Below are 72,089 nucleotides of genomic sequence, written 5' to 3'. Positions count from 1 at the left end.
AATGCCCCTGGTCCACCGAGTCTCCTCTCCACCCTGTCCCCTAACTGACCTCACCGTGTGCCCCTCAGGGAAGGATGATGTCCTGGACATAGAGATCGACTCTTACATCCACTGCATCAGTGCCTTTGTGAAGCTGGCCCAGAGTGAATACGCCCTGCTCACAGAGATCATCCCTGAACATCACCAGAAGAAGACTTTTGACTCCCTCATACAGGTCAGGCCTCAGACAGCCAAACCACAGGCCTTTATGACTCCCTCATACAGGTCAGGCCTCAGACAGCCAAACCACAGGCCTTTATGACTCCCTCATACAGGTCAGGCCTCAGACAGGCAAACCACAGTTCTTTATGACTCCCTCATACAGGTCAGGCCTCAGACAGGCAAACCACAGGCCTTTATGACTCCCTCATACAGGTCAGGCCTCAGACAGCCAAACCACAGGCCTTTATCGTTTCGGTTGCCTCTTTTTTTTCATGTCAGATGAGGACAGTAATATCATAGTTCACTGTATGGTCAGGTCTCAACCAAAGACAGGCGAACAATAGGCATTTCTTACCCAGAAGAAGACTAATATAACGAGTCTCCTGAGTTTACTGTGTCTGTGCAAATAACAAGATTGTTTTCAAAGAGAATGTTGTCAAATCAAGGTTTACTGGTCTTATGCACAGGATACAGGGTGTAKATGGAACGGTGAAATACTTACTTGCAAGCTCTCCTCAACAGTACAATACACGTTATCAAAAATGTAAAGAAATAATTAATAAAAAGTAGTAAAATAGGAATGTTGACAGAGGCGTGAAGTACTGGCTCTGATATTGGCTCTCTGATATAATGTACAGTGAAGCTGACTCCTCCTGTTTCTGTGTCTGATCTCCTGTGTCTTAGGAAGCCCTGGACAACCTGATGCTGGAGGGAGACAACATAGTGGCGGCAGCACGGCGGGCCATCATGAGACACGACTACTCTGCTGTCCTCACCATCTTCCCCATCCTCAGGCACCTGAAACAGACCAAGCCAGACTTTGACTCCACGCTCCAGGTAATGTAACCTACAGGCCTCACTTAAGCAGATGTATGAATTAACAATAAACAATCTGAAATGTAATGCCAAAGCCAATTTTACGTTGGACAAAAAAAAGCTTTTTGAATTAAATTGTATTATGATCTAATTTCCCTTTTCCCTTCATGGTATGTATCTACAGGGCACAGCTGCCAGTACCAAGAACAAGCTGCCTACCCTCATCACGTCCATGGAGACTATTGGAGCGAAAGCCCTGGAGGAGTTTGCAGACAGCATCAAGGTAAGAGCAACTACCCTCCACCGATCACTCCTTAGCTCTTTCAACCATACTATACACAGCTTGAACCCATTAACAAACTATTCCTAAACTATTTACAGTATAATATATATGGACATTTTATTAGGACCAGCATCTCCTAGTGTTCTTGTAAGAGAGAAAAAATATTGAAGACAAATTTGTCTCTCTCTCTTTTCTATGACAGAATGACCCTGACAAGGAGTACAACATGCCTAAGGATGGAACTGTCCATGAGCTCACCAGCAATGTAAACCAATAAACCTCCCTCTTGACATACAGTCTGGAGTTTATATAGTGGCATATGTTGCTGTTAGCATCTTCGTGTCACATACCGTCATCCCTTACATTATTCCTCACCCTGGTCTCTCTCTCTTCCCCAGGCCATCCTGTTCCTTCAGCAGCTGCTGGACTTCCAGGAGACAGCCGGAGCTATGCTGGCCTCTCAAGGTAGGGAGGGCTGAGTGGACTGTCCTGTTCAGGCACCCTATTCCCTATAAGGTCCACTACTTTTGACCAGGGCCCATATGGCTCTGTTCAAAAGTAGCGCACTATATAGGGAATAGGGTGCCATTTGGGACGGGCTCCAGGTCTGCTGTTAGTGTCCACCAGCTTCCGTCTGTCCATTGTTTGTCTGTTCTGAATCGGTAGTAGTAGACCATCCCATCTTTGTCGGAGAAGTCCCCATGTATCCACCAACTGATGTTTGTAATAGAAACTAGACGTCCTCCTTATCTCCAGTTACGTCACATCAGCATTTCTCTCCTCCAGAGTTCTTTCTAATCCTTCTTCCTCTGCCTGTGTCTGTAACTTCCTCTAATGTGTTGCTGACTTGAACTCATCTCTTCTTCACCTCTTCCTCGCCATCGCTGCTGCACTGCCTTTCTCTGCCTCTAGAGGGAGCCCCTAGACACTCCATATACTGTATTATGGACAGGGTGTTCCCTTTCTAGGGACTATCTGGGTAACCATTTCTAACCTCAATGGCCACACATATCAGCATTTGAACCCTTTGAGAGGGTAAGATATGGACCGTCATAACAAGACCAATCATACTAGCAATAAGGATGAAAAGGGGCCCCCACTGTATGGGTTAGTCCCTCCTGCCCCTCCTGCATCCCGGTACCGTGACCCTATACACTCACCCCATGCCCCTTACCCATAAACCACCATACTCTCTACCTATCGCTGTCTGGCTGTTAACAGTACTTTGCTTACTCTGCACTAACATATCTTTTCTAACCTTTTGCACTTTGCTTCTCTCATCTTTTCTGTCTCTCTCTTTTTTGCCTTGCCTCTGCCCTAAAGTACTGGGGGACACGTACAATATCCCTTTAGATCCCCGAGGTAAGCCAACACAAGACAGGTTTCACAGGTGCTTCACTACCAGAGGAGTAGGGAAGGACAGAGCCATTAATACGTTTCTGACTTTATGAATGGTCTCAGGTTTTTATCAACATGTTGTTTAGGATTTAGTTAATGGATGAGTAATGTTACACAAACCCCATTAACAGAAATACCTCGATAGTAAGTATGGGTAGTAGTATTGCATCCTTATATGATTGTAAAGACTGTGGAACATGGATCATGCTACTGAGGTGCTTACAGTATTATGGAAATTGCGTTTTTCCAGCCAGTCACACTCTCAACATATACATTTTTTTTACATTTAAATTGTAATTAACCTTTCACCTCTAATGAATTAAGTTATTTGAACAGGAATAAAAATGACTATAATTCAAATCCCAAAGAGATCATGGGAGATTAACAGAAAGATGATATTATATCTCAGTTGAGGGATTAGCAGTGACACAGTGGATTATGTAACTCAACGGTTATAGATAGATCTTATGTTAACACTGTTTTACAATCTGCAGAGACCAGTTCGTCAGCCAGCAGCTCTGAGTTCAGTAGGAGACTTCTCAGCACCTACATATGTAAGTTTAGGAAGTGAAGATGTGTATGTTAAAACGTTGCATGTTACAAAGAAAATCAAGAGCTTAATTAAAGGTAGACTCAGCGTTTTAACGTTGCCACGAGCAGCACTGCTGATATTGCGATTAACGCGATGCAAGATTTTGCTGTCACACAGAGTATCTGCGCATGTGCAAAGGTTCGCTTCACGCTGTTACAGGGTGGTTGCTACAGGACCAAAACAACGGAGAAGTTTAACCTTCACCCTTCAACGCTCTTAGTTGTTGCGGAAATGAACTGCTGCTGTTTACATTGCATCTACGTCATCTCGCTGAGTCTACCTTTAAGTAAAGATACATGCTGTATGTAATCCATTTGTACAGTAGCTATATAAAGGACAGAGCTTTGAATTGTTTTGGTCACATTATTGAACTTTTCTCCAACACAAACGTCCCCTCAATGACAATAAAGTTGATCCTATATATCTTATATCTCCATAACTAGATGATTCAAATGTGCAAACAGTTGGAACCAACCAAGCACAGTTTACGAATGTCCTTGGCTCTGATTCTGAATCTGGGTTGCTTCTCTCTCAGGTAAAGTGTTGGGGAACTTGCAGCTGAATCTTCTCAGTAAATCCAAGGTGTACGAGGACTCTGCTCTGAGTGCCATCTTCCTCCACAACAACTACAACTACATCCTCAAGTCCCTGGAGAAGTAGGCCCCGATATCCCCTTATTATCCCACCAACGTGCCTGCACGACCTCACACACAAACCATTTAAATTGATATCTTTCGAAACTACTAGTAACCCTATTGATATCCGCTACTCAAACATATATATAGCCTACAGTAAACACTAATCAAGAAATGCATTGCCACGGAGCCAAACACCTTTTCTAATGCAGATGCTCAGGCAGAGAATTGATATACCATAAAGCAAGAATATACTTAGTCAAAGTCACATGTTATTTTAACCATATTACCCTGTGTGTGTCCGTGTGTCCATCCCTCCCTCAGGTCTGAACTGATCCAGTTGGTGACAGTGACTCAGAAGAAGGCTGAGAGTTCATACAGAGAGCTGATAGAACAGCAGATACAGATATACCAGCGCAGGTAAATACATAATGGGCTGAAGGGTATCTGGGTACGCTCTCATTTAGATGTAGCTACAGCATGTTCCTGAATCACTAGCTAGTACCTGCACTACGTAAACTATCTCCTGTGATCTTACATAACATACTATTCTGTTGTTTGTCTTGCTTTTCTTTAGCTGGTACAAGGTCACAGAGCATATTATGGACCGGAACATGCCTGCCTTCCAACCAGGAACCAAGGTGAGACTGTTTACTTGATATGCGTATGTACACTGAGTGTACTAAACATGAACAGCTGCTCTTTCCATGATAGACTGAATCCAGGTGAATCCAGGTGAAAGCTATGATTGCCCTTATTGATGTCACTTGTTAAATCCACTTCGATCAGTGTAGATGAAGGGGAGGATAGAGGCTAAAGAAGGATTTTTAAGCCTTAAAACAATTGAGACATGGATTGTGTATGTGTGCCATTCAGAGGGGTATGGTAGTAGCTGCCAGGCACACCGGTTTGTTTCAAGAACTGCAACGCTGCTGGGTTTTTCCACGCTCAACCGTTTCCCATGTGTATCAAGAATGGTCCACCACCCAAAGGACATCCAGCCAACTTGACACAACTTTGGGAAGCATTGGAGTCAACATGGGCCAGCATTCCTGTGGAATGCTTTCAACACCTTGTAGAATCCATGCCCCGACGAATTGAGGCTGTTTTGAAGACAACTCAATATAAGGAAGGATGTACACTCGGTGTGTATACAAAGCATACAGCCTTGTTTGCGATGCTTAGCTTGCTGTGCACATTTGCTATTTTATCTGTACATGTGAAGTAAATGGTTTTCATATGTTCCCTCTCACCAGCTGAAAGACAAAGAGCGTCAGGTGATCAAAGACAAGTTTAAGGTAAAATAACCAACAGCATACAGGTAACACAAAACACATTGAATCCCTACCAAGGATATACTCATGATTCAAGAGTGATGAATTGGATACTTTTTAAATGTGCCAACACATCAGTTAAAATGCCTTCAATTTAATCTCTAGCTCCATGAACGTATGATTTAAACGTATGCTTATGGACTGATCCCTTGATCTCTGTAGGGATTCAACGACGGTCTGGAGGAGCTGTGTAAGATCCAGAAGGTGTGGGCCATCCCAGACAAGGAGCAGAGAGACACCATCCGCCACGCCCAGAGGAGAGTGGTGTCGGAGGCCTACAGGGCCTTCCTACAGAGGTGAGTCTTAAGCACCACCACTACTGTGACATCTGTGTTATTCCTCCTCTCTCTCACATATTGTAAAGGATGGTAACCATTGTAATTTGTAGGAAGTGTATTTATTTTCTGGGTTCATCTTCTGTTAGTCAGAACCTCGCTAAAAGGGTTTCCTTTCTCTCCGCAGCTCAGTTAGGAAGGACGGCTGAAAGTTTACACAAAACATTGTTACTCATGAATGTTGAATTCCTTCACAGATACACCAACATTTCGTTCACCAAAAATCCTGAGAAATACCACAAGTATCGTCCAGAGCAGGTGGAGGAGATGATCGAGAGGCTTTTTGATACCTCAGCCTAAGCCACGCCCATTGACCACACCCGCAAAGTAACCATACCCACAACCCTCATAACACTCAGCTCAACCTCCTGGGTCCCCTATGACTAGGGCCTGTTCAGGAGGATGTAACGTTCACATAGAAATGCATTGTGTAGAATAGATATGATTGTCTGTCAGATAAAATAGAGAATTGTGTCACTTCTATTTATATCTGCAACTTTTGGAAAGTTTTACTGAATAAACCCCAGAGCTCCTGCCTCCCCTGAGACACCCATTGCCCTATGGGTGTCTCATACTTTATGCTCTTTTTTTATATAGTAATGTATTTATATGTAATTTACTTGTTCTCCAATCAATGAGCATCTGAATCTAATAATGCAAAGTCTGTGATTTGCGATGATGTTGTTATTGTTTTGTTGGTGGTGGGTAATGCAATTACATAACAGCACAGTAGCTCCATATAATTGTCCAGTCAGTGTGTTGTGTACTAACAACTAATCTAAATGAAAAGTTATCAGATGTGAATAGAATAGAATTACCAGTTGTCACTTATTGTTGTCCCATTGTCATTTATTCCAAAATATGGTTATTCTGGTGAAACTATTAGTTTAATATTTGAAACCATTTGTTTCAAGGTATTAGCTTAATCTAGAATAGATGTTCAGATTGGATGAATACAGCAATAATGCATGACAAGGATTGCGTGGCCGGATCTGTACATTTTATAAGATACTACCTTCCGACCACACTAAATCCTGAAATCATCAAAATGCTAATAATGTCGAGAGTTAGCTAATGTTTGGATTGAGTCGACATATCAGTTGTAGAGGACCTTGGAGATGGGCATTGGAGAGAAAAATGCAATAGGAAGGTTGAGGAGTAGGATTATTGTTAGAAAGGTAGATGCAACAGGAAGGTAGAGGAGTAGGATTATTGTTGGAAAGGTAGATGCAATAGGAAGGTTGAGGAGTAGGATTATTTGTTTGGACAAAGGTAGATGCAACAGGAAGGTTGAGGAGTAGGATTATTGTTGGAAAGGTAGATGCAATAGGAAGGTTGAGGAGTAGGATTATTGTTTGGAAAGGTAGATGCAATAGGAAGGTTGAGGAGTAGGATTATTGTTGGAAAGGTAGATGCAATAGGAAGGTTGAGGAGTAGGATTATTGTTGGAAAGGTAGATGCAACAGGAAGGTAGAGGAGTAGGATTATTGTTTGAAAGGTAGATGCAATAGGAAGGTTGAGGAGTAGGATTATTGTTGGAAAGGTAGATGCAACATAGGAAGGTAGAGGAGTAGGATTATTGTTGAAAGGTAGATGCAACAGGAAGGTAGAGGAGTAGGATTATTGTTTGAAAGGTAGATGCAACAGGAAGGTAGAGGAGTAGGATTATTGTTGGAAAGGTAGATGCAATAGGAAGGTTGAGGATAGGATTATTGTTGAAAGGTAGATGCAACAGGAAGGTAGAGGAGTAGGATTATTGTTGGAAAGGTAGATGCAACAGGAAGGTAGAAGGAAGTAGGATAATTGTTGGAAAGGTAGATGCAACAGGAAGGTAGAGGAGTAGGATTATTGTTGGAAAGGTAGATGCAATAGGAAGGTTGAGGAGTAGGATTATTGCTGGAAACTTGGCCTTATTATTCAGCTCCTCTACATTAATACTAATTGTTTGCAAGGGTTTCTATTTACATTTTAGTCATATATCCAGAGCGACATACAATTAGTGCATTCATCTTAAGATAGCTAGGTAAGAGAACACAATACAATCGTATCAAGTGCAATTTCCCCCAGCAAAGTACACTGCTCAAAAAAATAAAGGGAACACTTAAACAACACAATGTTAGGTACCGAGATGAGATCCTCAGACCCCTTGTGAGACCATATATCAATTGCCTATAATTTCCACCTTTTGTCTATTCCATTTGCACAACAGCATGTGAAATTTATTGTCAATCAGTGTTGCTTCATAAGTGGACAGTTTGATTTCACAGAAGTGTGATTGACTTGGAGTTACATTGTGTTGTTTAAGTGTTCCCTTTATTTTTTTGAGCAGTGTATTTATCAGCAAAGTCAGTGCTAGTGGGAAAAGTGCTTGTTAATTTTTTTCCCTGTCCGTTCTTGAGGGGAGTTTGTGACAGCAGAGTAGTCAATATCAGTGGACAGTTCAAGAGGCCAAGGTCTAATAGATTCCCTAATGAATGATAGAACAGAGAAAGGTTGGATATACAGTGCATTCGGAAAGTATTCAGACTAGAGGTCGACCGATTAATTGGAATGGCCGATTAATTAGGGCCGATTTCAAGTTTTCATAACAATCAGTAATTAGCATTTTTGGACACCGATTATGGCCGATTACATTGCACTCCACGAGGAGACTGCATGGCAGGCTGACTAGCTGTTATGCGAGTGRAGCAAGGAGCCAAGGTAAGGTGCTAGCTAGCATAAAATGTATCTTATAAAAAACAATCAATCTTAACATAATCACTAGTTAACTACACATGGTTGATGTTATTAGTAGTTTATCTAGCTTGTCCTGCGTTGCATATAATCGATGCGGTGCCTGTTAATTTATCATTGAATCACAGCCTACTTCGCCAAATGGGTGATTTAACAAGCGCATTCGTGAAAAAAGCACTGTTGTTGCACCTAACCATAAACATCAATGCCTTTCTTAAAATGCTAACATGAATTTATTTTAACTAGGGAAATTGTGTCACTTCTCTTACGTTCTGTGGAAGCAGAGTCAGGGTATATGCAGCAGTTTGGGCCGCCTGGCTCGTTGCGAACTGTGTGAAGACCGTTTCATCCTAACAAAAACCGTAATTTATTTGCCAGAAATTTACATAATTATGACATAACATTGAAGGTTGTGCAGCAATATTTAGACTTATGGATGCCACCCGTTAGATAAAATACGGAACGGTTCCTTATTTCACTGAAAGAATAAACGTTTTGTTTTCGAAATGATAGTTTCCGAATTTGACCATATTAATGACCTAAGGCTCGTATTTCTGTGTGTTATTATATTATAATTAAGTCTATGATTTGATAGAGCAGTCTGACTGTGCAGTGGTAGGCAGCTGCAGGCTCGTAAGCATTCATTCAAACAGCACTTTCCTGCATTTGCCAGCAGCTCTTCGCTGTGCTTCAAGCATTGCACTGTTTATTACTTCAAGCCTATCAACTCCCGAGATTAGGCTGTCAATACTAAAGTACATATTAGAACATCCAGTAGTCAAAGGTATATGAAATGCAAATGGTATAGAGAGAAATAGTCCTATAATAACTACAACCTAAAACTTCTTACCTGAGAATATTGAAGACTCATGTTAAAAGGAACCACCAGCTTTCATATGTTCTCATGTTCTGATCAAGGAACTTAAACGTTAGCTTTTTTACATGGTACATATTGCACTTTTACTTTCTTCTCCAGCACTTTGTTTTTGCATTATTTAAACCAAATTGAACTGTTTGAAGATGTTTCATCATTTATTTGAGACTAAATAGATGTTATTGATGTATTCTATTAAGTTAAAATAAGTGTTCATTCAGTATTGTTGTAATTGTCATTATTACAAATATATATATAAAAATCGGCCGATTAATCAGTATCAGCTTTTTTGGTCCTCCAATAATCGGTATCGGTATCGGCGTTGAAAAATTATAATCGGTCGACCTGTAATTCAGACCCCTTGACTTTTTTCCACATTTTGTTATGTTACAGCCTTATTGTAAAATGTATGAAAATATTTTTTCCCCTCATCAATCTACACACCATACCCCATAATAACAAAGCAAAAACATTTTTTTTGACATTTTTGAAAATGTATTAAATGTAAAAATCAGACAAATCTTATTTACATACATACGTGTTCAGACCCTTTGCTATGAGACTTGAGCTCAGGTGCATCCTATTTTCTAGTTTTTTCTACATCTTGATTGGAGTCCACCTGTGGTAAATTAAATTAATTGGACATGATTTGGAAAGGCACACACCTGTCTATATAAAGTCACACAGATGACAGTGCATGTTAGAGAAAAAAACAGGCCATTAGGTCGAAGGAATTGTCCGTAGAGCTACGAGACACAGATCTCGGGAAAGGTACCAAAAAGTGTCTGCAGCATTCAATGTCCCCAAGAACACAGTGGCCTCCATCATTCTTAAATGGAAGAAGTTTGGAACCACCAAGACTCTTCTTAGAGCTGGCCACATGGCAAAATGGAGCAATTGGTGGAGAAGGGCGTTGGTCAGGGAGGTGACCAAGAGCCCAATGGTCACTCTGACAGAACTCCAGAGTTCCTCTGTGGAGATGGGAMAACTTTCCAGAAGGACAACCATCTCTGCAGCACTCCACCAATCAGGCCTTTATGGTAGAGTGGCCAGACAGAAGCCACTCCTCAGTAAAAGGCACATGACAGCCCGCTTGGAGTTTTCCAAAAGGCACCAAAAGGACTCTCAGACCATGAGAAACAATATTCTCTGGTCTGATGAAACCAAGATTGAACACTTGGGCCTGAATGCCAAGCGTCACGTCTGGAGGAAACCTGGCACCGTCCCTACGGTGAAGCATGTTGGTGGCAGCATCATGCTGTGGGGATGTTTTTCAGGGACTGGGAGTCTAGTCAGGATTGAGGGAAAGATTAATTAAAGTACAGAGAGATCCTTGATGAAAACATGCTCCAGAGTGCTCAGGACCTCAGACTGGGGCGAAGGTTTACCTTCCAACAGGACAACGATCCTAAGCACACAGCCAAGACAATGCAGGAGTGGCTTCGGGACAAGTCTCGGAATGTCCTTGAGTAGCCCAGCAAGAGCCCGGACTTGAACCCGATCGAACATCTCTGGAGAGACCTGACAATAGCTGTGCAGCAATGCTCCCCATCCAACCTGACAGAGCTTGAGAGAATCTGCAGAGAAGAATGGTGAAACTTCCCGAATACAGGTGTGCCAAGCTTATAGCGTCATACCCAAGAAGACTCAAGGCTGTAATCGCTGCCAAAGGTGTGTCAAAAAAGTACGGAGTAAAGGGTCTGAATACTTATGTAAATGTTATATTGAAGTTTTATATTTATAATACATTTGCTAAAGTTTCTAAAAAAACAGTTTTTGCTGTCATTATGTGTAGATTGATGAGGGGAAAAAACTATTTAATCAATTTTAGAATACGGCTGTAACATAAAAATGTGGAAAAAGTCAAGGTGTCTGACTACTTTCTGAATGCACTGTAAATAACAGCTTTATATTTGACAATGTCAAATGTATATTTGTTTTACATATTGAAGCCAACCAGAGCATGGATGTGTTTTTAAATTGGGTCTTGGTTGAAGAGTTTTCCATTTAGAAAGGGAGCATATTGTTCTAAAAAGCCTAAAAAAAATATGCACTGATTGAAGCATTTCATTAGAAGTTGCCTTGGAAGCTAGTACTGTGCGGAAGTTGAGATTCTATCTCTCTATCCCCACATTTGTGATTAATTTTATGTTTTCTAAGGTGCCAACAACAGAATGTTTCAGTGATTAGCTTTTTGTTAAAGGTGCATTTCACACCAAGTTCTTCTGACTCTTCTTTTTATAGAAAGCACAGATGTACACTACATGACCAAAAGTATGTGGACACCTGCTCGTCAAACATCTCATTCCAAAATCATGGCCATTAATATGGKGTTGGAACCCCTTTGCTGCRATGACAGTCTCCACTCTTCTGGGAAGGCTTTTATCTAGATGTTGGAACATTGCTGCAGGGACTTGCTTCCATTTAAGCTACAAGAGTATTAGTGAAGTTGGGCACTGATGTTGGGCGTTTAGGCCTGGCTCGCAGTCAGCGCTCCAATTTATCCCAAAGGCCTCCTCCAAACTTTTGCCACAAAGTTGGAAGCATAGAATCGTCTAGAATGTCATTGTATGCTGCAGCGTTAAGATTTCCCTTTACTGGAACTAAGGGGCCTAGCACGAACCATGAAAACATCTCCTGACAATTATTCCTCCTCCACCAACCTTTACAGTTGGCACTATGCATTCGGGCAGATAGCGTTCTCCTGGCATCCGCCAAACCCAGATCCGTCCGTCAGATTCATCATTCCAGAGAAGGTGTTTGCACTGCTCCAGAGTCCAATGGTGGCGAGCTTTACACCCCTCCAGTCGATGCTTGGCATTGTGCACMGTGATTTTAGGCTTGTGTGCGGCTGCTATGCCATGGAAACACGTTTCATGAAGCTCCCGACAAACAGTTGTTGTGCTGACGTTGCTTAAAGAGGCAGTTTGGAACTCGGTAGTGAGTGTTGCAACCAAGGATAGATATTTTTGCGCAATACGTGCTTCAGCATTCGGCGGTCCTGTTCTGTGAGATTGTGGGGCCTACCACTTCGGGGCTGAGCCACTGTTGCTCCTAGARGTTCCCACTTCACAATAACAGCACTTACAGTTGACCGGGGCAGCTCTATCAGGGCAGAAATTTGACGAACTGACTTGTTGGAAAGGTGGCATCCTATGGCGGTACCACGCTGAAAGTCACTGAGCTCTTCAGTAAGGCCATTCTACAGCCAATGTTTGTCTATGGATATTGCATGGCGGTGTGCTCGATTTTATACACCTGTCAGCAATGGGTGTGCATGAAATAGCCAGAAGTGTCCACATACATTTGTGTATATATAGTGTAGAAATGTAGAGGTGGCAGAACAGCATAAAGGACTCAACCTATCTTGGGTGTTCTTGTCATTGCTCTCCCACTAGGCGTTTGGTCCTGTCCGGACCGGCTGTCTTTATTATAATTTTTTTTTTGGTGCCTTCATTTCGGACCGGACCAAATTTGAACCAATCATAGACGTCTATATTTGGTTCAGATTTGGTCCGGTCCAGACTGGCCTTGATTTGACCACCAAAAATAATGTCTAAGATTGGTTCAGATTTGGTCCGTTCTTGACTGGGCATGACTTGGCCCAAATATAGACGTCAAAATTGGTCCAGAAGGGTGTTTGCCTTTCACGCCATGACCCGGGTTTGTTGTTCGTCACATTGGTGTCAGAAATGTGATGGCACTGACGGCGACGTCTTATTTTGGTCCGGATGTCTTTTTTTTTTTTTGTGGTGCATTCCGGATCGGCCTTGTTTTCCACGTCCAAGGACATCTTTTTTTTGGTCGATTTGGTTCAGTCCGGACCGGACCAAATCTGAACAAATCATAGATTGCTATGTTTCACAAGTTTGGAAAGCACAGTACAATACAGTAGAGCACAACAGAGTACAGTACATTACTGTACACAGTACAGTACATTACTGTACATAGTACAGTAAAGAAAATTAAAGTATAGTGACTGTATTGTACCCTACTTTACTCTAATGTACTCTACTCTACTGAACTAAACTCTACTGTACTCTACTCTACTTTTCTTTACTGTACTGTGTACTGTAATACTATACTCTACTGAATTAAACTCTAATAATTTAAACTACTGTACCATGCTGTACTGTACAGTAAAGAAAATGTAAGTATAGTGACTGTATTGTACCCTACTTTACTCTAATGTACTCTACTCTACTGAACTAAACTCTACTGTACTATACTCTACTTTTCTTTACTGTACTGTAATACTGTACTCTGAATTAAACTCTACTGAATTAAACTCTACTGTGCTGAATAAAACTGTTTTGTACCATACCGTACTGTACTCTACTATACTAAACTGCCATTCTGAAATGTGATGTTCAAACTTGTCAAACATAGCTAGACATCTATGATTCGTTCAGATTTGGATCTGGTCCGCACCGACCAAATTTGTACTTGTTTACCCAGCATGCTTTGCAAGTGTTTGTTTTTCGAAACATTTACATTTTGGTCATTCAGCAGCCACTCTTATCCATAGCGACTGACAATCAGTGCATTCAACCAACGCAGGCAAAAAAACAACATATACAGTCATAGCAAGATAATTTAAAAATCTGTAATCGTTACTAAGATTATTATTGTAGTTTAAGTGGTCTGTTGGTTAATTCAATGCCAGTTTTAAAGCTTATGAGAAATCTAACATAAGTGCATGTGACAGATGGGAGCAATAATAAATATTCTGTTGCACTCTTCATTTGGCTCCTCTTTCCTATATTGAGAGACTTGAAAACGTATTATTGTGATATAATATTTACTTTATTGAGAATGTATGTGCAGTTGAAATTTGTCCATTAAATCAATGACCGAAAAATACAAATATTTGACGAGGTATTTTCAACGTCTGTATAAGATGTCTCTTCGATGTACGGAAAATATGTATATTCAACAGACATTTAAGACGCATTTTCGACGTCCGTATAAGACATATTTTCAATGTCCGGAAAATACGTGTTTTTGATGTCCGGATAAGACGTCTTCTAGCCTTTCAATCAGCACCTGAAATGCACGATGTCAACATCTGGAAAATATTTATTTTCAACGTTATTTTGGGCTCTCTAATTCAGAAACTAAAGTGTGCCTCATCTGACCCATTTTACAGAGGGCATTACTACTCTGAGACTATTTTGCGAATAGGGGCCCTGATCACGGCTCCTCTATCAGACCCTATTAGGACAATCAGGCCAAGGGGGGCCTGACACTGAAGGTAGGTAGAACCCTCCGTTCATTCCCTACTGAGGCACAACACTCAATTCACTATCCCCGTCTGAAACAAAGTATGATTCCTAAATGGCATCCTATTACCTGCAAAGGGCCCATAGGGCTCTGGTCAAAAGTAGTGCACTAGGGAATAGGGTGCGATTTGGGACATAGTCAGAACCCTCAGTTCACTACCCCCCTCTATGATGGAGAATGGAGAGACATGGGTATAATGAGTCTCATCAGGATGTCCTCAGTCTTTATCATGCAATTGTTCTACAACAACACAACTCTCCATTATGCCTTATTGTGTTATCAGAATCATTCTTAACTCAATGTACAATTATTAGGTCTCTTCACCTTCTTTGAACACAGCAGGCTACTGGGGAGAGCTGAACAACATCCATGCTCACAACACACACATGCTGTAAAGATGTAAGCTCATGCATGCAAAAACTCTAAACACGCTGATCAACTCACATCATTCTTCATTACGCAAAGGCACCCTATTGACGACTAAATTGGGTACGGCTTGCTGCTTGCAACAGCAGTACTTTTCTGAAAGTGTCTTCAATCAGATGAAATTTACGCAATGAAGAAAATCTTGAGACAACAATGATAACAACAAAAACATGTTAAAACCGGAGCAGTAGTCGAGCCGGAATCTTTCCCAACAATAAGTCAAAGGTCTCAACTTATAATCAAAGGTAACACTAGCTCTGCTCCTGGAAGTAAACACTCCATAAACACAATTACTGGTACTTTTTTTGAGACTCTTCTATTAGACAAAAAGTCTTATTCCTCATTGTAACTCCTGAAAACAAGTGACAATGACTCAGCTTGTTGATTGATTCTGGAGAAGGTCATTCCTGTCATACTGGTAACTACATTACCATGCTGAGAAACCGAATCAACAAGGCTTTAATTGGTGAACTGTCCAACTGTTACTCTAGAAGTTGAGGCCCTAGACTCAGGAAGACTACTAAACTGTGTGAATAAGAAGGGTGAAGCTTCACAAAGTGAACATACAGAAAGAAAGGAACTTTGGAGACCCCTTATTCTTCAGACCAGGCAGACTCAAGTCAAGTTAAATACTTCTGGTTATAACCTTCCAAACTTTTAAAAGTAGTTTTTTAGATAAACATCTCATTGCATGAAAGCAGTTTCTGGGTGTAATTCAATCTGCTATATTCACAAGGTCCTGAGTGGGAATTTTCCATGTGAGTGTGTGGATTCCTGCACACTCCTGCGCATCCCAGAACACTTGTGTGATACGGGTATTTCTGGAATAGGAAATTCCTGATTATGCATTAAAAAGTTTCTAGAAATTTCCAGACTGTGCATGTCATGTAAACTTTCAATGGCTGCAGGCGCGTGCCTCTACTTCTTCATGTGTTGGAAGACAAGCCCAGTGAACAGCCAACACTTTGTGTCTCATTATTTATCCTGTTTTCAGCTTTGTAACATTTATAACCATGGATTCATTTTCAAAATCTATAAACAACATGTATGTCTAAACTTTTCTGGTCCTTTTTTATGTATAATTTAAGTGTTTTGACCGAGTGAAAAATGTGTGACATTTTCCAATTTATATGATTGTAGCCAAGCTAAGCTAGCTAACTTTGTTTGTAAATTAATGAGAACAAGATGGCATCTCAGATGTTTTTTCTTCTTTTTCTATTATAAATAGAAGATGCTGGAGGAAATAAGTATCTATATCCACAGTAAAACAAGTCCTATATCGACATAACCTGAAAGGCCACTCAGCAAGGAAGAAGCCACTGCTCCAAAACAGCCATAAAAAAGCCAGACTACCATTTGTAACTGCACATGGGGACAAACATCGTACTTTTTGGAGAAATGTCCTCTGGTCTGATGAAACAAAAATAGAACTGTTTGGCCATAATGACCATCGTTATGTTTGGGAGGAAAGGGGGGGCTTGCAAGTCAAAGAACACCATCCCAAACGTGAAGCACGGGGGTGGCAGCTCATGTTGTGGGGGTGCTTTGCTGCAGGAGGGACTGGTGCACTTCACAAAATAGATGGCGTCATGAGGAAAGAAAATTGTGGATATATTGAAGCAACATCTCAAGACATCAGTCAGGAAGTTAAAGCTTGGTCGCAAATGGGTCTTCCAAATGGACAATGACTCCAAGCATACTTCCAACATTGTGGCAACATGGCTTAAGGACAACAAAGTAAGGTATTGGATTGGCCTCACAAAGCCCTGACTTCAATCCCATAGAAAATTTGTGGGCAGAACTGAAAAAGCGTGTGCGATCAAGGAGGCCTACAAACCTGACTCAGTTACACCAGGTCTGTCAGGAGGAATGGGCCTTGTACAAGATCTTCAGTTTCTTGGCAATTTCTCGCATGGAATAGCCTTAATTTCTCAGAACAAGAATAGACTGACAAGTTTCAGAAGAAAGCTATTTGTTTCTGGCCATTTTGAGCCTGTAATCGAACCCACAAAATATTGATGCGCCAGATACTCAACTAGTCTAAAAAGAAGCCAGTTGTTTTGCTTCTTTAAATCAGCACAACAGTTTTTAGCTGTGCTAACATATTGCAAAAGGGGTTTCTAATGATCAATTAGCCTTTTAAAATGATAAACTTGGATTAGCAAACACAACGTGCCTTGGAACACAGGAGTGATGGTTGCTGATAATGGGCCTCTGTACACCTATGTAGATATTCCATAAAGAATCTGCCGTTTCCAGCTACAATAGTCATTTACAACACTAACAATGTCTACACTGTATTTCTCATCAATTTGATGTTATTTTAATGGACAATTTTTTAAATTTTCTCTCAAAAACAAGGACATTTCTAAGTGACCCCAAACTTTTGAACGGTAGTGTATGTATACATACAGTGGGGAGAACAAGTATTTGATACACTGCCAATTTTGCAGGTTTTCCTACTTACAAAGCATGTAGAGGTCTGTAATGTTTTATCATAGGTACACTTCAACTGTGAGAGACGGAATCTAAAACAAAAATCCAGAAAATCACATTGTATGATTTTTAGGTAATTAATTTGCATTTTATTGCATGACATAAGTATTTGATCACCTATCAACCAGTAAGAATTCCGGCTCTCACAGACCTGTTAGTTTTTCTTTAAGAAGCCCTCCTGTTCTCCACTCATTACCTGTATTAACTGCACCTGTTTGAACTCGTTACCTGTATAAAAGACACCTGTCCACACACTCAATCAAACAGACTCCAACCTCTCCACAATGGCCAAGACCAGAGAGCTGTGTAAGGACATCAGGGATAAAATTGTAGACCTGCACAAGGCTGGGATGGGCTACAGGACAATAGGCAAGCAGCTTGGTGAGAAGGCAACAACTGTTGGTGCAATTATTAGAAAATGGAAGAAGTTCAAGATGACGGTCAATCACCCTCGGTCTGGGGCTCCATGCAAGATCTCACCTCGTGGGGCATCAATGATCATGAGGAAGGTGAGGGATCAGCCCAGAACTACAGGGCAGGACCTGGTCAATGACCTGAACAGAGCTGGGACCACAGTCTCAAAGAAAACCATTAGTAACACACTACGCCGTCATGGATTAAAATCCTGCAGTGCACGCAAGGTCCCCCTGCTCAAGCCAGCGCATGTCACGGCCCGTCTGAAGTTTGCCAATGACCATCTGGATGATCCAGAGGAGGAATGGGAGAAGGTCATGTGGTCTGATGAGACAAAAATAGAGCTTTTTGGTCTAAACTCCACTCGCCGTGTTTGGAGGAAGAAGAAGGATGAGTAGAACCCCAAGAACACCATCCCAACCGTGAAGCATGGAGGTGGAAACATCATTCTTTGGGGATGCTTTTCTGCAAAGGGGACAGGACGACTGCACCGTATTGAGGGGAGGATGGATGGGGCATGTATCGCGAGATCTTGGCCACAACCTCCTTCCCTCAGTAAGAGCATTGAAGATGGGTCGTGGCTGGGTCTTCCAGCATGACAACGACCCGAAACACACAGCCAGGGCAACTAAGGAGTGGCTCCGTAAGAAGCATCTCAAGGTCCTGGAGTGGCCTAGCCAGTCTCCAGACCTGAACCAATAGAAAATCTTTGGAGGGGAGCCTGGAGTCTCATGTATTGCCCAGCAACAGCCCCGAAACCTGAAGGATCTGGAGAAGGTCTGTATGGAGGAGTGGGCCAAAATCCCTGCTGCAGTGTGTGCAAACCTGGTCAAGAACTACAGGAAACGTATGATCTCTGTAATTGCAAACAAAGGTTTCTGTACCAAATATTAAGTTCTGCTTTTCTGATGTATCAAATACTTATGTCATGCAATAAAATGCATATTAATTACTTCAAAATCATACAATGTGATTTTCTGGATTTTTGTTTTAGATTCTGTCTCTCACAGTTGAAGTGTACCTATGATAAAAATTACAGACCTCTACATGCTTTGTAAGTAGGAAAACCTGCAAAATCGGCAGTGTATCAAATACTTGTTCTCCCCACTGTATGTATGTATATATGTAACTAAATATATATATGTAACTAAAACCCATGAATAGCTAGCTAACAATTATCTAGAATTATCACTAAAAGAGCAAAGAACCCTTGAAGAGCTCAAAGGGTTATTTTAGTCATTATGGTTCCACATAGAACCAACACCCTTCCCAAAGAACCCTTGAAGAACCCTTATTTTTAGGCTTGTTCATATTCCTCCGTCTGAGGTATTTTTTGTATTCATTACGTATTACCGTTAGTTCCTTCCAAGGCAGCAGCTACTCATCCTGTGGTCCAAACAAGATCAAGGCAATTACATCAAACCCACACACATGCACACGCACACAAACAAAAACAACAGTACATCATTCAACACATTATTACACCATTACTCTACTACTACATATCTACATTACAACAACATTACAACATTATAATATACGTGTCTGTAGATTGCGTGTGTGTGCTTATGCGTGTGTGTGTGTGTCTCTTCACAGTCCGTGTTGTTCCATAAGGTGTAGTTTTATCTGATTTAAATCTGATTTTACTGCTTCCTTGAGTTACTTAATGTTTGAATGTACTGTATCTGTCAAAGTGTTATTTCATTTCAGACAAATTGAATAGAATAGGTTGAATGAACCAAAGCGTAATTCTGGATCATACTAATCAGAAAAAGCACTTAGATGAACAACAGTGCCTTCCCACTTTTTACAGTGCAGCCTAATGGCAGCTGTGCCACTTGGTTGGCTGTAAAGCAGAGGGATGGTGCAATATTGCAGATTGTACCTTTAATTATAACCATATTAAGGAGGTCATATTTCCATTGTTGCAGAGGACGCCGAGGACAATGTGTATGACATAACAGGAGTTGAGGTTTCTCTCCAGTACAGTCACAGTGATTTGTCTCTGTATTCTTCTGGTCCTCTGTTTTCTCTCCAAATTATTCTATAATCAGATTGGCACAGAGAAAGACTTTCAAACAGCAGTTATATAGTCCAGAGTACAAAGTCTTTGTGGAAAGGGATTATTATTTTACGCGACTGATCCATGTAGTCTAATTGTGCGTAATGATATTGTTTACATCCAATATTCCTGCATGGAGGGAGACATTAAAGTGCACCATTGAGGAACTGTATCACCACAGAGTTTGTCCATAGAGATATAACATCTTTATGGGTCTGTCAGTGCTGTCTGACATCGTGATTAATGTGTTATGAACAGAGCTAATATACAGTTAATTCGAAAGTATTCAGACCACTTCACTTTTTCCACATTTTGTAATGTTACAGCCTTATTCTAAAATTGATTAAATCGTTTTCCCCCTCATAAATCTACACACAATGCCTCATAATGACAAAGCAAAAACAGGTTAATAGACAGTTTTGCAAATGTATAAAAAATAAAAACTGAAATATTACATTTACATAAGTATTCATACCCTTACTAAGTACTTTGTTCCCGAACGTTTGGCAGCGATTAGTCTTCTTGGGTATGACGCTACAAGCTTTGCACACTTGTATTTGGGGAGTTTCTCCCATTCTTCTCTGCAGATCCTCTCAAGCTCTGTGAGGTTGGATTGGGAGCATCGCTGCACAGCTATTTTCAGGTCTCTCCGGAGATGTTCGTTTGGGTTCAAGTCGGCACTGGCTGGGTCACTCAAAGACATTCAGAGACTTGTCCCGAAGCCACTCCTGCATTGTCTTGGCTTTGTGCTTAGGGTTGTTGCCCTGTTGGAAGGTGAACCTTCGTCCCAGTCTGAGGTCCTGAGCCCTCTGGAGCAGGTTTTCATCAAGGATCTCTCTGTACTTCGCTCCGTTCATCTTTCCCTCCATCCTGACTAGTCTCCCAGTCCCTACCACAGAAAAACATAACCACAGCATGATGCAGCCACCACCATGCTTCACCGTAGGGATGGTGCCAGGTTTCCTCCAGACTTGACGCTTGGCATTCAAGCCAAAGAGTTCAATCTTGGTTTCATGTGACCAGAGAATCTTGTTTATCATGGTCTGAGAGTCTTTTGGTGCCTTTTGGTGCCTTTTGGCTTCCGTCTGGCCACTCTACCATAAAGGCCTGATTGGTGGAGTGCTGCAGAGATGGTTGTCCTTCTGGAAGGTTCTCCCACAGAGGAACTCTGGAGCACTGTCAGAGTGGCCATTGGGTTCCAATTTTGGGTCTCATAGCAAAGGGTCTGAATACTCATGTAAAAAAATTATATTTTATAATATTTATAAAAACCTGTTTTTGCTTTGTCATTCTGAAGTATTGTGTGTAGATCTGATTGAATCTGATTAGTCAAAAGAACAATTAGTTGCAAAAGATCAGAATTGGGCTGCCTGTGTAAACACTGCATTTGTATTGCGTTGAAGGATGTCAAAGGATATGTTTGAATGATTGATTAATTCTAACAGTGTATTATTTAGTTTTTGTCATAACTTACTGAATTAAAAGACAGGCAGAAGGGTTAGTAAAGCAACACATCAAGAATACTTATACATATACTATCTATATGAATAAATATAGACAGTACTGAGTATTTTGTAGGCCTCTGCTCAATATGGTTGATATCACCTTTTATAGTAATATATACACCTCTTGATTCCCCTCTGGTAACGGCATTCTTGTTGATACACTTCTTCACTCACACACAGCTCATCAGGTGAAATATATATATAGCCAAGTATCCTCCTTTGGAACACCTTCAGCCCAATTCTGACACTTCCGGCGCCGACAGAGATGACCACCTTGCTGCGTGTTCCTAGGAAACTATTCAGTATTTTGTTTTTTTATGTATTATTTCTTACATTGTTACCCCAGGAAATCTTAKGTTTTATTACATACAGCCGGGAGGAACTATTGAATATAAGAGCAACGTCAACTTACCAACATTACGACCAGGAATACGACTTTCCCGAAGTGGATCCTCTGTTTGGTCCACCACCCAGGACAATGGATCGGATCCTAGCCGGCGACCCAAAACAATGGCGCCGCAGAAGGGGCAGACGGAGAGGTCTTCTGGTCAGGCTCCGTAGACGGGCACATCGCGCACCGCTCCCAAGTATATTACTCGCCAATGTCCAGTCTCTTGACAACAAGGTAGACGAAATCCGAGCAAGGGTTGCCTTCCAGAGAGACATCAGAGATTGTAACGTTCTTTGTTTCAAGGAAACATGGCTCACTCGGGATACGTTATCAGAGTCGGTACAGCCACCTGGTTTCTTCACGCATTGCGCCGACAGAAACAAACATCTCTCTGGTAAAAAGAAGGGCGGGGGTGTATGCCTTATGATTAACGTGTAAGTCGCTCTGGATAAGAGCGTCTGCTAAATGACTTAAATGTAAATGTAAATGAGACGTGGTGGGATCATAACAACATACAGGAACTCAAGTCCTTTTGTTCACCTGACCTAGAATTCCTTACAATCAAATGCTGACCGCATTATCTACCAAGAGAATTCTTTTTGATTATAATCACAGTTGTGTATATCCCCCCCAAGCAGACACATCGATGGCCCTGATAGAACTTCATTAAACTCTATGTAAACTGAAAACCAGGAAACGCCCGTCCTCAGGTCTGTTCAACGCTGGTCCGACCAATCGGATTCAGCGCTTCAAGATTGCTTCGATCACGTGGACTGGGATATGTTCCGCATAGGGTCGGACAATAACATTGATGAATACGCTGATTCAGTGAGCGAGTTTATTGGCAAGTGCATCGGTGATGTTGTACCCACAGCGACTATTAAAACCTTCACCAGCCAGAAACCGTGGATTGATGGCAGCATTCGCACAAAACTGAAAGCGCGAACCACTGCTTTTAATCAGGGCAAGGCGACCAGAAACATGACCAAATACAAACAGTGTAGCTATTCCCTCCGCAAGGCAATCAAACAAGCTAAGCGTCAGTATAGAGACAAAGTAGTCGCAATTCAACGGCTCAGACACGAGAGGTATGTGGCAGGGTCTACAGTCAATCACGGTCTACAAAAAGAAAACCAGCCCCATCGCGGACCACGATGTCTTGCTCCCAGACAAACTAAACAACTTCTTTGCTCGCTTTGAGAACAAAACAGTGCCACCGACATGGCCCCCTACCAAAACCTGGTAGTTCTCCTTCACTGCAGCCAACGTGAGTAAGACATTTAAACGTGTTAACCCTRGCAAGGCTTCCGGCCCAGACGGCATCCCTTGCCGCGTCCTCAGAGCATGCGCAGACCAGCTGGCTGGTGTGTTTATGGACATATTCAATCAATCCTTATCCCAGTCTGCTGTTCCCACATGCTTCAAGAGGGCCACCATTGTTCCTGTTCCCAAGAAAGCTAAGGTAACTGAGCTAAATGACTATCGCCCCGTAGCACTCACTTCCGTCATCATGAAGTGCTTTGAGAGACTAGTCAAGGACCATATCACCTCCACCCTACCTGATACACTAGACCCACTCCAATTTGCTTACCACCCCAATAGGTCCACAGACGACACAATCGCAATCACACTGCACACTGCCCTAACCCATCTGGACAAGAGGAATACCTTTGTAAGAATGCTGTTCATCGACTACAGCTCAGCATTTAACACCATAGTACCCTCCAAACTCGTCATTAAGCTTGAGACCATGGGTCTCGACCCCGCCCTGTGCAACTGGGTTCTGGACTTCCTGACGGGCCGTCCCCAGGTAGTGAGGGTAGGAAACAACATCTCCACCCCGCTGATCCTCAACACTGGGGCCCCACAAAGGTGCGGGCTCAGCCCTCTCCTGTACTCCCTATTCACCCATGACTGCGTGGTCATGCACGCCTCCAACTCAATCATCAAGTTTGCAGACGACACTACAGTGGTAGGCTTGATTACCAACAACGACGAGACGGCCTACAGGGAGGAGGTGAGGGCCCTCGGAGTGTGGTGTCAGGAAAATAACCTCACACTCAATGTCAACAAAACAAAGGAGATGATCGTGAACTTCAGGAAAGAGCAGAGGGAGCAGCCCCCTATCCACATCGACTAGACAGTAGTGGAGAAGGTGGAAAGTTTTAAGTTCCTCGGCGTACACATCACAGACAAACTGAAATGGTCCACCCACACAGACAGCATGGTGAAGAAGGCGCAGCAGCGCCTCTTCAACCTCAGGAGGCTGAAGAAATTTGGCTTGTCACCAAAAACACTCASAAACTTTTACAGATACACAATCGAGAGCATCCTGTCGGGCTGTATCACCGCCTGGTACGGCAACTGCTCTCCAGAGGGCTCTCCAGAGGGTAGTGAGGTCTGCACAACGCATCACCGGGGGCAAACTACCTGCCCTCCAGGACACCTACACCTCCCGATGTCACAGGAAGGCCAATAAGGTCATCAAGAACAACAACCACCCGAGCCACTGCCTGTTCACCCCGCTCGCAGAAGGCGAGGTCAGTACAGGTGCATCACAGCTGGGACCGAGGGACTGAAAAACAGCTTCTATCTCAAGGCCATCAGACTGTTAACAGCCATCACTAACATTGACTGCCAACATACTGATTCAAATCTCTAGCCACTTTAATAATTAAAAATTGGATGTAATAAATGTATCACTAGCCACTTTAAACAATGCCACTTTATATAATGTTTACGTACCCTACATTACTCATCTCAMATGTATATACTGTATATACTGTACTCTATACCATCTACTGCATCTTGCCTATGCCGTTCCGCCATCGCTCATCCATACTTTTTTATGTACATATTCTTATTCATTCCTTTACACTTGTGTGTATAAGTTAGTTGTGAAATTGTTAGATTACTTGTTAGATATTACTGCACGGTTGGAACTAGAAGCACAAGCATTTCGCTACACTCGCATTATCATCTGCTAACCATGTGTATGTGACAAATTAAATTGGATTTGAATACAATTGGATTTGATTTGATTTCACAGGGCTCATACATTTTTGTCTGCATTCGTGCTGAATAACTTGGGCCCAAATGTTTTGTAAATTGTAGGGTCACTATGTGATGTAAAGAGAGACTCACTTGCTCAAGATAATCTTCATGGTGATGGAGGGAAATAGAGGAAGTCCCAATGGACTGATAAGCCATTCATTAGTGAAAATATAAATATCTCAAGCTTCCTAAACTGTTAGTAACACCACAGGGCTTATTATTACATGTTTTTGGTAAAGTTATGGGTCTATGTAACATGAATAAAATGTTAAGAGTACATCTTGGTTCTTGGGTTGGCTCGCACAATGTATTACTGTAGTAACTTCCAAACAGAAGTGAGAGCTCTCAAGGCAGACCAGAAGGTACTATGCTTACCACAAGTATATACAGGAGTAAGAGTACATTTGGTTGGCATGCACATTGCATAATGGTTGGGTTAGAACTGAAGTTCAAAGACACCCACAGTTGCTTACATTAAGTTAAGATCCTCTTGTGGTTCTCTGTCCAGGATGGGATGTGAAATATGGTCCCAATTAAAACCAAACATAACTTCAAAGGTTTAGGGCATGATTCCATCCTTATCGCAAAAGAGATACGGTATAGCGCAATTTAAATGTAAAGCTAATTTCTGATTGAGCGGACATATGCAGCATATGCAGCATTAACCGTGAATGTAGTCTCCGCAAACTAGTGAACATTGCCTTTAAAGACCCACTCCAGCCTCCCTAGAACTTAATTGATTACCTGATAGGTGGTCCAGGTGTCCTCTGACATGGCACAAGTGTGGGGGTTGGCCTTTGGTCTTCAATTGCTCCTCTATTGTTCCTGCAAGCAGGGGGGGAGGCCGATGACATCAGAGTGCACCATCAAATTCCTTGAATTGCCAAAACCTTAAATTTCGCAATTGTATCTAAAAACACTATTTTGCTCAAAATATGTATTTATACTTGGAATATCGTTTTTTAACAGGAAAAGTACAAAAATTGCTGGAGTGGGACTTTAAATTTAAATTGCCCTATACAGTGGATCTTCCACTATAAGGGTTGAATTGAGCCCTTATTTGTTTATATTACAAGACAGAATCTTAAGAGTGTGTATGTGTGTGTCAAGACTTATGATCTCTGGGTCCTTGTTTCTAAAGTAAATTCCATTCAGGCCAGTGGTGCTGTGTTTCAGATTCAGAAACTGAAAACTTTAAGTCCTCAATSAGGCAATTCATTTTGCAGCAACACAATACATACCAACCAGGTCACCCTTGATACAAGTCAGTATTCAATGTCCATCCATGGTATTCAATGTCCATCCATGTCTGAGGATGTCGAGAGATGACGTGGAAACCAGCCACTAGGGGCAACAGTGGGCGCTGTTACCTTCAAGTAGATTTGAGTTTTGCTAGGGCATTGTGGACAGGGATGGTGGATGGGAACATCAGCCTCTGATTCCAAAGGTTGTGAGTTCAAATCCAGCAATACAAAGTTGCTTTTGAGAGGTTGTTTTAAGCCTATCCCAAACCTTAACCCTTACCATAAGCATTCAGAGTTAATGCCAAACCTTAAGATTTCGGAGTTAATGCCTAAACTTAACCCTCACCTTAACCCTCAAAAATGTGGAGTAAATGTCTAAACTTAACCTTAAACACGTTTGCAACAACTTTGACATTTTTAAGAAACATGGATGAATGTCTAATTCTGATATGAGACTGTGAGAGCTAGTTGAAATCACACATACAATCACACATACAAACAAATAATTACAGACAGAGTAGGCAGAGTAGGTGTAGAATGTAATCAGTGTATGCCTTGCTACGTTACAGTGACTGTCTGCAGCTACAGAGACCACATGCTTACCACATGCGCCAATGTTTAGGGTCAGAGTTTGCCCAATGCTATTTTCATTCAACCACACAGGTGCGAGTGTGTGTTCAAGAGTTTGTCACACTGAAGTTAATAGGTTCAGTAGGCTCTTTCTCTTGGTACTATTGTCATTCCTTGTCTTGGCCCAGAGCTTATCCTTAGCTCTGGGCCCTCCACTTATGGCCTGATTACTGATGGGGGACGCATGGCACGTGCCCTGGGGCCTCGAGCTCTAGGAAAACAGTTGGGCTTTCAACTTACGTTTGAGAGTTTGAATAGTAGAATTCTCAAGGTGCAATTTTGAAGTTAGGGACAGTTAGAAACTTACTGGGAGGGGGTCCAAATTAGGGGAGGGTTGCAGGATTGGGGTCAATTCCACAAATTAAATTCCAATGCAATTACCTCTCCCTATAAATTCCGTCAATTAAAGTCAAACTCCAGCAGGGTTGGGGTCAATTCCACAAATTCAATTCCAATTCAATTCCCTCTCCATATAAATTACATCAATTAATAAAAACATTCCAGAGAAGTTCTGCAATTCAGAGCCATTTAAACTCATCTCAAATTCTAATTCTAAGTCAATTTAAAACTACAATTCTTAATTCAATATTCTGTCACAAAAATTTACATAATTAAATTACCTCTGTAGACCAATACCCTGAATTTAAATTCGTCAACTTCTTTCAAATCAAGCCATACTCCACCCAACTGTCTCAACTCATGGTAGATTACGAAGACAAARTTAACCTCTTCATGAACTAAGAGGGAATATTCCTGGTAAACCTCAAAATGTRCCCTTAATTCTGAAAACTTTCAGGAAGCTTAACATGCAAAATATATTAAATAACACAATAAGATGCTTTTCAAATTTAAACATACAATCATAAAGATGTAAAACATTGTCCTAAATATAACCCATCCAATTTGTGAATATCATTGATAAGTTAAAGCTGTTTAAAAGGAACAGCATTAAATAATGCCGAAAATGCTAAATACTCTATTCCACTCGGTAGTGGCTACTGTATTATTCAATATTACGTTATACAGTTTTCCCCCCAATTGGTTTGGCACATTGTGGAACAAAGCCCAATGCTCAACAAAAAAATTGTGAGATTTAGATTGGGAAACACCTAAAAAAAATGGTCATACGTTTTTTTATATTCAAACAAAACCCTTTATGTAACATATCCTTCAATTGAACCTTGGTCTCCGGTGGGGAAGCACACATTAGCGTGTTGCTGGGAGTGTTGCCCACACGACCACGGCTCTGGACGATCCTCTCATTTCTATCATGAATCTTCTTTCGAACTATGCATTTAAGCACTTGACAACATGTGTAAATGTTACATAAAGTGTATGTTATTTTCATCTCCTTCTTTCATGCTATGTATCTGTCTAAATAAAGAAAAATACTAAAGGTACAGTGGAACTCCACTCTCCATAAAATGAATGAGATGCTTATTTATTCAGGAGTTAAATTAACACTCAGTTTGTAAAATAACCTGTTGGTGTTAATAACCAGAGTTGAGTGTGATTGTGTCATTTTTACTCTGTAGTAAAACACTTGCCCGTCAAATTTCCCAGAATTAGCTTATTACTAAGCTAATTAAATCTGTTAGTAGTTGGACTCATTGCACCCGTAACTGAGATGATTGTTCCAGTTTAAATGATGTACAGTAGGTAGTCTCCCTGCTCCAAATACTTGCAGTCATTCTAAATGCAGGTTGCGGTTGATTAAGAGTTCACATTTTTGTGTATCAAAATGTTGTTAAAATACCAGAATGTACAGTACATTGTTGATTGCCTGTTCACTCCTTTGCACAGCAAAATTATGTACAGTTGAAGTCGGAAGTTTACATACACTTAGGTTGGAGTCATCAAAACTCGTTTTTCAACCACTCCACAAATTTCTTGTTAACAAACTGTAGTTTTGGCAAGTCAGTTAGGGCATCTACTTTGTGCATGACACAAGTATATTTTCCAACAATTGTTTACAGACAGATTATTTCACTTATAATTCACTGTATCACAATTCCAGTGGGTCAGAAGTTTACATACACTAACATGCTGACCAACCTCATTGGTTTATAGAAGCAGGTACCCACGTGCCATCTCCTCATTGGTTTATAGAAGCAGGTACCCACGTGCCATCTCCTCATTGGTTATACCCACGTGGGTGATTGAAAGACAAACTGTTTTGCCTGTAGTCGTGGTAATACAARGAAAGTTTAGATGCGATCACCATATAAGTTAAACGATGAAAAAGCCTGGAAGGAGGAGAGATGACTAGAAACGATTCGGTTGGACGTTTTATGTGTGGATTAATTGTCGGAGTAGAGGTCCTTGTGCATTTAAGGAAAAATAACAACTCAATGTTTATATCCCAGGACAAATTAGCTAGCAACAGCAAGATAGCTAAATAGGACAAATTAACGTTAGCTAGTAAGTGCAAGCAAGCTAGCTAAATTGCCATACATGTTTAAGACCTGTCCCCAAATTAATGTCATTGGTTCAGAGTTTGTTTTGATATTTTAACCTGCGTGTCGTGATCGCGTTTGGTGTGGGGGGGCAAAATACATTTATGCACGATAGCGCACGCGCGCAGCCGGTTTGGGTTCCGTGTAAGTTGACTGTGCCTTTAATCAGCTTGGAAAATTCCAGAAAATTACGTCATGGCTTTAGAAGCTTCTGATAGGCTAATTGACATCAATATAATATTTTAGTCAATTGGAGGTGTACCTGTGGATGCATTTCAAGGCCTACCTTCAAACTCAGTGCTTTTTTGCTTGATATTTACATTTACATTTAAGTCATTTAGCAGACGCTCTTATCCAGAGCGACTTACAAATTGARATCATGGGAAAATSTAAAGAAATCAGCCAAGACCTCAGAAGAAAATGTGTAGACCTCCACAAGCCTGTTCATCCTTGGGAGAAATTTCCAAATGCCTGAAGATACCATGTTCATCTGTACCAAACAATAGTACGCAAGTAAAAATAACATGGGACGACGCAGCCATCATACTGCTCAGGAAGGAGACGTGTTCTGTCCCCTAGAGATGAACGTACTTTGGTGCGAAAAGGGCAAATGAATCCCAGAACAGCAGTAAAGGACCTTGTGAAGATGCTGGAGGAAACAGGTACAAAAGTATCTATATCCACAGTAAAACGAGTCCTATATCGACATAACCTGAAAGGCCACTCAGCAAGGAAGAAGCCACTGCTCCAAAACAGCCATAAAAAAAGCCAGACTATGGTTTGCAACTGCACATGGGGACATAGATCATACTTTTTGGAGAAATGTCCTCTGGTCTGATGAAACAAAAATAGAACTGTTTTGGCGGCATAATGACCATTGTTATGTTTGGAGGAAAAAGGGGGATGCTTGCAAGCCGAAGAACACCATCCCAACCGTGAAGCATGGGGTTGGCAGTATCATGTTGGGGGGTGCTTTGCTGCAGGAGGGATTGGTGCACTTGACAAAATAGATGGCATCATGAGGGAGGAAAATTATGGGGATATATTGAAGCAACATCTCAAGTCAGGAAGTTAAAGCTTGGTCGCAAATGGGTCTTCCAAATCGACAATGACCCAAGCATACTTCCAAAGTTGTGGCTAAAATGGCTTAAGACAACAAAGTCAAGGTATTGGATTGGCCATCACAAAGCCCTGACCTCAATCCTACAGAACATTTGTGGGCAGAACTGAAAAAGCGTGTGCGAGCAAGGAGGCCTACAAACCTGACTCAGTTATACCAGCTCTGTCAGGAGGAATGGGCCAAAATTCACCCAACTTATTGTGGGAAGCTTGTGGAAGGCTACCTGAAACGTTTGACCCAAGTTGAACAATTTAAATGCAATGCTACCAAATACTTCTGACCCACTGGGAATGTGATGAAAGAAATAAAATCTGAAATAAATCCTTCTCTCTACTATTATTCTGACAGTTCACATTCTTAAAATACATTTTTACAAAGATTAAATGTCAAGAATTGTGCTTAACTGATTTTAAATGTATTCGTCTAAGGTGTATGTAAACTTCTGACTTCAACTGTATTGGACTTACACAACACATTTCATTAATTTTTGATGATCTTCAGGGTGGTGTTTAATTCCCACTGAAATCTAGCCAAATGTCAAGTTTAGAATATTCAATTTCCAACTTTATACATTCAGACAAGGTTAGGAACTATCCCCAAACAACCCAAACCATATTAACTGGTTCCACCATCTCAATAATGGGTGCAAAAAAATCCAACAGATTATAGTAGACTTTAAAAAATATTTTTTGTTTGTCTTTGCTCAGCATAATATAACAATCCTTGTACATCCAAAACCACACACATATAATCAAATAATTTGAAAAATAGACCAGCAAAACAGCATGCTGGGAATTATTTTAATCAGCCGCCTGACGTCATTTATAATGTATTTTTCCAAGTCTTAAAGTAAGCAATACAGAATGTTGCAGTGCTCAATTGGTAGCACATGGCTCTTGCCACATACTTGTCATTTAGCAGACACTTAATCCAGAGCAATTTACAGTAGTGAGTGCATATATTTTTGTAATGGTCCCTCGTGGGAATCAAACCCACAACCCTGGCGTTGCAAGTGCCATGCTCTACCAACTGAGCAACATGGTATCAATGACAGGATAGTGGGTTCAATACCCGGGAACACCCTTAGGTAAAAAATGTATGCGTACGTCACTGTAAATTGCATCTGATAAAAMGTTCTGCTAAATGGCATATGTTGTAGATGTATATGTTGTAGATGCAATAATTGAGTAAACAATAAATTAGTAGAATTCAAATTCTGCCTCCATATAAAATGCATCGACAAAATGACATAGTTCATAGACTGCTTAAGGGTAAAGAAACTAATATGTCATTTGGCTGAACTATCACTTTAATTGGACCAAAATAAAAAATATATTTATAAACAGTAATACTTATATTTATTTGATTTTAAACAACATCTGCATTCAATTTCAATGCTAAATGCATTTAATCCAGTAAATGGAATTTGCACAATTACAATGTTTTATTCAAATTCCATTCCAATTTTGTTTTTATTTTCCAATTATATTCCAATTCAGACTGTCTAAATTCCAATTCTAAATTCCGATTCCATTCTAAGGATGGTTTTCTTCTTCAATTCTTCTTGTTGAGGGACAAGGCTACCCAGACTAGCCTACAACACCTAAGGGGAAATTAATAATTAATTGTATTATTTTTTTCAAGTGTGCACAAAATTCTACTATATTCTGTAAATTGCATATTTCATTCCATTTCGATCAGTTGTCTTATAATAATATGCTCCCAGCAGGCTCAGTTATTCAGAAAAGCGTAACTCCGCTTCCCATCGTATTAGTTGTGCACCTAATGCTTCAATATAGACAAAATATTTGTTATTTAACTTCTAAAATGTATGTAATTTTATGTGTGGCATAAACACAACCAGTCACAATGTTTTAATCTGATTAGGCTACTTCAAAAGTCTCCTGTAGTCTACCTGCGCATGTTCACCAAAATATTTTTCCAGCATCCAAACTGTGCAGACAGTGGCATAGAAACCTGTTGATGGAAAATTAGTTGCATATATTTTATATAATTATGAATATAGCATCAAAATGTAAAATCTGATTTCCACCTAGCTGATAATTGTCTGCAGCCAGCTTTGATCATAGTGCAGTTCTATTGAAACAGGCAGGGAGAGTTAGCTCATCCATGGTGGACAGCAAACCCTCAATCTTTTGGCCTGCAGCTCTGGATGGCATCAAGCACACTAAAGTGGAAAAGTCGATATCCATGTATTGTTATTCTTAAAACATTGTTTTAAGTTAATTCTATGAGGGAGGAGGGTGTGCAATTTTACAGTACAAGGTGAAAATGTTTGTAAACTTTGAACTGTCCCTTAAGTATTTACATGTTGAATTTAGTATTGCAAACATTTTGTGGTTCAGTAGCATCATCCTCAGCAGGTGACTGTTCACTGACAGTTTGTTTCATGGACAGTCTCTTATTTATTATTATTATTATTATTATTCCCCAATCAAAACTTACTTAGGGCCCCCAAAAGGCTAGAGCCTGCCCTGATCAGATAACATAAGGTGTAAGAGAAATTAGCTTTAAATCGGGAACATTTTCTCTCAGCCCAATGACAAAATGTACTGTATAGAATAGAATAGGAAGAAATATGCTTTAAAACTCAAAAATCATCTCTCAGCCCCATGGCAAAATTTGTGGAATAGTAGGAAATCTAATTTAAAACGGCAACATTTTCCCTCCGCCACATGGCAAAAAGTGTAGAAATGCAAGACATTTTCTATAAACAGCATATTTTTCTCTCTGCCCTATGGCAAAATGTTTAGAATTGTTAGCCTGGCCTCAAAGACTAGACATAACATAGTAAAAGTAAATCTGTGACACTCTGATTAYTATGATATGTTACGTTTGGTATAGTTACATAAGACATAAGGTTACTAAGCTAAAAACAAAAGGTGGGAAGTTGGTCGGGGTGATGGGTGGGGATATAACACAAACATCTAGCAATGCAAATGTTCACATCATGGGCAACTATTTATTAATTTGCAACTACTTAGTACGTTAGCTAACACTTCCCCTAACCATAACCCCTAACCTAGCTTAAATTAGCCAACTAGTCACCTAGCTAACATTAGCCACATTTATTTTTACATTTGTGAAATATCATACGAATTGCAATTTGTAATATATCATACAAAATGGGTGATGGAGATCCACAAATTAATACATTCCATACGAAACTTAACATATCATGCTATATTGAGGGAGACCGATTTACTATGTTATGTCTACCCCTGAGTCCAGGTTGGAATTGCAGGAAGTTAGCTTAAAAAGAAAATCTCTCCACTGCCATGAGCGGGGCCTCCAAATTCTTCTTGCCCAGGGCCCCAGATGTGGTTAGTCCGGCACTATCTCCTCGCTGTGACCCCAGGCTCTGATTGGACGTCTCACTGGACCCCACCTCCACCGTGCTGACCACATGCGCCGCCTGAAACACATGCACCCGGTTCACCACCCTCTTACTCAACACACAGTCAAACACCTTCCGGAATCCCTTCCGGAAGTGTTTGGACACCAGGGCATACACTATAGGGTTGAGACAGGAGTTAGCATAGGCCACCAGGTGAGAGAGAATACGGAGTATATAGGTGGTGTGGTTTAGCGGAAAGTGACCAAACCACATACACAGTATAACCAGGTGATGGGGAAGCCAGCAGAGGCAGAAGAGCACCGCTACGATAATAATCATCTTGGTGACTTTCCTCTTTGCTCTCCTGGACTCAGACATGTCCTTCATGGGGTCCACTGTGGTCCACAGGTAGRGGATGGTTCTGGCGTAGGTCAGGCTGAGGGTGAGGACAGGGATGAGGTAGCCGAAGAAGAAGGTGCAGACGTCCATAAGGCGCCTGTCCTGGAACTGCCAGGCGGGGATGCAAACCACGGTGCCGTCCAGGTCCATCTGTTGGTAGTAGCTCAGGTACGGGCCAGAGAAGACCAGGGACAAACCCCACACCACACAGATGGACGTCAGGGCGTTACGATGGGTCCTCATCTCCCTGGAACGGAGAGGGTAGCGGATGGCCAGATACCTTCGGGGTCAACAATAGGAAGAAGAGGTGGACTCAGATAGTTGGACAGACAGGATTTAGTGATACATAATATAATACCCAGGTATGTCCTCCTATGAGAAAAAAGTGCCCTGTCAGATTGGTAGCATTTTCTTATGAATACATTTTCATTTTTTTATTTATTTTTTATCCTGTCCGGTAAAGAATTGTCCATCAAATTTGCTAATTTCAAATGTTTGAATCTTGGAAAATCACCTCTCCCCGCTACTCTGCCCCCAAATGAGCGTGCACTGCAGTCGTCTTCCTGCTGTTGCACAAGCAGAAACTACCGGCGCCTAGCTGTAGAAATGTTATAAGCAGGGTTGAAAGTAGATGTAATTTATTTCCATTACGGGACCTCCTACACACAAAAAAAGTAGGTTTCCTCAAGGCTTCTTAGGGAAGGATGATTGTTCTATCTAGAACCATAAGAACTCAAAGAACCATTTGAGCGCTTCAAAAATTATTTCAAGTTCTCAAAAGGGTTCTTTACTCTTTTAGTGATCTTTCAAATGTAGGGGCGGTGCATTACAATATTTTGGGGCATGGTTTGCACCCAGGTCTTTTTGTGCAACCGTGAGTGAGAATGTTATTCTAGTTTCTTTAATGTGTTGTGTTATATAATTATACTAAATAAAAAATATAAATGCAATGTGTTGTCCCATGTTTCATGAGCTGAAATAAAAGATCCCWAAAAWTTTTCAGATGCGCATTAGGCTTATTTCTCTCAAACTTTATGAACAAATTTGTTTACATCTTTGTTAGTGAGCATTTCTCCTTTGCCAAGATAATCCATCCACCTGACAGGTGCGGCATATCAAGAATCTGATTAAACAGCGTGATCATTACACTGGAACACCCTGTGCTCTGGACAATAAAAGGCGACTTTAATATATGCAGTTTTGTCACACAACACAATGTCACAGATGTCTCAAGTTGAGGGAGCGTGCAATAGGCATGCTGACTGCAGGAATGTCCACCAGAGCTTTTGCCAGAGAATTTAATGTTAATTTCTCTACCAAAAGCCACCTCCAAACATCATTTTAGAGAATTTGACACTACGTCCAACCGCAGACCACGTGTAACCACTCCAGCCCAGGACCTCAACATTCGGCTTCTTCACTTGCGAGATCATCTGAGACCAGCCACCCGGACAGCTGATGAAAATGTGGGATTGCACAACTGAAGAATTTATGCACAAACTGTCAGAAACCGTCTCACGGATGCTCATCTGTGTGTTTGTCATCCTCCCCAGGGTCTTGACCTGACTGCAATCCGACGTTGTAACGGACTTCAGTGGGCAAATTATCACTTGCAATTTCTGCTTGCACGCTGGAGAAGTGTGCTCTTCACGAATTAATCCCGGTTTCAACAGTACCGGGCAGACGTTTGCCGTTGTGTGGCCAAGTGGTTTTCTGATGTCAATGTTGGGAGGCATAAGCTACGGACAACGTACACAATTGCATTTTATCGATGGCAATTTCAGTGCACAGAGATACCATGACGAGATCCTGAGGCCCGTTGTCGTGCCATTCATCCGCCGCCATCACCTCATGTTTCAGCATGATAATGCACGGACCTATGTTGCAAGGATCTGTACACAATTCCTGGAAGCTGAAAATGTCCCATTCTTCCATGGCCTGCATACTCACCAGACATTTCAGCCAATAAGCTTGCTTGGGATGCTCTGGATCGACTTTACATAGCCATTGAAGAGTGGGACAACATTCCACAGGCCACAATCAACAGCCTGATCAACTCTATGCGAAGGGGATGTGTCGAGTTGCATGAGGCAAACCATAGAAAATGGTTCTTTATAGCACCATACAGGTTCCATTTAAAACATTATGTGCATGGTTATTTGTGAACCTTCAAAAAAGGGTTCTATATAGCAACAAAAAGGGTTCTGCTATGGTTACAAGCCAAATAACCCCTATTTGTTACTATTGAGAACCATTGTTTTTTTGTGTGCTTGTGTGCACTATGGGCCTCATCATAGAATTACATATAGAATCCCTTTTCATTTCATAAGATGTGTGGGCCTAGTAGAACACATTTGTCAATTAACTTAAGAAAAATGTATTACCTTTTAATGTGGCATAAAAACAACCAGTCATGATGTTTTCATCTGATTGCCAAACAATCAAAGGCTCATGTAGGCTACCTGTGCAGGTTCGTCCACACACAAATTAATTCCAGCAGCCAAATTCTGCTCTGTGCATCTGCCATTTGACAAATGGAAAGAAACATATTTTAAAGGTCCCAAACAGTCATTCTGATTCCCATATAAAATAGCCTTTTGCGTGACTTAAACATCTCCCATAATATTCTTTCACAATAAAAATGCCAAAAATTTGAGAAGAAGTGCAGTTTTTCTCTCATGTCAAACTACCAGGAAGTTTAAAAAGGCAGACTACGTGGGCGGGGAGCTAGTAGGATAAGTGGGTGGGGAGCGGACTTTGACTGAAGGTTCTTTGAAAATGCCTATGTCAAGCACCATGGACTCAGTGAGCAGTGTTGCAGTGATATTATCTCAAGCAAATTTGCGGATGTAACCGATGTGAAATGGCTAGCTAGTTAGCGGGGTGCGCGCTAATAGCGTTTCAATCGGTGAKGTCACTCGCTCTGAGACCTTGAAGTAGTTGTTCTCCTTGCTCTGCAAGGGCTGCTGCTTTTGACGAGCGATGGGTAACGATGCTTCGAGGGTGGCTGTTGTCTATGTGTGCAGAGGGGGGAGGAGAGGGACGGAAGCAATACTGTTACACTGATACAAAAGCAACTCAAACAACATTGATATGCATGCAACATCCAATCCTGTCATACATTACATCATGGTTTCAAAAATGATTTGCTTATCCAACTGTTTGGTTAACAGCATTATATAGACAAAATGTTGGCTGTATAATTTTGCTAACTAGCCCAAATGGAACTGTCAGCACTGACAAGCTAGTTCACTTTGGACAATTTCCGCTTAAACTTTTGATTGAATATATAGTATATTGACTGTCTGATAATGTTCATATATAGTATCATGACTATCAATGAAGTCAAGAAATCTGTGTCAATTTTCTGTTTTGGCATGTCTCTTGATGTAATGACTTGACAACTGCGTAAGAGTTTCGGGCAAGCCTTCCTCCCATTTTGTTCCATGCTGGCTGAAGACCTAGCTAGCCAGTGAGGGGGTTCGATTAATCTTGCTCGGGCGCCTGTGTCGGCGTGTTGTGCACCAGGTGAAAGTTGATTGCATTCCTTTTGGGTCCGGGCTGCCTCCCGAGCGTGATCCAGGTGCCCCTTTCGAAGCCCACGCAAAGTCAGCTCAAGGCAAAGTGACATAGGAGGGCTCCTGAGTGGCGCAGCAGTCTACAGCACTGCATCTCGCATCTCAGTGCTTGACCCTGGGCTGTATGACAACTGGCTGTGATCAGGAGTCCCATAGGGTGGCGCACAATATGCCCAGTGTTGTCCGGGTTTGGCCAGGGTAGGCCGTCATTGTAAAATAGCAATTTGGTCTGCACTGACTTGCCTAGTTAAATAAAAAAGGAGCATGTGGAGTAATGAGTAGGATTCTGTGTTTTCACATGCAACAGTGATTGCGTTAGAGCTTTATCTGCCATCCCAATTAAAACAAGTGGGAACATTTAAAAATAGATTTTATGGAAAAGAGATGTATGTTTCTGAACAATGCWCCCCGTTGACAAAAATGACTCTGTGTAGATTACTGTCGTGATTTGAGAAGGGCACTCATGCTCCTCCCTCCCCGTTATCACCAGATCACATTAACAGGCGGGTCAGCATAATTGAATCCGCCCAATTACTAGCTAGCACCAGACACAAATGAAATCGGAAACCTATAAGTATCTTTGCCTTAAATCTCAAATTATATTTGCTGACACGCTGCAGTAAAATTTTGACACTACCTAGTTATGTAAACCACACCCCTCTGAACACGACTTCTGTGGTATATATTTTAATTAGGTAAGACATTTTTTAAAAACTTTTATTTAACTAGGCAAGTCAGTTAAGAACAAATTCTTATTTTCAATGACAGCCTAGGAACAGTGGGTTAACTGCCTTGTTCAGGGGCAGAACAACAGATGTTTACCTTGTCAGCTCAGGGATTCAATCTAGCAACCTTTTGGTTACTGTCCCAATGCTGTAACCACTAGGCTACCGGCCACCCCAATAAAAATAAGATGTTAATAAGATGTGTATTCAAATTTGAGATTTTGTGATGTCACACAATGCCCTTTATAATCCCTATTTCCTTTCACTTTGAGCACCTGCCCCTCAGAAGGTATTTGCCCTGCAAATTCCAAATTGTACCCTAAACACTGACGTTAGACTGTATTAGAGAGGATGAAATGAAGCGAGAGGGTTTACTCTGCCCAAAGTCTGTCCACAAAAACAAGACCACAAAGTGAGGTATTTTTGTATGGAGATCAACGAGAGAGTATCGAATTTGGTCAACAAAAAAATTGCTGATTTGAGGCTTATCAAATCAAAACGTTATTTGTCACCTGCGTCGAATACATGTGTAGACCTTGCCGCAAAATGTTTATTTACAAGCCCTTAACCAACAGCGCAGTTCAAGAAAGAGTTAAGAAAATATTTACCAAATAAACTAAAGTAAAAAACAATAAAAGGTAACACAATAAAATAACACTAATGAGTCTCTATATACAGGGGGTACTGGATGCGAGTCAATGTGCAGGGGTACAGGTTAGTCGAGGTAATTTTTACATGTAGGTAGGGGTGACGTGACTGTGCATAGATAATAAACAGCAAGTAGCAGCAGTGTAAAAAACAAATGGAGGTGGTGTCAATGTAAATAATATGGTGGCCATTTTATTAATTGTTCAGCAGTCTTATGGCTTGGGGGTAGAAGCTGGAACCTTTTGGTCCTAGACTTGGGCGATCCGGTACCGCTTGCCGTGCGGTAGCAGAGAAAACAGTATGTGACTTGGGTGACCGGAGTCTGACATTTTTTGGGGCTTTCCTCTGACACCGACTAGTATATAGGTCCTGGATGGCAGGATGCCTGGCCCCAGTGATGTACTGTGCCGTACACACTACCCTCTGTAGCGCCTCTCGGTCAGATAACGAGCAGTTACCATACCAGGTGGTGATGCAACTGGTCAGGATGCTCTCGATGGTGCAGCTGTACAACTTTTTGAGAAACTGGGGACCCATGCCACATCTTTTCAGTCTCCTGAGGGGGAAAAGGTTTTGTCATGCCCTCTTCACTACTGTCTGGTGTGTTTTGACTATGATAGTTTGTTGGTGATGTGGACACCAACAATCTTGAAGATCTCAACCTCTATCGACCTGCTCCACTACAGCCCCGTCGATGTTAATGGGGGCTTGTTTGGCCCGTCTTTTCCTGTAGTCCACCAGCTCCTTTGTCTTGCTCACATTGAGGGAGAGGTTGTTGTCCTGGCACCACACTGCCAGGTCTCTGACCTCCTCCCTATAGGCTGTCTCATCGTTGTCAGTGATCAGGCATATCACTGTTGTGTCATCATCAAACTTACTGATGGTGTTGGAGTCGTGTTTGGCCATGCAGTCGTGGGTGAACAGGGAGTACAGGAGGGGACTAAGCACACACGCCTGAGGGGCCCCAGTGTTGAGGATCAGCGTAGCAGACATGTTGTTGCTTACCGTTACCACCTGGGGGCGGCCCATCAATAAGTCCAGGATCCAGTTGCAGAGGGAGGTGTTTAGTCCCAGGGTCCTTTGCTTAAAGATGAGCTATGTGGGCACTATGGTGTTTGTTGAACAGCATTCTTTCATAGGTGTTCCTTTTGTCCAGGTGGGAAAGGGCAGTGTGGATCTAGGGTATCCGGGAGGATGCTGTTGATGTGAGCCATGACCAGCCTTTCAAAGCACTTCATGGCTACCGACATGAGTGCTACGGGGCGATAATAATTTATGTAGGTTACCTTCGCTTCCTTGGTGGTCTGCTTGAAACATGTAGGTATTACAGACTTGGTCAGGGAGAGACTGAAAATGTCAGTGAAGACACTTGCCAGTTGGTCCGCGCATGCTTTGAGTACACGTCCTGGTAATCCGTCTGGCCCCGCGGCTTTGTGAACGTTGACCTGTTTAAAGGTCTTGCTCACATCAGCTACCGAGAGCGTTATCACACAGCCATCCAGAACAGCTGGTACTTGAAGTGTCCTAATGGTCAGGTTGTAACGAATGCAGTGATATACAGTACCAGTCAAAAGTTTGGATACACCTACTCATTCAAGGGTTTTTCTTTATTTTCAATATTTTCTACATTGTAGAATATGAGTGAAGACATCAAAACTATGAAATAACACATGGAATCATGTAGTAACCAAAAAAGTGTTAAACAAATCAAAATATATTTTATATTTGAGATTCTTCAAAGTAGCCATGCTTTGCCTTGATGACAGCTTTGCACACTCTTGGCATTCTCTCAACCAGCTTCATGAGGTAGTCACCTGAAATGCATTTCAATTAAAATGTGTTCACTTAAAAGTTCATTTGTGGAATTTCATTCCTTCTTAATGCATTTCAGCCAATCAGTTGTGTAGTGACAAGGTAAGGGTTGTATACAGAAGATAGCCCTATTTGGTTAAAGACCAAGTCCATATTATGGCAAGAACAGCTCAAATACGCTAAGGGAAATTACAGTCCATCATTACTTAAAACCTCTACGGGATCGGTGTCCCTATACCGGGATGGTTGAGCTAACGTGCGCTAATGTGATTAGCATGACGTTGTAAGTAACTGCAAACTTTCCAGGACATAGACATGTCTTATACAGGCAGAAAGATGACATTATTGTTAATCTAACTGCACTGTCCAATTTACAGTAGCTATTACAGGGAAAACATACCATGCTATTGTTTGAGGAGTGGACAACAACAAAAAACTCACGGCAACTGGTTTGATACATTCACCTCTGAAGTGAAATAATGTACTTACATTCAGTAATCTTGCTCTGATTTGTTATCCTGAGGGTCCCAGAGATAAAATGTAGCATAGTTTGTTTGATAAAATCCATCTTAATATTCAAATGTAGGAACTGGGTTCTACAGTTTGAACCCCTGCTGTCCCTGGCTCCACACCCACCCCGCCCGGCCATCTAGATGTGTGAAAGTTAGTCTATAAGCTAATGATCCATCATTTATGACATTCCTGGGAGTGTGTAAACTTAAATATTGTATTACCATATAATTTGTATATGTTCTCTATAGTTATGTACTTGAAATGTATCAATTGACCAATTCGGCACATTTGGGCGGACTTGATAAAAAATATTGTCTAGTATTGCAATGCTTCACTGGATCAATCTGAAACTTTGCACAGACACCTCTGTCACCTAGTGGCCAAAATCTAAATTGCGCCTAAACTGCAATATTTTATTATGGCCTTTCTCTTGCATTTCAAAGATGATGGAACCGTTTTTTTTGTTTGTATATCTTTTACCAGACCTAATGTTTTATATTCTCATTAATTTCACATTAATTCCACAAACTTCAAACTGTTTCCTTTCAAATGGTATCAGAATATGCATATCCTTGCTTCAAGTCCTGAGCAACAGGCAGTTCGATTTGGGTATGACATTTAGGCAAAAAAAAGGGTCAGATCCTTAAGAGACATGAAGGTCAGGCAATACGGAACATTAAGAACTTTGAAAGATTCTTCAAGTGCAGTCGCAAAAACCATCAAGCTCTATGATGAAACTGTCTCTCATGAGGACCACCACAGGAAAGGAAGACCCAGAGTTACCTCTGATACAGAGGATAAGTTACTTAGAGTTACAAGCCTCAGAAATTGCAGCCCAAATAAATGCTTCACAAAGTTAAAGTAACAGACACCTCTCAACATCAACTGTTCAGAGGGGACTGCGTGAATCAGGCCTTCATGGTTGAATTGCTGCAAAGAAACCACTACTAAAGGACACCAATAATAATAAGAGACTTGCTGGGCCAAGAAACACAAGCAATAGACATTAGACAGGTGTAAATCTGAGTCCAAATTTTTGATTTTTGGTTCAAACCGCCGTGTCTTTATGAGACGCAGAGTAGGTGAACGGATGATCTCCCCATGTGTGGTTCCCACCGTGAAGCATGGAGGAGGAGGTTTTGTGGTGTGGGGGTGCTTTTCTGGTGACATTGTCAGTGATATACTTAGAATTCAAGGCACACTTAACAGCAAGACTACCACAGCATTCTGCAGCAATACGCCATCCCATCTGTTTTGCGCTTAGTGGGACTATCATTTATTTTTCAACAGGACAATAACATCTCCAGGCTGTGTAAGGACTATTTGACCAAGAAGGAGATTGATGGAGTGCTGCATCAGATGACTTGGCCTCCACAATCACCCGACCTCAACCCATGGTTTGGGATGAGTTGGACCGCATTGTGAAGGAAAAGCAGCCAACAAGTGCTCAGCATATGTGAGAACTCCTTCAACACTGTTGGAAAAGCATTCCAGGTTAAGCTGGTTGAGAGAATGCAAAGTTTTTGCAAAGCTGTCATCAAGGCAAAGAGGGCTACTTTGAAGAATCTAGAATATAAAATATATACTACCGTTCAAAAGTTTAGGGTCACTTAGAAATGTCCTTGTTTTTGAAAGAAAAACACATTTTTTGTCTATTAAAATAACATCAAATTGATCAGAAATACAGTGTAGACATTGATAATGTTGTAAATGACTATTGTAGCTGGTAATGGCTATTTTTTAATGGAATATCTACATAGGCGTACACAGGCCCATTATCAGCAATTATCACTCCTGTGTTCCAATGGCACAATGTGTTAGTTCTGTGAAAGGAGTAGTACACAGAGTTGTACGAGATCTTCAGTTTCTTGGCAATTTCTGGCATGTAATAGCTTTCATTTCTCCGAACAAGAATAGACTGACGAGTTTCAGAAGAGAGTTCTTTGTTTTTAGCCATTTTGAGCCTGTAATTGAACCCACAAATGCTGATGCTCCAGATACCCAACTAGTCTAAAGAAGGCCCGTTTTATTGCTTCTTTAAATCAGGACAACAGTTTTCAGCTGTGCTAACATAATTGCAAAAGGGGTTTCTAATGATCAATTAGCCTTTTAAAATGCTAAACTTGGATGTGCTAACACAACGTGCCATTGGAACACAGGAGTGATGGTTGCTGATAATGGGCCTCTGCGCACCTATATAGATATTCAATAAAAACAGCCGTTTCCAGCTACAATAGTCATTTACAACATTAACAATGTCTACACTGTATTTCTGTCCAATTTGATGTATGGACAAAACATTTGCTTTTCTTTTAAAAACAAGGACAGTTCTAAGTGACCCCAAGCTTTTGAACGGTAGTGTATTTTGATTTGTTGAACACTTTTTTGGTCACAACATGATTCCATATGTGTTATTTCATAGTTTTGATGTCTTCACTATAATTCTACAATGTAGAAAATAGTAAAAATAAAGAAAAACCCTTGAATGAGTCGGTGTTTCCAAACTTTTGACTAAGTGGAAGACGTTGCATTTCGGCAACTTGTATATGTTATATCGGAGTTGTGCCTGTTGCTCACACGCATATCTGCCCGCTCATTGGCTACAATGTTCCCACCCGATCTCGCATCCTCTCGTCTGCCTTCCATCTTTTTATGGACATGTATTTCCATCGTTAGAGCGGTCCCTCGACCAGCTTGTCAATATAATCTTTGGCTGTGTGGAGACACCATTTTTTTTCATATTTTTAAGGAACTCAGAGAGTGTTCTTTCAAATGTTTTAATTGGTCAGAGAGTGTCACTGAACAAAATAATCAAGAATGACTATCATGCACCCTTTCTCACTTTCCCTCTGTAGGCTATTTGCCTATAGACCATCTTCATACCATTACAGTACTGTATATAAATGGGGTAACAAGACTGATCTTCTGCAATGAATAAGTATTTTTCAGCAAAAATATATGTTGACAATATAACAATAAAATCATTAAACTAGTTAAAATGTTATCTTTCACAACATACGACCCATTTCAACTTATATATATATATAAAAAACTGTTGTTAACGGTAAGTGAAACGCACCTGTCCAACGACACAGCGGTGAGCGTAAAGATGCTGGCATACATGGTAAGGTAGATGATAAAGTGTACGACTTTGCACAAGAACGGTCCAAATACCCATTCATCCATAGTGTAGATAGTGGCTTGAAAAGGTACGCAGAACACTATAAAGCACAGGTCTGCCACGCTGAGGTTCAGAATAAATAGGTTTGTTGTTTTGGTGTTCATCTGTCCGTTCCAGAGGAGGACAGTGAGGACCAATCCGTTCCCCAAGGTACCGACGAAGAAGATGAGCGAGAAGACCAGAGAAATGATAACTGATTCCGTTCTCCAGTTCGCACCAGTTTGGTTCTGCACAGAGTTATTCATTGTTACTTTTTACTAAACTTCTTCATAAATCTGACGTTTCGGTATTTTAAATCCTTTATTTAGTGAATCTCATAAATGCATTGTTCATTTTCAGATGCTGCGTAACGCGCATATGTTCTAAGCATCGAGAAATACTTGGTTGTTCAAAGAGGTGGAAAGTTTAAGCATCTGTCTAGTCTAGTCCTCCTATCTCTGACAAAAGGGGGATAGTGTTTTCTGTCTCTGGCTAGGCTAGGAGGGGTGTCCTTTCTCTTTCTCTCTCTGCCACACACCACCTACGATAACATCTCTTTTCACCATCTTGCATTTTCACTCCTGCGTATTATCAATATCAAGCCACATTCACATCCCTCCCATCTTCTGTATAATTCCTAGAGTATATCTTTTTTTTTTATCTGCCCATGTACAGTACATTATGGGGTTACTATCAAAAGGATGTAGATTTATGCCTGTTTCCCAAATGGGGCCTTATTCACTATATAGTCCATTACTTTTTACCAGAGCCATATGCCTTTCTTGTTTTCATCCAGCTCTTCCTGTGGATGTTGTCTGGTGTTTCTTATTTTCTCATAACAATAAAGCTTCATTGATTGCTTTATTGAATTTATTTTCCATTAAAATACATATTTTATGCTGCTCCAACCAGAGACAACTTTACATACATTTAATAAAACAATTACTGAGGATAGACACTGCTTATTGTGGTCATTGAATCAGACAAACATTTGCAGAAGTGTGTGTCATAAAAAACGGTCATATAAGTTTTTGGTTGCACCTCGTCTCACTTTGGTTGAGAACCTTCTACTTCTCTCCTTCATTTCAGCATGAGAGGAAGGGCAAGAAAACATGGTCATTGGTATTACTGAAGCCATGGCAAGATGGCAAAATTGTGTCAATTTAGATTCCTTATCTCTCCAAAAAGGTCATTATTGCTATTATTACAACTACTACTATTATTATTATTTACTATTATTACTATTATTACTACTATTATTAATTGCATAGCTCTGGCTGCAACACGGGTACATTGTGATAAACATTCTCTGTGGAACCGTAGAACTCATATGGTCACACTATTCTCCATCTCAGCAGGGTTCAGGTAGTTATAGGGCAGTGTAAGCTTGGTATTCCTCTCCATGATTGACTGGCTGAGGAAGGACAACTACCTGCAGGTACTTCATCATCTGCTTGGGGGCTGCCTCATCAAAGTATTCATCTGGGTATGTACCAAGGAGAATCTGAGGAAGACAACATTATTCCACTTTAATATTAAAACTGGTGGTCGTCTCACCCAGCTACCTTAAGATGAATGCACTACCTGTAAGTCACTCTGGATAAGAGCACAAGCAATGGACATTAGACAGGTGGAAATCTGTCCTTTGGTCTGATGAGTCCAAATTTGGGATTTTTGGTTCAAAGCGCAGTGTATTTGTGAGACGCAGAGTAGGTGAACAGATGATCTCCCCATGTGTGGTTCCCATCATGAAGCATGGAGAAGAAGGTGGTGGTGTGAGGGTGCTTTGCTGGTGACACTGTCAGTGATTTATTTAGAATTCAAGGCACACTTAACCAGCATAGTTACCACAGCATTCTGCAGCAATACACCATTATTATTATTTTTTTAACCTTTATTTAACTAGGCACGTCAGTTAAGAACAAATTCTTATTTTCAATGACAGCCTAGGAACAGTGGGTTAACTGCCTTGTTCAGGGGCAGAACAACAGATTAGTGCCTTGTCAGCTCGGGGATTCGAACTTGCAACCTTTCGGTTACTAGCCCAATGCTCTAACCACTGCCATCCCATCTGGCTTGTGCTGTGGGACTATCATTTGTTTTTCAACAGGACAATGACCTAAAACACATCTCCAGGATGAGTAAGGGCTATTTGACCAAGGAGAGTGATGGAGTGCTGCATCAGATGACCTGGCCTCCACAATCACCCGACATCAACTCAATTGAGATGGTTTGGGATGAGTTGGACCGCAGAGTGAAGGAAAAGCATATGTGGGAACTCCTTCAAGACTGTTGTAAAAGCATTCCAGGTGAACCTGGTTGAGAAAATGCCAGGAGTGTACAAAGCTGTCATCAAGGCAAAGGGTGGCTCATCATCAAGCTTTTATTATTTGTGTCCCCAGGACTGACTTTGGGAAACCATGCCTTAAATGACTAAAACCAGATAGAAAGCATGCAGGAAAGATATTGAACTATATATATATTTTTAATAATACCATCATTGAGAACTAACAATCAAGCCACATTCACATCCCTAGGTCAGGGAGAATAAAATTCCCCAAARTGGGGATTCAGGGCACATGCACATTTATTTTGTTGTAATGTTTGATCAGAGGACCACATCATTAGCAGTGGCGACCCGTCATTAAGGGCAGAGCCCCAACTGTTTTGAACCCCACCTGTTTAGCAAAATTTTTGCCATGTTATATTGGCATTAATACGTGTCACATATCAGTTTGCAAACAATGTAAAAAAGAATCATTGAGTTATTAAAGCCACATACAAACATGGTCTCCTCTTTGCTTTCTTGAGTAAGGTAGATCCAAAATGCTGCTGTTTCAGGCTAGCTCAGTGCTATCTGTGGTAGGGCAGCCAGCGGAAAATACAGAGTGTAGGGGTAGTTAATGTTCTTTTACCGACAGTGTCACCAGCAACGCACCCCCACACAATCACACCTCCTCCTCCATGCTTCACTGTGGGAACCACACATGTGGAGATCATCCGTTCACTTACTCTGCGTCTCACAAAAACAGTGGTTTGAACCAAAAATCGCAAATTTGGACTCATCAGACCAAAGGACAGATTTCCACCGGCCTCATTCACACAGTCTCCTCTGAACAGTTGATGTTGACATGTGTCTGTTACTTGAAGTCTGTGAAGCATTTATTTGGGCTGCAATTTCTGAGGTTGGTAACTCTAATGAACTTACCCTCTGCAGCAGAGGTAACTCTGTGTCTTCCTTTAACCTGTGGTTTTTGCGACTGCACTTGAAGAAACATTAAAAGTTCTTGAATTTTTCCAGATTGACTGACCTTCATGTCTTAAAGAAATGATGCACTGTCGTTTCTTTTGACTTATTTGAGCTGTTCTTGCCATAATATGGACTTGGTCTTTAACCAAATAGGACTATCTTCTGTATACAACCCTTACCTTGTCACAACACAACTGATTGGCTCAAAAGCATTAAGAAGGAAAGAAATTCCACAAATTAACTTTAAGACACACCTGTTATTTGAAATGCATTCCAGGTGACTACCTCATGGAGCTGGTTGAGAGAATGCCAAGAGTGTGCAAAGCTGTCATCAAGGCAAAGTATGGCTACTTTGAAGAATCTCAAATATAACATATATTTTGATTTGTTTAACACTTTTTTGGTTACTACATGATTRCATATGTGTTATTTCATAATTTTGATGTCTTCACTCATATTCTACAATGTAGAAAATAGTCCAAATAAAGATAAAGCCTTGAATGAGTAGGTGTGTCCAAACTTTTGACTGGTACTGTATATTTACCCCCAAAATTTTGGGGGATTGGAAATGATGCAGACAATTACATTGATAGAAGCCACAATCTGCAATATTAAAACTGATTTACCCCCCCCTCCCCCAAACAAATAAATAAATAATAATACTGTTCCTGTAGACTTCCAGTCATTGCCGTAATGCTAGTTAGCATTGGCTTGTGAAACTACTTTGAAKTTCCTTCAGACTGGACGTAGAGACATAAAAATGGTATCCACGATGGCATTCTGTTATAGCTAGCGATATTCAAACAAAAATTCCACCAAAATGTTTTGCTAAATAAAATAGTAATCGCGGACCCCTGCAGTACCTCCACGGATCCCAGTTTGAAACTCCATGGTTTATAGTGCAGTAGTGCCTTAATTACCAGATGAAAAGTGATTTGTTTTGGAACCGGGGGAGAAGTCGGCTCAAAACAAAAGTGACGTAGGTTGATCATATGGAATAATGAGTAGGATTCTGTTTCCCAATGGAAACTAGTTTGAAAACGCAAACATTTTATGGAAGAGATATGCATGTTTCTGAACGACGCATCATGCTGCCTTGTTGACCTTGGTTGTGTTCCCCTGCTCAGACGTTGCTGACACATGGCAGATTTTATCATGTGTTATAGAAATCTGGTCCCTGACTGAATATCAACAATGAACTAATGAAACAAATTCCAAAATATAGTTTTGGGGTGGAATTTTCCTTTAACAAGTTGGAAACAATTTGGTCTGGTTTGAAAGTTGAACAGTCAGGGCAGTGAGGCTGGGGAGGCTGTGAGAGGTAGGAGGGCGCAGTGTCATAGGGCCTTGAAAGGGAGAAGTATCACCTTGAAGTCTATCCTCTCCTTCATGGGGAGTCAATGAAGGTCTTGGAGGATTTAATTACATTACTGGCAAGTATCAGTTTGTTTTCATGCAAAGAAATGTTCTTAGCTACTGTCTATTAAGCGCATGATTAATATTACCACTACATTGCAAACATTTTGTACTAGCCTAATGCCTGCCTATCTACTTCAGTTCAACAAACACATGGGGCCAGACAGCAAACCATTATTGTCAAGGATTAGTCAATGCACGTCCCCTTAGGTGGCTGTTTACATATGACTTTCACCTATACTGTCTTATCGGATGAGTGCAGATGTGAGAAACGATACAAGGATGTGGATTGTTGAGATACACCCAAGGCAGTATCTGTTCGATGACCCCATTTCACCTGTGCCAGGTACCCTGTGTTCTCTCTGAAGCATTCCTGGGAAGCAACACACACTTATGCCGGGGATCAGACCAGAGGCTCAACCAGGGCAGTGCCAGTGAACTCTAGCAATAGAATACATTGCTTGTCAATTCAGACATTAGTAGGCCTGCTTGGCTATGCAATGCTAAGATTCTCAATTTCTCACATCAACTTTGTGGTTATGATGTAGTAGCTGGCTGCCCTCTAGTGTTGGTTTGGAGAAGTCATAGATGTAGAGTATGCCTACAATCTGAGTGGGATGCTAGAAGGAAGTCATCCTTCACAGATAACCCGTTTCCCACAACACATGTTGTCAAATCACCAGATGAGGTAGGTTTATGAAGTAAACATTTTCTATTAGGGATGGAGGGGGAGAGACAGACAACCATACCATTACAAAATACAAGCTCTACACATCCTATACATTGGAACACAAACATCACACAAATAAACTTGAAGGTACAGAGGGAGAAAATGAGAAGAAAAGATTTCAAACAAGTAAAGCAAACAAGTAAAACAGAGACAGGGAGAGTTGAAAGCGCATTCACCTACTTGAAGGAGCAGCTGAGGAGGCCTCTGTACCTCGACCCAGGCCCCAACCTCACCAGAGTTATGAACAGTAAGTTAGGAATGCCCAGTCAGTTAGCTACAGGCCCAGGTGACTCAGGTTGGCCAATGCGTCGACCAGTTGGGAGGCCACAACAGCCAGTTCTTTACATCTGCAAGACAATCAGTTTGATCTAGAATTGTTTGTATGGAAGGTTCTAGCTAGCTAGACAAAACTTAGTTAGCTAGCTAGAAAACAGATGGGCCTAGGCTAGAAAAGGCTGCTGGAAGTTTAGTTATTAACTAGCTAGCTATATTGTTTCCTTTCTAAGTTGGCTAGTAGTATCACATTCAGAAAGTATGTTGCAGTTAGCCATATGATGACTAAAAAGAAAAGCTGTTTTACAATCAGATTTATTTGTTATCTCTTCTACAGTTAAATTCTTAGCTCGAGGCCTTAAAGTAAATTAACAACAAATAACACTCACCTGTCAAAGCACACCACCCACCTACAGAGGATTAGAGAGGGATATCAACAACTTCCAACACCACTTAATTTTTTTATTTAACTAGGCATGAAGGCCTAACCCAGCCAAAGCCTAAACCTCTAGCACTGAGATGTAGTGCCTTAGACCACTGTGCCACTCGGGAGCACCGAGTGCTTCATCCAGCTGTTGCTCTGTCGTCAGCTGAAGATTCCAAATGTGATTTGCCATTTTTTTCTTCTTCTAATATTCCCGCGATTGATGACGTTACCGATTTCAACCAATGCAATCTCTTTGTTTCAATATATATATACGTCATTGGCGTTGGATGCGCATGCAGGCTGCAGCTATGAAAAAAAGAGGCGGTAAAAAATAATGCTCAAAACATTTTTATTTATTTTGTATTTTGGAGAAATTACAGGTGGCGCTGGTGAGTAACAAAATAATATTAAATCAAGCCTCTAAACCAGTCAAGAGTTTCAGCGTTGATGAAGAAAGGTTTAGCGTTAGCAAGCTCACTAACGTTAGCTGCAGTGAAGCCCCTGACCAGAGCTAGATTCGCACCTGCTCTTGATCTACAAACACCAAACCGATGTTGAAATGTATAGACCGACTCGACTTTGATTGTTTGTCAAAAGATTGTTGGTACTATTAATACTTTTTGAAACATTTTAATTTTACATAAAAAGTGCATAAATGTGCAGTAAGTGCTACCTAAAGTACAGGCGATGACACTTCTAGGGCCTTACACATGTGTAAGGGCAACAAAGCACATGGCTACTTAGTTATATATATATATTTATATTTCAATGGGTGTTCTATCTCATTGCCTCCCTCCTGATTTCTACTTGTTTAGCAAAATAGGGTTTAGGGTATCCAGGGCGGAAGTGCCTAGCCCATAGGGCTCTTGTCAAAAGTAGTGCACTATGTAGTGAATAGGGTCCCATTTGGGACTTTAATCCTGTGTGCTCCGTTGTTTTGATTTGATTAGGCACCTTTGAAGAGCTGTAATGTATACATACCAGCAGAGGGCAGCAACACCATAGTGAATACAACCTATGTTTTGTGTGTGCCTCTGCAGTCTGTACTGATACATTAGCTTCATCCCAAATGGCACCCTATTCCCAAAATGGGTCCTGGACAAAATAAGTGCACTATATAGGAAATAGGGTTGAATTACCATTATCTGCTGCTCATTGGTGGGTCTTCTGGGAATACCTCAGTATCATCCACAGGTGGAGCTGGCCTGTCCAGAGCCCACCATCTGTCTTTATATGTTTAGAAACAGGATGGTAATGTAGGCAACTGGTTGTGGAAAGGCTTTTAACACATAGTCTGCTTTAACACTGTCATGGAAAGTCCATTGTGCTTCATGTGTGTTGTATCCTATGTGTCAATATTGCCACTTGTGAAAATGACCATAGATGTGGGCTCCACTGAAACACTTAGTATGGCTTGGGATTGAGACCAGAGAATCAATTATTTTTAAGTGTGTGTGTGTATGTATATCTGTGTTTGTTTGTGTGTGTGTGTGTGTATGGTTTGATTATGTTGCCTGATTAAAACTATTTTGTGTGTGACTGTGGACAAATGCAATGGCAACAGACTTGAGTTTTCCAGCAATCTTCTCTTTTCCACAGGTCAGAAACATAAGGTCAATGAAAGAGAACTGCCCTGCACTTTCATCCATTGTCCGGATTCTGGGATCCCCTGGAAGTGATCAATGTAAGAGGTATGGTAATGAGTAGTACGGTTAGCATCACCTTAGCGTGAGAATGCTGCTCATCCACCCGAGTGGCTGAGGGGCACCAGCATTTCGTACGTAACACACACACACACACACACACACACACACACACACACACACACACACAGCACATACACACCCAGCCAGCACGTCACCTCTCTCTACACACCCCCTGTTGAAGTCAACAGTCAACCGCCCACTGCGGGGTCGGATGGCATCTGGTTTTCAGGGGAAATGGAAAGTGAGCCTGTGACACAACTTCCGCTTTTGGACGTTAATATGGCGACACTTCATCTTAACTCCTCCTCCACATTTACTGGATTGGTTGAACAGTGCAGAAGAGAACCTCCCCCAACAGTTTTCCCCCCTAATCAGGACCAGAAATAAGGAAACACTGCTCAGTCGTTTCTTTTATGCCTGCTACGTTAGGTTAACAATCAACACACCTCTGGGTGACTTCAGGAAAGCTGCAACTGCACTGCCTTGATTTATGCCCAATTACAGTGTCAGCAGTGTGGTGCCAGGACAACAACCTCTCCATCAATGTCATCAAGACAAAGAATCTGATTGTGGACTACAGTAAACAGAGGGCCGAGCACACCCCCTTCCACATCGACGGGGCTGTAGTGGAGCGAGTAGAGAGCTTTAAGTTCCCCGGTGTCCACATCACTAAGGAGTTAACATGGTCCAAACACACCAACGCAGTCATGAAGAAGGCACAATAATGTCTCTCTGTTCTATGTGGAACCATATTGATAATAACACTTATACAACACAAAAAGAACACCTTTTACCATATAATACGGCTGACACAGTAAAAAATAAATTATGAAAGGTTGTTTATAGAACAATTCTTCATAAAGGTGTTATACATAACCAAAGAAAGGGTTCTATATTGGCCCAAAAAGGGTTATAACCATAGCGGAATCCTTTTTTTGGTGCTAAATAGAACCTTTTTCATTTAGAACCTTATGAGCATGGTTCTTTATGGAACCTTCAAAAAAGGGTTCTATATAGCACCAAGAAGGGTTCCTCTATAATTACAAGCCAGGTAACCCCAATCTGGTACTATTTTAAACAATTTTGTGTGTGTGTGTGAGGAGCTTGGAGTAAGGGTAGTTAATGAACGAAAAAGTCCTGTCGTGCGAGTGAGCCTTTCCAGGTCTTGACGATGTGTGCATCAACATCACAACCAAGGATGAGATGCAGTGGTGTGGTGTAGATCTTGGGAGTGGGGTGCTTTGCTGCCATATCCGTGCAAGCAAGCATTTGTATAACATAGTAAGTGCCTGCCAAGCACCACCCCAATCCCCCCATAACCCCCTCCTCCCACACCCTCAGGCCATGGCATCCCGAGTTCAAAGGACAGACAGACTGGAAATGGAGCTCCAATCACCTTGATTGGGGAGAAAATGGGTTCTTGTCTGAGCAATGTGCAGCTGTTCAGACGGAGGGACGGACAGGGTCTTCTGATGGTAACCTGGAGCCAAATCACTTTGGGATAGGAGCAGGAGCACTAAAGCTTTGTTCACATTGGCAGTTTGAAGTGACTCAAATCCAATTTTTGGGGCATATCCAATTAGAATCTGTACTTTTTCCTGCAGTCTGAACAACTAAAAATCACATGCCGGATATTTGAAGCCACATTTCAAACCAGCTTCGTAGGTGGCTTGTAATCAGATACAAAAAGTTTATTGGCCATGCGACTTGTGTCTGAACACAAGTCGCCCTTAAGTGTTTTTTATTGCACTCAAGTGGTTTTTAGACTGTTATTTGGCATATCTTGTTGCCTGCTACTCAGTTGACAGGTAGACAAGAACAGGTGGCAGCTAACTAGCTTGTTAATTGTTTATAAACAAATTAGTGAATGTGCTAGAAACCTAAACAGCTACATAGAGTAGCTAGCTAGTTGACTGTTGTGGTTAGCCAGAAAGGACTTGTTTTAAAAATTGGATCATCTTATCCTTTGAGGCTTGAAAGTATTTCTTACACTATGATTTTGAACATTCAAAACAACTGGGAAACGTCCATGGCAGGCATTGTTGACCTTAGCTTGTGGCAAAACTTCTGAGTGATAGGAAGCACGATAACCAATCAGCCTACACCACTGCACACTCGCCTGTTGGTACTATGACAACTAGCGTGGCCATGTCAGCAAATGACTGCTGTCTGAACACACACACATATCTGATTTGGTCACTTGTAACTTGCTGTTTGGACAGTCAATATTCCAACACGGATTTGAAAAACAAAACTGATTTGAGCATTGTGGTCTGCAGTGTAAACAAGGCTTAACTGTTGTTCACATAGCTACATACTATCAGAGATGGGTAAAATATACATCAAAGTGTATCTTGTTACAAATACAACATACTTTATTTTTTAAATTTTTTGTTTTTTATTTCACCTTTATTTAACTAGGCAAGTCAGTTATGAACAAATACTTATTTACAATGACGGCCTACCAAAAGGTAAAAGACCTCCTGTGGGGACGAGGGCTGGGATAAAAAAAAATATATACAGTGGGGAGAACAAGTATTTGATACACTGCCGATTTTGCAGGTTTTCCTACTTACAAAGCATGTAGAGGTCTGTAATTTTACTCCAATTGGTACAACCTTTTCAACTGTTGAGAGACGGAATCTAAAAACAAAAATCCAGAAATCACATTGTAGCATTTTAAGTAATTAATTTGCATTTTATTGTCATACAGTACGTAATTTGAACAATCACCGAAAAAAGCAGAATAACTATTGGTACAGAGAAACCTTTGATTTGCAATTACGAGACATACGATTGCCTGTAGTTCTTGACCAGGTTACAAACACTATCTGCAGCAGGCGAGATTTGCCACTCCGACATAAAGACTTCTCCAATCCTCTAGTTTCCGGGCTTGTCGCTGGGCCAATACGGCCTTTCAGCTCCCTCAAAGATAATTCTAATTGGGGTCAGGTCTGGAGACAGACTGGCTAGGCCACCAAACCATTGAGATGCTTCTAACAGAAGCCACTCCTTAGTTCCGCTGGCTTGTTTGTCCGGGTCGTTGTCGTTGCTGCTGGACAGACCTCAGCCACGCGCCACTTTCAAATGCTCTTACTGAGTGAAGGAGGTTGTTGGCTCAAGATTCTATGTGAGCACCGGCGATACATGGCCCCATTCCATTCCTCCCCAACGGCTCAATAAGTGCAGTCGTCCTGTCTCCTTCTTTGTGCAGAAAAAGCTTCCCAAGAATGGATGTTACCACTCACATCGCTTTCCAACCGGTTGGGAATGGTGTTCTTAGAGTTGTAGAGCTCAATCCTTCTTCCTTCCCTCCAGAACACTGGGTATGGGAAGCTTTAGAAAACCAAAAAGCTCCTTAATTTTTGTCTCATCAGGAAACCACATGACCTTCTCCATTCCTTGCTCTGGATCCTCCAGATGGTCATTGGCAAAACTTCCGACGGGCCTGGAACGCATGCCATGGCTTTGAGCAGGGGGACCTTCGGTGCGCTGCAGGATTTTGAATCCATCGAACGGCGTATGTGGTGTTTACTAATGGTTTTCTTTGAGCTGTGGTCCCAGCCTCTCTTCCAGGTCATTGACCAGGATCCCTGGCCCGTTGTAGTTCAGGTGGCTGATCGTCACTTCCTCATGATCAGTGATGCCTCACGAGGTGAGTCTTGCATGGAGCCCCAGACCCCGACGGGTGATTGAGCCGTCAAGCTTCAACTCTCTTCCATTTCTAATAATTCGCCAACAGTTGCTCTCGCTTCTCACCCAAGCGCTTGCCTATTGTCCTGGTAGCCCATCCCAGCCTTGTGCAGGTCTACAATTTTATCCCTGATGTCCTTAACACAGCTCTCTGGTCTGGCCATTGTGGAGAGGTTGGAGTCTGTTGATTGAGTGTGTGGACAGGTGTCTTTTATACAGGTAACGAGTTTCAAACAGGTGCAGTTAATACAGGTAATGAGTGGAGAACAGGAGGGCTTCTTAAAGAAAAACTAACAGGTCTGTGAGAGCCAGAATTCTTACTGGTTGGTAGGTGATCAAATACTTATGTCATGCAATAAAATGCAAATAATTTCACTAAAATCATACAATGTGATTTCTTGGATTTTTGTTTTAGATTCCGTCTCTCACAGTTGAAGTGTACCTATGATAAAAATTACAGACCTCTACATGCTTTGTAAGTAGGAAAACCTGCAAAATCGGCAGTGTATCAAATACTTGTTCTCCCCACTGTATATATAATGTACAAAACACAATCACGACAGAGAGACAACACCACACCAATAAAGAGAGACCTAAACAAACAAACAGCAAGGCAGCAACACACAATGACAACACAGCATGGTAGCAAACAACACATGACAAAAACATGGTAGAAACACAACATGGTAGCAGCACAAAACATGGTACAAACATTATTGGGCACAGACAACAGCACAAAGGGCAAGAAGGTAGAGACAACAATACATCACGCAAAGCAGACACAACTGTCAGTAAGAGTGTCCATGATGGAGTCTTTGAATGAAGAGATTGAGATAAAACTGTCCAGTTTTGAGTGTTTGTTGCAGCTCGTTCCAGTCGCTAGCTGCAGCGAACTGAAAAGAGAAGCGACAACAGGTACGTGTGGTTTTTGTGGACCTTTGGGGTCCACACCTGTGGGGAGAGGGCATTCTTCTTACCAAACACAATGACCTTTTTTTGGAGGTGTTCAGAACATGGTTAGGGTAGAGAATGTTGTTGGACAATAAGAAAGCTTTATTGTAGAGCATTTAACACAAAATCCGGGAGGACAGCTGAGTAATACACTGTATCATCTGCATATAAATGGATGAGAGAGCTTCCACTGCTTGAGCTATGTTGTTGATTTAAATTGAGAAGAGCATGGGCCTAGGATTGAGACTTGGGGTACTCCCTTGGTGACAGGCAGTGGCTGAGACAGCAGATTTTCAGACTTTTTACACGCACTCTTTGAGAGAGGTAGTTAGCAAGCTAGGCCAAAGACCCCTCAGAGACACCAATACTCCTTTAGCCGGCCTACAGGAATGGAATGGTCTACCGTATCAAAAACTTTGACCAAGTCAATACAATAAGCAGCTACAATATCTGCTTTAGATCGAGTGCACTGGTGACATCATTGAGGACCTTTAAGGTTGCAGTGACACATCCATAACCTGAGCGGAAACCAGATTGCATACCAGAGAGTACACTATAGACATCAAGAAAGCCAGTCAGTTGATTATTGACAAGTTTTTCCAACACTTTTGATAAACAGGGCACAATAGAAATAGGCCTATAACAGTTAGGATAAGCTTGATCTCCCCCTTTAAATAAAGGACGAACTGTAGTTCAGGAGCGCTTTAGCAGCTTGGAATCAGTGACTGCCTGCAGGGAGAACTTTGTAGTGGGGCAGGGCAAAAAGAGGTTAGAAGCATCGGGGATAGTCACATTAGAAGGGGTGGGAAATGAGGAAATGTTGGACGGGCAAGGAGGCATGGATGAGTCAAATAGGATTCCTGCCTTAATGAAGTGGTGATTGAAGAGCTCAGCCATGTGCTTCTTGTCAGTAACAACCACATCATCAACATTAAGGGACATGGGCAGCTGTGAGGAGGAGGGTTTATTTTCCAGGTCTTTAACCGTTTTCCAGAACTTCTTGGGGTTAGACCCGCAGAGAGAGAAATGCTCCTTAAAGTAACTAACTTTGGCTTTTCGGATAGCCTGAGTGCACTTATTTCTCATTTGCCTGAATGAGAGCCAGTCAGCCTGAGTATGCGTCTGCCGAGCATTTCGCCAAATGCAATTCTTCTGTCTTCGACAGAAGGGATCAAGCTGATTCTATACCATTTTACAGAGGCCAGTTCAAGAAGGAAGGCTTGCTCATTAATGTTTTTTAGCAAGCGTCTATGACAAATCAGGACAGGTCGTTTCACTGAGCAGCCATTACGAACATAGGCTGTAAAACAGTGATCGCTAAGGTCATTACAGAAAACAGCAGACTGATACCGATCAGGATTATTTGTGAGGAAAACATGAAGAAGAGTTTCCTTTTCTGGGTATTTGGAGTCATATCTTGTTGGACTGGTAATAATCTGAGAAAGATTTAGGGAGTCCCATTGCTTTAGGACTTGTTCAGGTGGTTTAAGCATGTCCCAGTTTAGGTCACCTAGCAGGACAAATTCAGACTTAGTGTAAGGGGCCAGGAGAGAGCTTAAGGCAGGTAGGGTACAGGTCGGTGCTAATGGAGGACGATAGCACCCATCAACAGTCAACAAAGAGTTTTTTGAAAGTTTAATACTTACAACCAGCAAATAAAATTGTTTGGGGACAGACTTGGTGGAGACAACCGAGCACTGAAGGTGATCCTTGGTAAAGATTGCCAGTCCCCCACCTTTGGAATATCTGTCTTGCCGAAAAAGGTTATAACCAGAAAGGTTAATGTCAGTATTCAAAACACTCTTCCTTAACCACGTCTCAGTAATGAACAACACATCTGGATTGGAGCTGTGAACCAAAAACATTTCAATTGATCCATTTTAGGTAATAAGCTTCTAGTGTTAACATGCAGAAAACCCAGGCTTTTACAAGAGCAGAAATCAGTGAAGCAGATATCAGAGCACAAGTCAGAATTGGGGCTAGCAACTGTAGATTGGCCAGGGTGTACATGCACATTTCCAGATATCATCAACAGTAATACAACCAAGGCACTTTCATCAGGTAACATAAATGCAAAGCCGGCGAGAGGTGGTTAGAATGGGATGGGAGGCCAAAAGTCGGTGTAACCAATAGAGAGTCAGAGTGCCGAGTGTGGGAACAAACATAATCTGTCCCACGGTTGGGTAAAGAAAGTTTGTAGTCAACAAAGCATGCAGGAGTCATGAGGCAATTAGCGAAATAGCAAAATGCACAAGAACAAAAAAAAAAATACAACGACTTGGGGCTAGCCATTGTAAGTTCAGAGTCACTCGCCCTGCTGTGCGTGTGTGCAGGAGGCGAGCGAAAGCTCGGGAGAGTGGAAGGGGGGGGGGGGGGGGGGGTTGGGTAGACAACCAGGGCAGACGGTCAACAGATCGCCAGGTGGAATCCAAACAGCAGTGCAGCAGGCAACGGGAGTAGGTGTCACACCCACTTGGGAGAAGCTTTTATTTCTGGAGGCAGATTTCTTGAAGAAAATTCCAGTCTCTGAACAGCAGGAGGGGGCTTCAAGGCCTCTGGGTTTGGGTGGGCTAGCTTGCTGTTTGTTGGGCTCAAGGGCTTCAACACCTCTTGCTTCACACGGTGGTGCTAATTGAAGTTGTATCTCTTTGTCCTAGCAAGCTTGGTAGCCTTAGCATTCAGTCCGTATAAAGTAAAATATATAATTGTAATGTATTTTTTTGGGCTTTTGAAAGTAAAAAATTGCTCCAGACTAAGCATTACTGACTCAGTTCCAGGTTGGATGGTGTTTTCAGGTTTCTGTTTGTTTCCCATAGCATTTGCTGTATAGTTTGGGAGTAATAATCCTTGGGTGTAGGAAGCATTCCAGGTCATTCCGTCCAAAATCAGGTTGTACAGTCGTGGCCAAAGGTTTTGAGAATGACACAAATATTAATTTTCACAAAGTCTGCTGCCTCAGTTTGTATGATGGCAATTTGCATATGCTCCAGCATGTTATGAAAAGTGATCAGATGAATTAATTGCAAAGTCCCGCAAATGAACTGAATCACAAAAAACATTTCCACTGCATTTCAGCCCTGCCACAAAAGGACCAGCTGGAGATCACTCTGTCATGCTGATTGAGTTCAAATAACAGACTGGAAGCTTCAAACGGAGGGTGGTGCTTAGAATCTTTGTTCTTCCTCTGTCAACCAGGGTTACCTGCAAGGAAACACGTGCCGTCATCATTGCTTTGCACAAAAAGGGCTTCACAGGCAAGGATGTTGCTGCCAGTAAGATTGCACCTAAATCAACCATTTATCGGATCATCAAGAACTTCAAGGAGAGCGGTTCAAAAGTTGTGAAGAAGGCTTCAGGGCGCCCAAGAACGTCCAGCAAGCGCCAGGACCGTCTCCTAAAGTTGATTCAGCTGCGGGATCGGGGCACCACCAGTACAGAGCTTGCTCAGGAATGGCAGCAGGCAGGTGTGAGTGCATCTGCACGCACAGTGAGGCGAAGACTTTTGGAGGATGGCCTGGTGTCAAGAAGGGCAGCCAAGTAGCCACTTCTCTCCAGGAAAAACATCAGAGACAGACTGATATTCTGCAAAAGGAACAGGGATTGGACTGCTGAAGACTGGTGTAAAGTCATTTTCTCTGATGAATCCCCTTTCCGATTGTTTGTGGCATCCGGAAAAATGCTTGTCCGGAGAAGACAAGGTGAGCGCTACCATCAGTCCTGTGTCATGCCAACAGTAAAGCATCCTGAGACCATTCATGTGTGGGGTTGCTTCTCAGCCAAGGGGGTGGGCTCACTCACATTTTTGCCTAAGAACACAGCCATGAATAAAGAATGGTACCAACACATCCTCTGAGAGCAACTTCTCCCAACCATCCAGGAACAGTTTGGTGACAAACAATGCATTTTCCAGCATACCTTGCCATATAGGCAAAGTGATAACTAAGTGGCTCGGGGAAACAACATCGATATTTTGGGTCCATGGCCAGGAAACTCCCCAGAACTTAATCCATTGAGAACTTTTGTAGTCAATCCTCAGAGGCGGGTGGACAAACAAAAACCCACAAATTCTGACAAACTCCAAGCATTGATTATGCAAGAATAGGCTGCCATCAGTCAGGATGTGGCCCAGAAGTTAATTGACAGTATTCCAAGGCGGATTGCAGAGGTCTTGAAAAAGAAGGGTCAACATGCAAATATTGACTCTTTGCATCAACTTCATGTAATTGTCAATAAAAGCCTTTGACACTTATGAAATGCTTGTAATTATACTTCAGTATTCCATAGTAACATCTGACAAAAATATCTAAAGACACTGAAGCAGCAAACTTTGTGAAAAATAATATTTGTGTCATTCTTAAAATTTTTAGCCATGACTGTAGGTTTGMAGTTTTGATTTGGAGTGAAGGTTATGTTGTTTAGGGTAGAATCCTGTATATGTCCCTGACAAAAAATCTAAGTTTGTCTAACTCTAAATCTATCTATTTTTTTAGAAACATGCTGAAAAATGTGGGAGCTCATCTGCTCATGATCTCTCTCTCTCTCTCTCTCTCTCTTTGTCCATTGTATCAAACAAAAATCAAAAATACTTTGGTTAAGTATTGTATTTATATAAAATACAGGTATATTGAGGTATTTAAAAAATAATATATATAAAATATATATTTGCAAGTCCATGCCTTCACATATCATAGCAAGTAAAACTTTTTAAGTTACCGTTACTGAGAATGTTTTTTGTAGTGATGTTTATCTACCTTAGTTGTGCTGGGACAAAAAGTGTTGGCTAAATAACCAAAATGTAAATGTAAAAATGAACAATTGCAAGCAAACTGGATATTATTATTGGCCTTGTTTCTGGGATGGAGCTCATTCAAATAATACCCAGCATGATTTGCAAGTATTCATTTGTCCATTGACATTTTGGTCATTTAGCTCAGGGGTTCCTAAACTCGGTCCTCGGGCCCCCCCTGGGTGCACATTTTTCCCTAGCACTACACAGGTGATTCAAATAACCAACTCATTACCAAATTTTGATTATTTGAATCGGCTATGTAGTGCTAGGGAAAACAACAAAACGTACACCCAGGGTAGGCCCCAGGACAGAGTTTGGGAAACCCTGATTTAGCTGACGTTTGCATCACACCATAATCTTATACCAATGCAGGGTGAAATGGGGCTACAAAATTGTGAACTGCTATAAATTAGTTCAATTTTAGCAGACACTCTTATCCAGAGTGACTTACAGTAGGAAAGCATACAGTTTGATATTGTTTTAATACTGGCCCCCTGTTTGAATCAAACTCACATCCTTGGCGTTGCAAATGCCATGCTCTACCAACTGAGCCATACATAGAAAAGTGCATTTTCTGTTGAAAATACAAATTACAGGTCATGAAAGTATCTTGTTACAAAATACATTGGATTGTTGTTCAGGCCAGAATACAAATGACAACATGTTAAAAAGGAATTGAAGTACGTATTTCAAATAGCTACATATTACAGAAATACTGCCCATCTCTGAATACAATTATATTGTATGTACTGTAACTTGACTAGTTTGGTGGTGAGAGACAGATGGAACACACTGGCAGTAGTCATCACATTCAGGTGGATTGATGTTGGTCCTCTGCAGCTCAGTTGGGAGAGTATGGTGCTTGCAACACCAGGATAGTGAGTTAGATTCCTGGGACCTGTATGTGAAACGTATACATGCATGATATTACGTGGCTTTGGATAAAAGTATCTGCAAAATGGCATATAGCCTGTGCATTACAGAGCTGGATGTACTCCCGAGGTGTGCATCGGTCTAAAGCACTGCATCTCAGTGCAAGAGGTGTCACTGTAGTCCCTGGTTTGAATCCAGGCTGCATCACATCTGGCCGTAATTGGGAGCCCATTAGGGCGGTGCACAATTGGCCCAGTGTCGTCCACGTTTGGCCGGGGTAGGCCGTCATTGTAAATTAGAATTTGTTCTTAACTTCTTCGGGATCGGTGTGCACGGGACGGTTMAGCTAACATAGGCTAATGCGATTAGCATGAGGTTGTAAGTAACAAGAACATTTCCCAGGACATAGACATATCTGATTTTGGCAGAAAGCTTAAATTCTTGTTAATCTAACTGCACTGTCGAATTTACAGTAGCTATTACAGTTAAATAATACCATGTTATTGTTTGAGGAGAGTGCACAGTTTTGAACATGACAAGTTATTAAAAAACAAATTAGGCACATTTGGGCAGTCTTGATAGAACATTTTTGACAGAAATGCAATGGTTCATTGGATCAGTCTAAAACTTTGCAGATACGCTGCTGCCATCGAGTGGCCAAAATCAGAATTGCAGATGTGCTGGAATAATACATTATGGCCTTTCTCTTGCATTTCAAAGATGATGGTACAAAAAAAATACAAAAGAACGGTTGTTTTTTTCTTTGTATTATCTTTCGCCAGATCTATTGTGTTATATTCTCCTACATTCCCACATATCCACACAACTCAAAGTGTTTCCTTTCAAATGGTATCAAGAATATGCATATCCTTGCTTCATGGCCTGAGTTACATGTAGTTAGATTTGGGTATGTAATTTTAGGCGAAAATTGAAACAAATCCTGACTTGACTGGTTAAATAACTAAAAGAATGAACAGAACAGTGTTTCTGGGGTGTGGGATTCACCAGTAGTATGGCTACTGTGGGGCCCGGGCCTCACTGCTCTCTTAGCTGCTGCTCCTTTTTATGAGTCTCCACTGCTGCTTTATTCCTCGTCTGGACCTCTGTCTAATCTTGTTGTATTGTTACAGTGTGTCAGTCAGTCTGTGTGTGTGTTCTGCACATGTTAAAGTAGGCCTAGGAACAGTGATATAAGGGCACAAGGCAAGACCCAAATGCAGACACAGGAGGCAGATGGTAGAGCTCCGATATTTATTATAATAAAGGGAGTAGGCAAAGGCAGGTGGGCGACAGGTGAGAGTTCATAAACCAGGTCAGAGTTCATAAACCAGGTCAGAGTCCAAACAGTGCCAGCAGATAGGCAGTCTCGAGGTCAGGTCAGGCAGGGATCAGAAACCAGTTCCAAGTCCAAAACAGTACAAGGGGATAGGCAGACTGGTAGTCAGAACAGGCATAGTGGTCAGGCAGGCAGGTTCGGAGCCAGGACAGGCAAGGGTCGAAACGAGGAGGACTAGAAACAGAGATTGGGGGGAAAATAGGTGCAAGGAAAACCGCTGGTTGACTTGGCAAACAAGACAAACTGGCACAGAGAGACAGGAAACACAGGGATATATACACCAGGGATAATAAGCGACACCTGGAGGGGGTGGAGACAATCACAAGGACAGGTGAACCAGATCAGGGTGTGACAAGTGAATTATCTCTTTATTGACTTATGATTGAGTAGTACTGGTCAGAATGGATAAGGGAGACAGTCAGACTGATCTAACATCTTGTGACATTGAACAGGAGTCCTGTTCATTTTTTACCTCTGCTCTTGGAGTTCAAGCCTAAATATTCAGTTGGTGGGGAATATTCATAATGGATTTCAAAAATAATTTCCCAAGATGACAAATAAAGTTATATTGAATTTGACTTGTATCATATAATATGAGCAGGCCATCCTTGACCTATTTTGCAATAAGCACAGTGACACACTGTTGAAGTATTGACTGTGAGTAGTAGTAGCCTAGCTCTAGAGCCTACAGTAGTATGGAGAGGCTGTACTTGTGAAGGGGAAAATGTGACATCATGAAGCATTCCATAAGGCAGGACAGAACGTTTGTGGTCTGATGTGTTTTTCAGTAGTTACGGAAGCCTGACTCGCGTGTGCCGCCTCCTTTGCTCTGTAAATCTGTGTTTGACGATTTTCATATTCTGTTTCACTGTTTTGTTTTAGGGGGGGCTTCTGGTGATATTGTTATTTGGCTTCATTTCCAACCATGCCAGATCTTGCAGTTTTCGCATGACAAAAGTCTGCAGCACAGCCTTTCCGGAACAGGGCGAGCAAGCTTGGCCAATAGGTCCTTGAGTTTCCACCGCATAACAACAATGTTTCAATTTGTCTAATCGGGGCTATTTAGGCTAAGTAAACTATCACTCTTCGGGATTTCATCTGCAGCCGATGGCAGTCATGCAGGCCTCTTATTCAAACCATTTGTGTGCGGTCGGGAGTGAGGGGCGGAGGGTTAAGGGGGACGCAGGGGCAGGCAGTTGAGAGGAGATGGTGGGGGGACTGGATGCCCTGGGAGAAAGTTTGGGAAGGGGAGTGTGAGAGGTATGGCAAGGAGAACTAACCAACGCAGCAGCTTGCGTGATTGTGATTCTCTTCTTCTGCCCCCCCCCCCCCCCCAGTTTCCTGAAGCACCTGCATGCACACAGCCACTTAACCCCTCGGTATGTTCATTAGGGCATGCAGTGGAAAACTAAAAATGTTTGTTTTGTTGGACAAGTCTTGGTAGATCCACCCTGTTTCAGCTTTTTTTCTTCCGTTTGGTGACTATGATGAACGTGATCCTGGTTTGGTCATCTGAACATGCCAGACAGACAGACTGAAGTCGAGTCCTGACGTTCATTTAAGCAATATGAAATCTGATGGTGTGCAAACAGCCACTACATTCACCCACACTACTTTATTGGTGAGGTCATGCCACTACCCCTTACTACCTCCAGGCTGTCTCCTCCATCCCCTTTTCTTTCTCCCGCATCGATTTAGGAGTCAAAAATAGTCTCATAAAAAAGCCTTGAGAAGGACGTCTAAGCCAAAGCCAGATCCAGCCAGCAGTTTTTAATGGTACTGGTTTATAATGAAACACTCCTTGCGCCGTTCTCCAAAGCGTGACGTTATCCACTGGACACACGCGCATATTAAAAGTGCACGCTTTTTAATACGTGTGTGACTATCAGAGAGAGGGAGGGGGGAGGGGGGGAGGAGTGGAGGGGAGTGGGGGGGGGGATGGAGGGGGATGGAGGGGATGGAGGGGAGGGTAGTGGAGAGGGAAGGAGAGGGGAGGGAGGGGCGTTGATGGCGTGATGGGAGAGAGGGGCAGGGAGTGGAGTGGAGGGGAGGGCGGGGAGGGCAGTGAGGGGTGTTGAGGCTGGTTGGGAAGATGTAGAGAGAGAAACCACTCCAAAATGAACCCCTGTTACCAATGTCTTTATCTGCCTTGGTTACTGCTGTGTAGATTTTGTCGTAGGTTTAAAAAAAAAAAAKCGTTTTCGTGGATGAGTACGAGGCTTAACTCCCTGACTCTGACTGTTGTTGTAAAGAGCAGATGTTTTGAGGTCATTGCTTCATTTCGATCAGCCGTTCTCTCAGCTGGTGTTGACACTTGTGGGCTGCAGTCATACTTAATGAGGGAGTCATGATGTGTTGTGGTGCCATTGCCATTCATGCTTTGGCCTACGTCCACACAATACAAACTGGTTGGTGATTAAATACTGCATTCTGTTTCTGCTCGGAGAGGTTAATTCCACACTCTGATGACCCATTATTCAATTAACTATAACTAGAATTAGTATTAGTCAATCTACACCTCTTCAAAATGGGAAGCTTGGATGTGAGCTTGGAAGTTTTGAGTCAATGACTGTGAGGACTGAGCCCCAAGTTGGATAAGTTTATTCTCCAGAAAGTTGAGTATCTTCCAAGCGACTAAGTCATTTATGGATTCATACTTGGGTGGGACGGGTGGGGTTTAGCGTGCGTGGGCTGATGAACCCTCTAAGAACCCACTCCATTTAAGCATCCAAGCAAGCCWAATTTTTTTTGCAGTGTATTCTATTCATTACATTATGCATTAATGTGAAAACATCTTTCTGTCCTTCGCCACCACTATAGCCTCCACCTGCATGGCCCCAGTCCACACACTTAAATTATTTTTCAAGGTTGGAGGTCTAAAATATTATTTTGTGTGGCCGCCGCCGGCCCGGCCTGGACGCATGATCACTCTGCCGGGTCTGGTTACCATGCTCAATCTTTCACCCAGGGGGCTGTGTGAGTGTGCATGTGTGGGCGGTGTGTCTGTCTGTATGTGTGGTGTCTCTCTGTGTCTGAGCGTGTCTCTGCTTGTGTGTCTGTCTGTGTGTGTGTCTGTCTGTGTGTGTGTCTGTATGTGTGTGTGTCTGTCTCTGCATCTGAGCGTGTGTGTGTCTGTCTGTATGTCTGTCTGTGTGTCTGTCTGTTTGTTTATGTCTGTCTGCGTGTGTGTGTCTGTATGTGTATGTGTGTGTGTGTGTGTGCATGCGTGTGTGCTTTTGTTTGCGTCTGTGACTCCTCTCTCACCCAGGTTGCTTCACTTTAAACCCTTGAACACTGTTGCCTGTCCAGGGTGGACACAACAACCGTGTGATGTAATTTCCTCCTCCTCGGGGGGCATCTGCTCGAGTCCTCATGGTAGCAGCGGTAACAGGTGGGCTCAGCTTCAGAGGTTCCAGCAGTGTAGCAGGCACCAGGCAGAGTGGTCCCTGGACCCTGGGTGAGCAAGACCTTAGCTGTTCACTGTCTGCTAATGAAGCAGGCCTGTTAATGGAAATAATGTGTGAAAGAACGAGAGCTTTAGGAATCATGTGTAAGATATGGAAAGAATGTTATTTTTACTAGAACCCTCAGATTCTGGAATCTGAGACTCTCAAACCAAAGTGCTTTTATATCGGAACAGAGTTTCAGTTTTAATTGAAAAATTCACCCTACGTGGTGGCACAGTATACAGTTCAGTTACTATAATTCTTGACTTTAATATCCAAAGCAGCAAAAGGTTCAATAGAGTTCAGCCCAGCTCGGCTGGAGAGACGATTACCAGAAGCGGAGTAACAACAATCACTGTGGTCAAATCTCAAATGGCATCCTATTCCCTATATAGTGCACTACTTTTGTAGTAGAGCCCTATGGGCCCTGGTCAAAAGTAGTGCACTATATGGTGAATAGGATGCCATTTGGGACATAGCCTGTGCTGCTATAAGCTTTCTTTCCTGTAGCTGCGTGTAGACTGTAGTACACTGTACGACATCCTCCTCACATAACCTAACCACAGAACCTGTAGAGCATCAATAAAACTCAGCCTCTTCTCTCTCTCTCTCTCCTCTCTCTTCTCCTTCTCTCCTCACTCTTCCCTTTCTCTTCTCTTTTTGTCTAACGTCAGAGCTGCATGCACTGAACTACGTCTATCAGCAGTCAGTAAAGTGGATTACTATACACTGAGTGTACAGAACATTAGGAACACCTTCCTAATATTGAGATGCACCCCTCCCTTTTGCCCTCAGAACAGCCTCAATTCGTCCGGGCATGGACTTTACAAGATGTCGAAAAGCGTTCCACAGTGATGCTGGCCCATGTTGACTCCAATGCTTCCCACAGTTGTGTCAAGTTGGCTGGATGACCTTTGGGTGGTGGACCATTCTTGATACTCAAAGGAAACTGTTGAGTGTGAAAAATCCAGCAGAATTGCAGTTCTTGACACAAACCGGTGCCCCTCAATTGTCTCAAGGCTTAAACATCCTTCTTTAGCCTGTCTCCTCCCCTTCATCTACACTGATTCAAGTGGATTTAACAAGTGACATCAATAAGGGATCATAGCTTTCACCTGGATTCACCTGGTCAGTCTACATCATGGAAAAAGCAAGCATTTTTTATGTTTTGTGTACATCTCTCACCATCTCATCATTATCATCATCCCATCTTCTACTATTCAGTGAAGTGTTACAGTTCACCAGGATTCTTGATATGGATACACATGATATTTGCTGTCTCATGCTTCCGTGTCCATGTGACTGATATTGGCTGAGTTTTGCGTAATACCAAAAAATGTTGAATGCACTTTGTTACACGTTAGTAATTTAGGCAACGCTCTTATCCAGAGCAATTAGGGTTAAGTGCCTTGCTCAAGGATACATCGACAGATTTCTCACCTAGTCAGCTCAGSAATTCAAACCAGCAACTTTTTGGTTACTGGCCCAACTCTCTTAACCACTAGGCTACCTGCTTCTACCCGCCATGTTGTGCTCTTGTAAGCCTAAGACATCTTAATTATCTCCTTGGAGATCAATAAAGTTATATATATCCCCAATCAGACACACATTTGTAGACTCATGAACACTTCTAGTTTATTAAAACATGGCATTCTACATTGCTTCTCTCCCTCTTTACCAATTACTGAAACAAATAAACTGGAATTGTTGTTGGCTGTCTTTCCTGTAGGCCTGTGTCTCACTAATGGGTCTAGCGGAAATAATATACTGTATTTATCAAATCACTTATTAAAACATAATGGAAATCTGTGTTTTAAAGATGTCTCAACCATAATCTTCCCTGAGAGAGGAAAACAATAAAACAGAATAAAATAGAAAGTGTTCTCACAATTATAATTCTGCATCGCTTAGCCTATACACAACTAACCAACACTAACATCACCCACACATCCCACCCACATTTAGACCCATATGAACTGAGCCGATAGCTTACACAAGGGAAAATGGAATGAACCAAGGTGAGTTAAACCACAGGGGAGTCACAGACAGACATTCAACGTAATGATCCTGGGAGTCAGTTCTATGTTTATCTATTTCTTCCTGTTACTGCATCATTACTGTCCCCTCTTAGGAAGAGTTCCATTGTGGAGGTGTCCATCGCACTTTGACAGGAATACTGCATTAGTAACCAAAACAACAGCACCTTACTGAAGGTTATACTCCCCTGCCACTCGATAGGCCTACATGCATCCCCTGTCCAAGGAGAGTGAAGGGGCTAATAGGGTGCAATTTAGGACAAAGTCCCAGTCCCACCATCACCCCGAAGGCAGCCGGCTGATTTTCCAGCAAGGCTTTAATGAGAATCGCAGACAGGAGGAGAGGAAACGTAGAGTGTATTTATAGAACCGGGAGGAATGCAACCCCCTAATTATTCTTGTCTATCTACCTCCCCACAGGATAACCTGCTGCTCACCATTTACTTCCTGTGTGCGTCCCAAATGGCACCCTATTCCCTGTATAGTGCATTACGTTTGACGAGGGCCTGAAACAATTGCACTATATAGGGAAAAGGGTGCCATTTGGGACGCATCCCCTGTTTTTCAACACTGACTTGGTGGAGAAGGGAAAAGTCGTGACAGAAAACGGAAGCAGGCCAAAGAGAAGGACAATAGAAAAGTGTTTGTAAATACCAGACTGAGGTTAGTGCGGAACTTTTGGAAAGTCAGAAAGTTTCCAACCATTGGGTCACGTTTAATCAAATAAAAACAAAGTGTTAGTAAAGAAAATGCAATGCGAGCATCTGATATACATTTAAAAAAMATATAAATAAATGTAACCTTTATTTAACTAGGCAAGTCAGTTAAGAAAAAATTCTTATTTACAATGACTGCCTTCCCTGGCCAAACCCGGACGACGCTGGGCCAATTGTGCGTCGCCCTATGGGACTCCCAATCACAGCCGGATGTGATGCAACCTCAATGCGAACATAAAATAGTCATATTACCGTAGCGCTACATGATTCAGTGATACGTCAGGTGCTTTCTACATTTCCTGTATATTTCAGTCTGGACAGGAAGGAGGTCTCGGGCCTGTACTCTCACCACTGCTTCCCCCCTACAACTCTATTTCTATGGCTTCACCACTCCTTCTGTTTTCAACATGACCAGACCTGAGTTCAAATAGTATTTGAAGTCTTTCAAATACGTTGTGTTTTCTCTAGCCTGCCTGATGGACAGGGGTTTGCACTTCTGGAACTTTTAATTTGGTTCCATTCTGCCAGACAAGCTCAATCAAGCCCAACTAAAATATTTGAAATTATATCAAATTGTATTTGAACCCAGGTCTGAATTTCACCACTGGCTGTTTCACCACTTCTTCCATGTTCAGCATGACGTCTGAATAGTTTATTTGATCCAGAGCCTCCTGGAGGTTCTACGGGTTCACATCCCAAACCAACTTCCCGTGGAGATTAATTAAGCATCCTTACCCAAATCCTMCGCTGCCCCTTGTACTCTAAGGGAAATTATGAAGCATGATTATGAGCCAATCACCTTAATGAAAGGCACAATGTTTCCTCGGCAGCTCTAAATCAGTTGCAGGGTTGTTAGTAGTTGTCCCATGTTTGTTCTCTGTTGTCGCTAAAACACTGTTGTCCCCTTACTGTGAAAAGGGAAAGGGAAAGGGGGATACCTAGTCAATTGTAGAACTGAATGCATTCAACTGAAATGTGTCTTCCGCATTTAACCCAACCCCTCTGTGTACGCTGTGTTTGTGAGTCTGCGAGTGTGTGTGTGTGTTTTGTTGTTGTTGTCACTAAAACACTGTCACCTCACTGCCGGATGCGTGTAGAGACCTTTTAGAATTAGATACACTCCAGGTATAATGTACATCTCACAGACTTTGTGTTTGTGTTTATGTGGACACTGTAGGTACTGTAAATTGGCTTGGTTTAGGCATTCCATACCACCTGTCTTCTAAAACAAAGCAAAGTCGACCTAATACATCAGAGGAGATGAGCAGCATGGAAAATTTGTGTAATCTTCTCCCCTCCAACCACACACACACAATAACACAAGAGCATGTGCTGTCAACCGTTATGTCACTTTGCATGCAACGGAGCACTGAAATCTGTGGTGTAAAAGGTCCAAACATCAGAGCAAGCTCACAGTTTGTTTGCATTTCTCCATAATGAGGTACGATGACAGATTGACCTATTGAGGGAGGAAAAAACACAATCTGTGTCCCAAATGGCACCCAATTCCCTATATAGTGCACTACTTTTGTAGTAGAGCCCTATGGGCCCTGGACGCACACCCTATTGAGGAACAGAGCACACATGCAACTTTAAATAGATGGTAGATGGTCCATTTATTCATACATAGCAGAGTAGAGTAGCTGGAGATCTAAATGTAAGATTGTTATTATAATAGTAGTCCTATTCCCCAGGCTATAGTCTAGCGTTTGGTCCAGACCTGGGTTCAAACACTATTTGGACTATTTCAAATACTTTAGCTGTGCCTGATTGAACTTGCCTCTTGCAATGGAACCAATAGACAAGTCCCAAATGTTGCAAACTCTGCCCATCTGGCACTATCCTTACAGAAAACCACATGATTTCACATGTGGAAAACCACATGATTTCACGTGTGACATTTCCACGTCTTGCACATGTGAAACAATGTGTTTTAGGAACACTTCAAATGTGGATTTTCACTTGATTGCAT

The 72,089-nt window shown here is 41.8% G+C and overlaps 2 protein-coding genes and 2 long non-coding RNA genes across 17 annotated transcripts in view; 2 read left to right on the top strand and 2 right to left on the bottom strand.

The window, feature by feature from the left end:
* The window catches only part of exoc7 (exocyst complex component 7), a 14,205-nt gene extending 7,780 nt beyond the window's left edge, over positions 1 to 6,425 (top strand). For 7 of the 14 annotated variants that reach the window (XM_024007154.2, XM_024007153.2, XM_024007164.2 and 4 more), the window contains 13 exons: positions 69 to 214; positions 886 to 1,038; positions 1,202 to 1,300; positions 1,503 to 1,565; positions 1,699 to 1,765; positions 2,624 to 2,662; positions 3,193 to 3,252; positions 3,826 to 3,946; positions 4,250 to 4,345; positions 4,503 to 4,566; positions 5,182 to 5,223; positions 5,422 to 5,555; positions 5,792 to 6,425. In XM_024007154.2, the coding sequence (XP_023862922.1) occupies positions 69 to 214; positions 886 to 1,038; positions 1,202 to 1,300; positions 1,503 to 1,565; positions 1,699 to 1,765; positions 2,624 to 2,662; positions 3,193 to 3,252; positions 3,826 to 3,946; positions 4,250 to 4,345; positions 4,503 to 4,566; positions 5,182 to 5,223; positions 5,422 to 5,555; positions 5,792 to 5,894 (1,187 nt within the window). In that variant the 3' untranslated portion in view covers positions 5,895 to 6,425. The remainder of the gene's footprint in view (positions 1 to 68; positions 215 to 885; positions 1,039 to 1,201; positions 1,301 to 1,502; positions 1,566 to 1,698; positions 1,766 to 2,623; positions 2,663 to 3,192; positions 3,253 to 3,825; positions 3,947 to 4,249; positions 4,346 to 4,502; positions 4,567 to 5,181; positions 5,224 to 5,421; positions 5,556 to 5,791) is intronic. The other 7 variants (XM_024007165.2, XM_024007163.2, XM_024007162.2 and 4 more) reach the window with 1 other exon arrangement.
* Positions 6,426 to 7,154: 729 nt separating this feature from the next.
* On the top strand, positions 7,155 to 13,943 carry LOC139029171 (uncharacterized). The gene is made up of 2 exons (XR_011481461.1): positions 7,155 to 7,273; positions 7,317 to 13,943. It is a non-coding gene; the product is annotated as an uncharacterized lncRNA (long non-coding RNA).
* Positions 13,944 to 33,191: 19,248 nt separating this feature from the next.
* Positions 33,192 to 44,741, bottom strand: LOC111977967 (galanin receptor 2a). The gene is made up of 2 exons (XM_024007734.1): positions 44,395 to 44,741; positions 33,192 to 34,319 (listed from the first exon to the last, which is right to left on the bottom strand). Exons 1-2 carry the CDS (start codon positions 44,739 to 44,741, stop codon positions 33,557 to 33,559), a joined length of 1,110 nt encoding a protein of 369 aa, XP_023863502.1. The 3' UTR covers positions 33,192 to 33,556.
* Positions 44,742 to 45,329: 588 nt separating this feature from the next.
* Positions 45,330 to 50,727, bottom strand: LOC139029250 (uncharacterized). Its single transcript, XR_011481543.1, has 3 exons — positions 50,534 to 50,727; positions 50,052 to 50,218; positions 45,330 to 45,979 (listed from the first exon to the last, which is right to left on the bottom strand). It is a non-coding gene; the product is annotated as an uncharacterized lncRNA (long non-coding RNA).
* Between the last annotated feature and the right edge of the window lie 21,362 nt (positions 50,728 to 72,089).

The sequence above is a fragment of the Salvelinus sp. IW2-2015 genome, linkage group LG18 (genome assembly GCF_002910315.2).
Source record: "Salvelinus sp. IW2-2015 linkage group LG18, ASM291031v2, whole genome shotgun sequence".
Taxonomy (NCBI): Eukaryota; Metazoa; Chordata; class Actinopteri; order Salmoniformes; family Salmonidae; genus Salvelinus; species Salvelinus sp. IW2-2015.
Note: the sequence above shows the minus strand (reverse complement) of the source record. Positions and strands in the feature narration are given on the sequence as shown.